This window comes from Beta vulgaris, chromosome 2 (genome assembly GCF_026745355.1).
Source record: "Beta vulgaris subsp. vulgaris cultivar EL10 chromosome 2, EL10.2, whole genome shotgun sequence".
NCBI lineage: Eukaryota > Viridiplantae > Streptophyta > Magnoliopsida > Caryophyllales > Amaranthaceae > Beta > Beta vulgaris.
Window position 1 is genome coordinate 30,908,836 of NC_079203.1, and position 72,089 is coordinate 30,980,924.

Sequence of the window (72,089 nt, forward strand, 5' to 3'; positions counted from 1 at the left end):
TCCACCACTTGTAACTCCTTGAGAAAATCTCTAAGCAACCATAGCACTACTTTCTGTAATCTCCATAGCACCAGATATATCTTTCTGTTTCTCAATCTGCTGAGTGATTGAGAATGCTCTATTGATTGTAGGCAAAGGTTCCATTGACAATATATTTGTATTGTACCATCAAAACCACTATTTAAACCTAATAGAAACTGCATCAGTTTATCCTCAGCTTCAAGATCAGAGATCTTCTTCAGAAATTGACAACTACATCTTGCCAAAGCTCCACAACTACATACTGGAAATGATCTTAATGCCTTAAGGTCATCCCACAACTTTTTGATTTTTCCATAATAAGCAATAATAGTCAAGTTCTCTTGCCTTAGTCCATCAATTTCTTTCTTCAATTGATAAACTAAAGGTCCATTAGATTGTCCAAATCTTTCACATAATTCTTGCCAGAATTCAGTAGAATTAGACACATACGAAAAATCATCAGCTATACTAGGATTCATAGAACTAAGAATCCAACTCATTACCATGTAATCGGCTCTAGTCCAGCTAGAGTAATCTTTAAGATTTTCTTCAGGCATAGGTAATGATCCACTAATGAAACATTCTTTATTCTTAGCTATAAGAGCACTTTTCACATTTCTGCTCCATCGCATAAAATTCGTGCCAGAAAATGTAGCAGAAACTAAAGAAGAGGTAGGATTATCCGAACTTGCAATGTAAAATGGATCAAGATTACCTTCATTGTGAGTATTTTGTACTTCAGTATTGTTAATTCTTGCATCATTAGATTCCGCCATTAATGATTAACCTCCAGAAATTTTCCAAAAATCAAGAAATTGTAGATTACAATTTCGATTCTCAGATATCAACAATTGCAATCGATTTTAATAAAGATCGATTTCAATTAAGCTAGAAACCTCAATCTCAAACGCGAGATTATTGCTCTAATACCATAAAGGAACGAATAAGACCAGAAATGAAGAAGTGTATTGAGAGAAAACCAGAGAATGAAACTTAGAGTTTCTTACAATGTAAAAGTATGTAATAGACTTAACAGTTTGTCTATTTATAGAGTAGTATTCTAACTAACTCTAACTAACTAACATTTCTGTAATAAATACATTTACAATATATCTTTTAGTTTGGTATCTTGTACCTGATCTTCTGGAGCAAACAAAACAAGGGGAATGAGAAAAATCCTAGTTACATACTACTAATATTATTCGTCCTAAGCCATATGCAACTTGGTTGAAGCCGCGGTTGCAATGGCTAATCTACACAACTAGGTGATCCTTGAGATGTTCCGTGCAACTTCTTATCCTAACATAATATTTATCAAAAGTAATAGGAGCATAGTTAATAATCTCTATAATTGGCTTAAAGTGTTAAATTAGATAATATGTAACACTTTATTGGGTGTTACATCTACCCGTATTACCTATGTTATTAGGTAACACTTCTGATCGCCTATAGTAACACTTAAGCAAATGTTACTTTAGATTCATTTATGTAACACTTTTAATGTCTATTATTACACTTTTAAAGTGTTACACGAAATTTCTTATATAACACTTTTCATATTATTAGTAACATACTGTAGTGTTACCATAACCTATATTAACACTTTATTAAACATTACATATCACTTTTTACCATTTTAAGTAGCATCCTGTGTGTTTTTAGGTAACACTTTTTTTTCATATTCTGTAGCACCTTATGGGTGATTAAGTAACAATTGTTTTTTAATAGGCATATATATATATATATATATATATATATATATATTATTATATATATATATATATGAATTGAAAATTATACTATAATAATTATAGAACTTTGTACACTTATTAGTGCTACTTCCATAGATAATAAACTAATGAGATATAATATACTTCCTCCGTTCTGTTTCAAGTGAAACATTGGGTCAAATGACATTGATCAATTTTGACTTCAATTTATCGTCATTATATAAAGAAAAACATAGTCAAGTGGGATCATGTTCGATTTGCCTCGATGCATACTATCAACTTATAACTTTTTTATATTTTTTACGTGTACACAACTAAAAATATTAATGATCAAATAAACGCGTTGGATTGTGTGAAAAAGTAAATGTTTCATTTAAAACAGAACGAAGGAAGTATGTTCAATCTAAAATTAAATTCATCAAACAAGAATGTATCCATATGGTAATCTAAAACGAGATCTAATAGTCATATATCTTTTCTCCATCTTTTATCATCTCGTCATATGCATTCATTTTTATAGATACCCCGATGTCATGAGTTGCTACTCCAATTCGTCATTTTGATTCTCTTGATCCTTTAATAAAAAATATTAAGATGAAATATTCAACAACAATATTATATATGCTTGTTAATTATATTTGAGAAGTAGATAAGTCTAAGAACTATACTACTAAAAAGCACTAAAAGCCAGCAACAAAAAACCAAAACAACATTCACTAGTACATGCACTTATGAGTAACAAACACTACAATAAAGCAAACCAGCAAACACCTACCAAAATAAGCTTATAAACAACTAAGTTTGACACCAAACATTTATCACTCTCAGACCACTTATCAACTAGTCTAGTTCTAGCTCTAATAGACACATCCATCTGAATACATTGTACAACTTTCCTAGGCAGAAGTTCAACATCATTCCAAATCGAATGAGACACTTATTTTAAGTCCTAAAGAAGTACACTATGCAAGTTTATGTTATGTTTGTATACACACCCAAAGTCTTGTTGTAGCCAGAATCATAAAACAATACCAAATAACTTGCCGCGATTGAATTTACTTAACTCTAGTAGATCGATCTTGGTGGTTTCAAACACAAGATGAAGAAAACATGTCCATTCCTTTCTTTACTCAAATCTTGTGGAAAAATAATTTGTATTGATTGACTTGCTGCTTTTAAGGGTGGTATGCAAGTTATAGGTCTCCTTTTGTCCATTTTTTTATTTAAAAATATGTATGACAAAATTAGCATTGCTGATTTATCATTGTAATCAGTATAGATGACATAAACCATCTTCATAAAAACAGTACTACAAATGCTTTCTGATTATCTATTGGTAGGAATTCCAACTTTTAAAAGTTGTAGATAATTAAGAAAACATGAGAGGAGGTAAAATAAAGATTAAGCGACGGATATATATATATGTACCATTATTGAACATCAGAACTTATGGAGCAAACTCGAATAAACAAACAATTAAGATTTGTCATTAAACCATTAGTTCGACATAATTGAGAGTAAAATCAAGAAATTGATAAAACAAAATTAGGGATTTCAAACTTACTAATGATGAAAATTGAATTTTCTTCCTAGATTACAAAAAGAGTGAATTCAAGGAACAAACATGCTAGTATAACATGAATCTTTGCTCTCAAATTCAAACAATAAAATACATATGAGATCAAAACCGTATGAAAAAAAAGTTTCCACTGGAAAATTACCCTTTAACGTCGCAATGAATCATATGTCAATTGTGAAGTTGTTGGTAATGGTTCTCTGCCATACTAAGGATGTTTTGGGAATTTGAGAAATCTGACTATTATCTTGTGATTTGGATTTTTTGGCGTTTAGGGATTAATGTGTGATATTCTTCCATGGCGACAAAAAATAGTGCCTAGTATAATTAACTTTATGAATTAGCACAATATGCTAATAACTACTCCAAACAAAACTTGTCTCTAGTTGAAACATCTTTATTTGAAAAAAAAATCTAATGGGTGACCTATTTAACATATATTAGTGTTACCCATTTTATAGTGTTACATATCTCAAATATAATAGTGTTACTTATTGTATTATTGTTACTTAGAGATGTTATCATATATAGAAAGTTACTTAAAAGTGTTACATATTATTGCACTACTACATAAATGACCTATTGCAATCCCCAAAAACCATTGCAATAAAGCGAAAAATAGTTGCAATAAAGCTATTGGGACGGTCCAACAACCGTTGTTGTTGCTGCCGTTGCATTAGAGCTATTGCAACTATTTTTTGGCCTATTGCAACAGATATGACACAGCCGTTGCAATAGGTGTAGATAATCATTGCAACAACTACGTACAAACTTATTGCAACGCCTCTATTATTAGTGCAGCCATACAATAGTTATTGCAACCTACTACTCATATTGTGTCCCATTTTGGCATCATTGCAAAGCCTCCAAATATGTTGTAACACCATTGTATAAATATTGCAACGTCTCTATAACTAATACCATACCTCATATTGAAAACATATTGCAACGTCTCTGTTGTATTCACGGTTTTAATGATGACAAATGATGTTATTGAGTATAGGAAATTAATTATGTAACTTTGAATTTATTTTACATAAATTCATATTATCTGGAGGTTAATTTATTTAACTATAACTTGTGGAGAAATGGTTATGAGTTTAACCTAGACAAGTTATTTAAATAAATTAATTCCTACTAGATAATTAATTTTGTAACTTCGAATTAATTTTAATAATATCTTGAGGTTAATTTATTTAATTATAACTTGTGGAGAAATGGTTATGAGTTTAACCTAGTCAAGTTATTTAAATAAATTAATTCCTACTAGATAATTAAGTTTGTAACTTTGAATTAATTTTACTATTATCTTTAGAATAAATTAAGTCAGGTGGATTTGAACGTGGAGTTAGTGAGAGAAGATCATGGATATAATGGCTACATCAACGGTTAGATCATGGGTCACTTCCAACACCCATGATTGCTTAGTGGAGCAAAAATAGGAGCTGATGTGATCTTCCATATATAGCTCAACGATGAACTAGAATAAACTTGAATAACTTCCCAAATTTTATTGTATATTTTGTAATAAGGAAGTTTATTTCGGTTTTAATACTCTTCAAAGCTATTATTCTTGTAATACATTCGAGTGTTGAGTGAGTGAGATTTAGAGAACAAAATCTTGTATTAAAGAGAAAGAGAAGACTTTGAGTAAAGTCAAGAGAAAGAGAAGAGAGAAGACTTCGAGTGAAGTCAAGATAGAAAAGTCACGTGTTCAGGGGTAACAGGGTGACAGGGGAACAAGTTCCTAAAGGAACAGAGAAGGTCCAATATTAGGTTGTACAAAAGAGAGTATTTTGGCCTAGTATATTAAAGAGAATTTGAGGTAAAATCCCTCGTGGTCAAGGTTTTTATTTCTTCTTATTGGGCTAGGAAGTTTTCCTTGTAAAAATCTCGTGTGCTTGTCTCTTTCTTATTTCGTGTGCTTGTCTCTTTCTAATTTCAAGTTTGTTTTACTTCCGCAAAAAGATTGAAAATCTCCCCAACTACAATTCACCCCCCTCTTGTAGTTGATCTAGTGTTTATAATAGACTAACAGTCTCCGTAGGAAACGCAACTCCAATTTCATATTATTAGTAGAAAATTAATATATATAAAATTATATATTCATAAATTTATTTTGAAAATTTATACTTCGAAGAAAAATATGCATAGAATTTTCATGCACCCATAGGAAAATTTACAAAAATATAATTACAAGTCTATCAACTAATAAACTAAACAAATTTCATGGTTTTTCAATTTTCTTCGAGAGAACTTTTGCATATAAAATGCTCATTTGTTTCTGCGAGTAAATATTACTCTCAATCTCTCATCAACTCATCCTTTATATATGTTGGCAAAAAGTGAGTCCAATGTTGCAGTAGTGGGGGCAGCAAAGAACACTGTCAAAGATAATAAAGTTGGGTTTGTGAAATTTTCAACAATTGTGTGACGAGGTAACCTACGAGCTTCTTCGAGTAGTAGACCGATTCTTGTTGTCTAGTATAATGGAATTCTTCGTGGCATATATTTCCTATTATCACCATTAAACATATTTTTTTCATGTAATTAACACAGTTAAACATCTTAAACAGGTTTTTAAGAAAAACTAGTAAAACAAGATCTGAATCAAGAATCTAATACAAGTTTGATTTACATCTCGTTAGCCAAGTACTCCCAAAAAAAAAAAAACATATAAAAAAGAACTAAATTTGGCACTAAATGAAACATTAATTTAAATTTTGCATTTTGTGAGTTTAGATGCTTCATCCATTGAAAACAAAGTTTCAAAGAAAAAAAAAGAAAACTAACCAAATTGAGCATGAAGAACAGGAAGTTGATCAATATATTCGATGGATTACAAGACCACAAACTTATTCTAATACTATCAGCATTCAAACGGATGGCTCATGGAAGCAAAATGCGAAGGACGACAAATGGAAATCATCTATATATCTTGGATACAAAATGAAGAGCATAATAGGTTCAAAGCTATCAAAATCTTTGCTATTTCGCCTATTCAAACAAAAGCATATGCAGTTCTTCAACCAATCAAAAACAATATTATAGGATCAACAAAGTTAGCTATTCACAAGAGAGTTAGTTATTCACACTGATAGTCAAGAGTTGATTAACAACCTTTTGAATCCAAGTTCAGTAGCAAGAGAAATAAATTCTGTTATCGAGGATACAAAATTAAGACCACAATAGTCCGTTTAAGTTGTATCAAAGTGAACCTTTTGAATCCAAGTTCAGTAGCAAGAGAAATAAATTATATTATCGAGGATACAAAATTAAGAACACAATAGTCCGTTTAAGTTGTATTAAAGTGTCAAGAGAAGAATATAATCTAGCTGTTATAGCAAGATTAGAATGAGCAGGAGTCATAGTGTATTTTTTAGTTGTTATCCTTTCACCATGATTTAACCTTTGTAAAGAAAAAAAGTACTTCATATACAAAACTAAATCAAAACAAAAAAATGCAAGCATACCATGAAGAAGGGAATGCAAGCTTCCATTATAATTGCACCAAAATGAATACAAAAAGCATAATAATACACTTTTAATTTATACCTAAAAATGCACTAAATTAATTTGTTCCAAAATAAGTTTTATAAATTAATCATGGAATTAACATAAAAGCACTCGTCCCCTAAAAAAACATATAAGCACTCAAAAATCAAAAAAGAAATAGTATGATCACATGAAGCGGATTTCATCAAGAAAACCAAAATCGAGAGAAATTCTGTCAAAAATTTCACAGATGAAAATAATAAACATTATGTAAAAAATTGTTTATAGAAACAAAATTGCGCTAATAACCTAATATCAAGTAACATTCATCATCAACCTGAAATCGATGAATTGCCAGGATTTACAAAAACTGGAAATCGTAAACTATGAATAAAATGAAACCCAGGAATCATAAATGGAAAATGCGCAAATACCCAAAAGTGTTATCCACCAAAAAAACCAGAATTAGGAAATAATCAAGCATCATAAACCATAAATAAAGAATGTGTAAAATAATACTAATAACAGAAAAAATAAATTGAACAGGCCAAGAAAATCAACATGAATTATTCTATCTGTGACATTATCAATTTAAATTAGATACGAGTATCGAAGAGAAGAGGGGAGGAATTTTAGGGTTTACCCTTCTTTTTTGATTTTTCTCCCAAAGTGAGAAGCAAACGAATTGGAGGAATAAGGAAGCAAACCTAGAAATCTCCTATAACCAACACAACAATGAGGGAGGCAGCAACGTCTATGGAAGCGGGGGCGGCGACGAGTAGCACATGCATAGTAGAGATGCAGAACAACAACATCGCACAACAGAAAACGAACAGGAGTGCGACATCAATGCATTAGAGGAAAGGGACAAGGAATGGGAACACCGAGATGGCTCTGGCGAGGTGGTAGCGCAGGAGGGGGAGAAAGAGAATGACGAGGCAAAGAGAGAGGGGTGAAACAAGGGTTTGGATTTCTTGGGTATAAATTATTCTAATCTCAACGGGAAGAGAAAAAGAGAAATAAGTAGGTTGTTTCATTTCATACCCTTATGTACTGTATACAAGTACAATACCCAATTGTCCTATTTCAACGTTTATTTTGAAACTGTTGTAATAGTTGAGAGGTCGTTGGACTTGACACTCTAGTGCAACAATTCAACTAGGACTGTTGTAAAAAATCGTTGCATTATGGTCAATCGTTATATTATGGTCAACCATTGCATTATACCGTTGCAATTGCTTCAAAATGTAGTAGTGTTGAAGTGTCACAATAGGTGTTATAAGAAAATAAAGTGCTAAATGTTTAGTCAAGAAAATTGGGACTTTACAAAGTGTTACCAAAATGTGTTACTTAAATTCAATTATGTAATAGTGTAGTTTAGCTAGGTCAAAGGGTGTCATTATGGTGTTAAAAGGGATGACTAGCTTCACTAGGTCAATGGTGGTCGTTATGGTCTTAAAGGTGAGTAGCGTTTCTAAACTCCAAGGGTGCCCTTCTGGTCTTATGGGATTAGGCTTAGAGTAGGGTTCACGTTAAGATGCAATTGGGCCTAGATTTTGACATGAGCTAGACTTATATGGGCCTAAGATGGACTCTAATGCTAGCTTTCCTCACTAGGGGAAAAAAGCAGAAGGGCTGCGCAAGAAGGGCTGCGCTTTTGATAAAAGCGCAGCCCTATTGTTGAAGGGCTGCGCTTTTGTAAAAAGGCGCAGCACTACAAAACAGAAGGGTTGCGCTTTTTTAAAAAAGCGCAGCCCTTCACTTTGAAAAGGGCTGCGCTTTTTAATAAAGCGCAGCCTTACTAAGTGAAGGGTTGCACTTTTTTTAAAAGCGCAACCCTTCTTGCTTGGTAGGGCTGCGCTTTTTATTTTTTTCGAGTGAATTTTTACTAAAAGCGCGCATGTACACTATCCTTCCCACTTTCCCTCTTTCTTTCACTTAGACTAATTACGAGCGAAAACCGAGTGCACCACCACCACCTTACGAGCCCTAATTCGACACACCACCACCACCCACATTGCTCCACCACTTTGCGCGACCACCACAACCACCACATTCCTCCACCACCCACATTGGCGAGTTTTTTCGAGTGCACCACTACCACCACCACCACATTGCCCGACGGAATTCGAGTGCACCACCACTGCAGCCCACTTCTCTTCTCTTCTCTTCTCAACCTAACTCGACTGGTCCACCCCCACTGCACCACTTCTCTTCTCTTCTCTTCTCTTCTCTTCTCCACCATCACCACTACCCTTCTCTTCTCCACCATTTGAGTGGTTAATTAGGTATGAATTAATTTTGTTTTTAAGTTACTTTTGTTTTTCTTAATTGAATTAAATGATTAATGTGCAATGTGGGTTTTGTCAATTGTAGGAAGAAGAGGCTAAGGAAGGCAAATAAAGTCCCAAGTAGCTCTTTTCTCTTCATTGCTCGTCGTTGGTGTTAAGAAGTAACTAATAAATAGTTTAACATGTAGACAAAGTTGATAATTTATTGATGTATATATGTATTTTTTATAATGTATATATATATTATTTGTTGATATGAGATTGTATGAAAACGCAATGTGATTTAGCTATATTATGAAAATTTAAAGTTGTTTGAATCATCATCATCATATATGCCTAGATACCCATTACTCATTAGGAGTAAGTCTTGAATAGTCCCCGGTTTGGGACTGTTCTTGGACGTTTGATCTCACTTAGGTGGTGAATGTGTGTCTTCTTTTCAATTCTGAGGAAAATCTTGGCTTATCGTTTCGCTACATTGTTCTCTGGGTACATATGTAGATAAGCAATTATCTACATTGTGTACTTGGAGAACTGTAGGGAAATGCTGCCGGATTTTCCTTAGAATTGAAAAGTTGGCATATATTCACTAGTGAGATTAGACGTCCAAGGATGGGTTAGGTTGGAGTGATAAGGACCTTTGACTGCATGCATACAATTGAACATGTGACTATCTTAGCTTTGTATACGTGTGTGATTTGAATATGTGAGTGTAGTGTACTTTAATAATGATTGATGCATTATAATGAATGTTGTGTTTAATTATTAGAGGTGGTCTTCTTGAATGAGATGGATCGTACTTGGATGTATGGTAGTCGTGAATCGATTGAGTTTGTGAATGGGGTCTCGGAATTCTGTAGAAGTGCATTAGAATATCAAACATCCTCTGGAGCAGTCGACTTTTATTGTCCTTGTTTGGATTGTAGAAATGTGAGCAAGGTTAGTAGTATACATGTGGTTAGGGAGCATGTCTTTCGCCGTGGGTTTAGGCCTCAATACCACATTTATGGGTTTGGCATGGTGAGCAGGGGAGGTATATGGGAAGCTCTGGAGTAAAGAATGATGTATGTGAAGAAAAAAAGAAGGATGATGATGAGTTAGGGGATGAGAATTTGGATGATGAATTTGGAGATGATGATAGGGATCGGGTAGACGAGATGATACACGAGGTTGAAGATCAGTCGTGTAGACGACCTCGTATTTTTGAGTCTATGTCCAGGCTGCTGAAAAGCCGTTGTATCCAGGTTGTACAAAGTACACCAAACTTTCCGCGGTGGTAACACTGTTCAACATTAAGTCGAACGCTGGTTGGACGGACTCTAGTTTCACATCGTTGTTGGAAGTTTTAGCTGAGATGCTCCCTGATGGAAATGAACTGCCAAAGTCGTACTATTATGCGAAGAAGTGATGTGTCCTTTGGGTTTAGAGTACGAGCGGATACATGCTTGTCCTAACGATTGTGTGCTTTATCGTAATGAGTATGAGCATTTACATGAGTGTCCACGTTGTGGATTGTCGAGGTACAAGCGTGAAGGAGCTGGAGGTAGTGAAGGACCACCAGCCAAGGTGTTGTGGTATCTACCCATAATACCTAGATTTAAGCGCATGTTCTCAATTAAAGGAGATGCGAAGAATTTGAGGTGGCATGCAGATCGTAGGAAGAAAGACGGTCTGCTCAAGCATCCGGCTGATTCGCCTGAGTGGAAAACTATCGACAGGGTGCATAAGTCATTTGGTAATGAGGATAGAATCTCAGGCTTGGATTATGTACGGATGGCATGAACCCTTTTGGCAATCTCAGCTCGCAGCATAGTACATGGCCAGTAGTTTTAGTGGTTTACAACTTGCCTCCTTGGTTGTGCATGAAACGCAAGTACATGATGTTGTCGCTTCTTATATCGGGGCCCAAACAACCTGGAAATGACATAGATGTATACCTTCAGCCGCTTGTTGAAGATTTACAGAAGATGTGGAACGAAGGAGTGTTAGTATTTGATGCGTATGCTAATGAGATGTTCACTCTGCGTGCCATGCTTTTTTGTACTATGAACGATTATCCAGCTTATGGGAACTTATCTGGGTATAAGACTAAAGGAAAACAACCTTGCCCGATTTGTTTAGATGACATGAAATCTACACACCTTAAGGGCTGCAAACATGTGTATATGCGCACACGAAGGCTCCTCAGCCGCGACCATCCCTATCGGTTTAAGAAGAAGGCATTCGATGGGACGGTTGAAGAAGAAGTTGCTCATAGACCATTAACTGGTACTGAAGTTTATAATCAGGTGAAGGGCATTGAAACAGTCTTTGGTAAACCTGCTAGTGAGGTTGATAGACCTACAGGATTATGGAAAAAACAGTCCATTTTTTGGAAACTCCCATATTGGAAAGATCTAAAGGTCAGACATTGTTTGGATGTCATGCACATAGAGAAGAATGTTTGTGAAGCTATTATCGCGACACTTATGAATATTCCGGGCAAGACAAAAGATGTTAAGGCGTCACGACTTTACTTGGAAAAAGAGGGGATTCGACCAGAGTTGTGGGCTCAGAAAAGGGACGGAAGGAAGAAGAAAAGAGGGGAGGAAAGGGTTGATGATGAAACTCAGAAAAGTAAAAAGGTGGAGGATTGGAGAAGAATTATTTGCCACCAGCTTGCTACACGATGTCGCGTGCAGAGAAACGGATTTTTTGCGAGTCATTGTATGGCATTAAGGTCCCTACTGGCTACTCATCGAATATGAAGCGCTTTGTTACCTTAAATGGTGAGTTGAAGTTATCGAGTATGAAATCGCACGATTGTCATGTCATGATGCAAGTATTCTTACCGATTGCAATTCGTGGGATACTTCCAAAGCATGTGAGGCACACCATTACAGAACTGTGTTCATTTTTTCATTCAATCTGCAGCAAAGTCCTAGACCCGTCGACCCTCGATTCCTTGCAGCTAGAGTAGTTGAAACTCTATGCAAATTTGAGATGTATTTCCCCCCCGCATTCTTTGACATTATGGTCCATCTCATTGTCCATCTAGTTCGAGAAATTAAGCTGTGTGGTCCAGTGTTTTTGAGGTGGTGCTATCCTTTTGAGAGATATATGGGAACTTTGAAGGATAAAGTTCGAATCCTGCACAACCAGAAGGTAGTATAATTCAAGGGATTGTGGGTGAAGAGATCAGTAATTTTGTGGCTGAGTATTTTGCTAGTGTTGATCCTGTTGGACTTCCGACATCCCGACACGAGGGCAGACTTGAGGGCAAGGGTACAATTGGTTCAAAATTGATCACACCTTCCGTAGAAAAGCGTAAACAAGCTCACTTATTTGTATTGCATCACGTACCAGATGTCCATCCTTATTTAAGTGAACATATGGAGGAATTACGTGTTAGCAATCCTGGAAAAGGAGTGAGGGCATTGACGCAAATGCATAACAAGACTTTCATTGATTGGTTTCATAAACGAGTACTCAATGATTTGGATGAAAGTGTTCCTGAAACAGTCAAGTGGTTAGCATTTGGTCCTCGTGAAGCTGTACGCTCTTATGAGGGTTATGATATTAATGGGTATAGTTTTGGACTGAACGTCAAGATCTAAGTCAAGATCGCAACAAAATAGTGGTGTTTCACTTGTGGCGTCGTCTACACAATATGCAAGCTCGAAAGATAAGTCGCCTGTACATGCTGAAAGCAACTATTATGGGCGAATACAAGAAATATGGGAGCTGGACTACTGTACTTTTAATATTTGCCTCTTGTGTTGCACGTGGGTTGACAATAATCGACGTTGTGTAAGAAACGATGATCCTTGCGGTTTCACTCTTGTTGACCTTAGTCGTCTACGTGAAACTGAGGAGCCATTTGTAATTGCATCACAAGTCAAGCAAGTATTTTTTGTAACTGATCCTGCTGATCATAAGTGGTCAATTGTTGTACCTGGTAAAAGGAGTATCCTCGGTATTGGTGATGTTGATAATGAGGAAGAATATGATGCATTTGAGGACCTCCCCCTTTACCTATCCTGAATTTGTGTGGAAGATGATGTAAATATGCCGGAGAACTATATGCGTGTAGATCACACGGAAGGGATAAATGTACTTGAGGATCCTGTGAAACGGCGGAAGGTCAGTAAACCATGTGAGCTATTAAATCAAGGATATGGTCATGGTAGTTTCATTATCGTTGCTTATGGATCTGCACAGCCCCCTAGGGACCGGGTACGATTGCACAACCGGCCAGTCGCTGATATTCACTATGTGGTCACCGTTTTAGACATTGTGCCCGGTTTCGAAGCATTTCCTCTTCCGCTGCCGGATGCAGAAGTTGGTGTATAGTAATTGACTGATGCCCTTGGCAGTTATGTTCTATGGCCGCGTGCATTGGTGCGGTTATCAGATCAGGTACAATGATTAACATAAGTTATATACATAGTTTTCTTTTATAGTTCCTTGTCAGTAATATCTTTTAATTTAACTAATTACTAGGGTTCGGGGAAGGCCGACAGGAAAGGAAAGAATGTAGCTTCACCTCAGGGAGGCCGACGTGCCCAAGTGGAGAAAGTAAATGTTTCTACGGCAAAGTCTCCACTCATTACGGATATGGAGGTGGTGCAAGGCCTTACTCAACCGTGCTTCCGGCTACATGAGTGCGTTAGGGATGCAGACGATGAAGCAATGATTGAGATTAAGTTGTCGGACCACCAATTTCAGTACATTGAGGAAACATCGACCTTCATTTCTAAGGGCTATATTAAAGAATTCTTACTTGAGGAAGAGTTGAATGTTTCCATAATACAAACATTCATGAGGTAATACTTTATTAGTATATTAAATTAATAAATATACATATATGCCTTAATTAAGTAGTATTCAATCCAACTAATAATAACTTCCATAATAAGTAAGTTTAATTTTTATCAATAATATGAATTCTTAGGCTATTATACAATGATTTGAGGCAATCTAGTCAGCCAATGTGTGGTTGGTTATGTCCAAGCTTTGTACGAGATAACAGTTGCGTACAAAACGAAAAGGAGGTGAAAGCATATCTCAAGGATTCTTTGAACGCATGTTCTCGTAGTGGATATAAGATCATTCTTCTTCCTTACATTGAATCGTATGCTTCTTAAACTCACTTTTTATTACTTTAATTGAATTGACCTATTAGTTGTTCTACGATAATAATAACATTTTTATTGTTGTAGGAACCATTGGACACTGATTGCAATATGTTTGTCAAGTAACGAAGTCTACCACTTTGATTCTTTGCGTAAAGGAACAATACGGTCCTTACTAGTCAAATCATTGTTAAATAGGTAGCCTAATCGAAACTATATGCACACTTGGCTTATTAAATATTAAAATGTGCATCTAATCTTATAATAATGTATTGATGTAGTGTGATGAAGAGATAATCTGCATCTGGACTTCGACAACCAAAACCTCCTGTTTGGTATTAAGTCGAGGTAACATGAGTATTTTTTTGCATCCTTTTATAGAAACACATAATACACATCTAACATGTCATTTATTGCATCTTTGGTGAATTTTAGTGTCTGGTACAAGAAGGTGGACGTGCGTGTGGGTATTACGTCATGAGGTTCATGCTCGATATCGTCAACTATTGCAAAGATGTTGGTGATCTTCGAAAGGTATGTAACTTTTAGGTTTTCAATTGTTGTTTGTTGCATTTCCGGCCTATTTTGGCCTTTTCGCTCCCAAAATGTAGTTATGAAGTGATTTAACCCCCAATTCTCTTTGAACATGATTATATGAGGCATAATATAACAAGTATGTAGATTCTTAGGCTTGCATATGTTGTTTGTTGCATTTCGGACACGAAAAGGCCATTTCCGGCCTATTTTAGCTTTTTCGCTCCCAAAATGTACTTATCAAGTGATTTAACCCCAAATTTCATTGAACATGATTATATGAGGCATAATATAACTAGTATGTAGATTATTAGGCTTTCATATGTTGTTGGTTGCATTTCGAGAACGAAAAGGCCATTTCCGACCTATTTTGGCCTATTTTGGCCTTTTCGCTCCCAAAATGTACTTATGAAGTGATTTAACCCCAAATTCTCTTTGAACATGAATATATATGGCATAATTTAACTAGTATGTAGATTCTTAGGCTTGCATTTGTTGTTGGTTGCATTTCGGGAACGAAAAGGCCATTTCCGGCCTATTTTGGCCTTTTCGCTCCCAAAATGTACTTATGAAGTGATTTAACCCCAAATTCTCTTTGAACATGATTATATGTGGCATAATATAACTAGTATGTAGATTCTTAGGCTTGCATTTGTTGTTGGTTGCATTTCGGGAACGAAAAGGCCATTTCCGGCCTATTTTGGCCTTTTCGCTCCCAAAATGTACTTATTAAGTCATTTAACCCCAAATTTTGTTTGAACATGATTATATGAGATATATTATAACTAGTGTGTAGACTTTTGGGCTTGCATTTGATTTTTATTGAATTTCGGTAAGGTATATGTCATTTTTAGAAGTACTAACTATGGTAAAATGATTCAATTCTTATATATGTGTTTATTCCTTGGTTGTTTTGCAAGGTTTATGCGAATCCCACACCACGTTTGAGGAACTTCCCCAAAGAAGAAATTGATGAAGTTCGGGATAAGTTGGCGTCCCACATTACCGATGATTGCATAGGATGATATTTAGCTCAAATGTACTAGTTTCTATTAATCCTATGTACACTTTTTACATTATTAAATATATTTGAAGTTAATTATTACCTTTCTCCACTTGTCATATATTATCGTATTGCAATTTGCAAATTTTTTTTCTGTCCAAGTGAGGTTTTGGGTGGGGGTGGGGTGGTGGGGGCTGCTGGGTGTGGGGTGGCTGCTGGGAAGGGGGCTGTGGGGTGGGGGCAGTGGGGTGTGAGGGTGGGCAGGGGTAGGTGTGGGGGTGGCTGCTGTGTGCACTGTGATGCAGGCTGTTGTGATGCAAAAAAAAAAAAAAAAAAAAAAAAGATCAGTGAAGGGCTGCGCTAGTTGGAACTAGCGCACCCCTTGTGTCACAGAAGGGGTGCGCTAGTTCCAACTAGCGCAGCCCTTCTAAGAAGAAGGGTTGCGCTAGTTAGAACAAGCGCAACCCTTCTTTCCTAGAAGGGCAGCCCTTCTTTCCAAGAAGGGTTGCGCTAGTTCCATCTAACGCAGCCCTTTAAGCTTAGAAGGGCTGCGCTTTTTAGTAAAAAGCGCAGCCCTTCCTTGTGAAGGGCTGCGCCTGACTAGCGCAGCCCTACTTGAAAAGTGAAGGGCTGCTATGGAAAGGGTTGCTGTCAAAAAGCGCAGCCCTACATGCCATTTTCAGTGCAGCCGTTCTGCTTTTTTCCACTAGTGCCTAATATGAATGCATGGACTCGAATTTAGATACACCTTATTTGAATGCATAATGGACTTTAATGCATATGGACCTAAAATGAATGCAACTGGATTGAAGCGTTGGAATTAGAATATTTGAAATTTGTTTCTCAAAGGGATCCCTTGTTTTTTTATCTTTTGTTAGGAAAACATGATGGATTGATTTTTAAAATATTATTGTAAATGTCGTGTATGATGATGATTAGTAAATGCTTTTCTGAAAAAGGAGAATAGACATGGGTGCAGCATTGATTTTAAAGGAAGATTGATAGGGAAGATTAATTGAGTAGCAGGGTGAAGATAGACATGCATGATGATTCTAACTCTACCATGACCAGTTTGCTAGATGCACTTTTTAGGACATACTCGACCTTGTATGAAAAGACTGATTTTTTCCTTGAATTTACCTCTAATTAAATCATGCGAATGCAGAAGGACCGAAAATACAATCGACCACCACGATGACTAAATCGACCACCACGATGACTAACTCGACGAAAAGCATGTGATGCACGGATTGCGTATCGCGCAACATTGCTACGCACGACGCACAACCATGCATCTGAGATGGGAGTGGTGCGCCAGGCGCAAATTAATGCGCTTAGCGTACTACTCGTCCAACACGTTTATCGGTTATTTAGGTGAAGTTTTGGCCAATTGTGATTTATTGTTTGTTTTTGGACGCGATTTTTGGTACGATGCATAACAATGATAATTTGTTAGATTAATAATAGGCAAAATTACAATCACAAGCAAATGTCATATAACATGGTTGCAAAAGTTCCAACCTAAAGTCAAGTTCTATGTTTGAAACTATAGTCACGTTTAGGGTTTAGTTTGAAAGGGTCCATGACTAAGAGATTGATCTCACGCTTGGTACCTCTACTTAAAGAGGTGGCCACGTGTAAGATGCACTCTAGTTCTCAAGTCAGGAACAAGAGAGCAATGCCTTGGTTGGGTAGGTTTGCTTATGACTAAGATCCAATACTATGTCTCGGAATGCTTTCTGGAAGGACAAAGCGAAAAACCCCCAGGGGTTACCTCACACATAGAACATGTGCTAATGAGGCAAGGTAAATTGTCCTTATGGCGGCTGAGCAGTAGCCATGCATATGAAAAATAGTATATTATTCAAATACATAAAAAGAGAATGAATCGTATTTTTCAAGTTTCACCCACTCATTTTAAAAAATTATTTTTTTAAAATCCTCCCAAGTGAAGCCGCCAAATTATAGACATGTTTTTTATTTGGCCTACGCGGGATGAGCGCGTATTGAAAACTATTTTGAAAAAGTCGCCAACAAGTCTTTAAAGGAAGACTCATAAAACTAATTGGATATTGAAAAATCATAGGGACAAATTAGATAGGGACTTATCCAATATAGATTTCCCCAACTTGACTCCATAGATGTTCAATGAACCAAAAATTGAGTTCGGGATGGAGGGTACGAACATGGTTAGGAACCACATTCACCCATTTATGGCCTCTACTAAATATCGATTCATATCAATTTTTAGGCAATAGAATAGCCAAATAGTATTTTCATTCACCCTAAAAAAATTTAGTCTAGGTTGGTTTAGGAAACATATAAAAAACTATGTTTAGTGATATGTTATTATGCAATCAAATTAAAAGTTACCTAGCAGGTTGTCCAAATTAATCTGATTAATGTTAGAAAATTTCTTTAGGTCTTGATGATTAGAAAAAGTAACTAATGGGTGATAAAAGCATTAAATCATGCATAGAGCAATCAGGCGAGCATATAATAATATATGAAAATAAATAAAAGGAAAGAACGATTAGAATCTATAGTAGAATGAATTTTATATTAAAGATCTACATTAGGAAAGAAACAATTAGTGATTTCAATAATAAAATAATGAATTAATTCAAGGACCCTCATGATTGTACCGTGGCTTGGGTCTGCGAAATTGACAACCTTCGGGACGAGCAATCGTGAATCCTGAAAGCATGAATGTTTGTATGGCTGAAAAATATGTGTTTATATGTTTGTAGATTTGAAAGGTATGAGTTTTTGTGGAGAGGTTTCGTAGGGAGTTTCGTAAAGTATTGAAAGTCATTTTATTAAAGTCGAGTATTGAAATTGTTATAAAATTGTACGAAAATAAAGATTATTTATAGGAAAAATGATTCAGCCATTCACGCACCAATTGTGCTAGGCGCAGGTTGACATGTGACGTGCAAATCTACGTGTCAGACGCACATTGGTGCGCCTGATGCGGCATGCCCGGTAGAAAGCTTTCATGTGGCAGGCGCTTTGAAAAAGATAATAAAGAAAACTGCGCATCGTGCAAATGAGTGTGTCAAACGCACGTCTCTGTGTGACACATCATACCCCGTGTCATATGTAGATAGGTGCACCTGACATAAGTGGAGAATGGTGCGCCTGACGCATCAACGTGCGTTAGGCACACCACCTTGGCTTTTGACGCGCCTTTTCCAGCTTTTCCATAAACGTGTTTTGAAGATTGTCATTTATCTTTTAACTTTGGTAATATGATTGTACGAGATAAAATTCAATTTTAACTATAAAAATTTCTTATAATATATATTTATTTATTAAAATAAAATAATTAATTATTATTATACAATTTAATGGGCTTTTCAGAGATTTCAGCTCAACATGCAATTAATAATCATGAACAATTAATTGAGTTTTAAAATAAAACTTTAACACTTTTCCGAAATAGTTTTTGGGATGACTTTTCAGACTACTCCACCCTGGGGTCGGACCAATTAAGACCTGGATATGTTTGATTATTGAATCCTTAAATGGGGAGACACAAAAATATGTCTAAAGATATTTAATTTCTAAATATACTTAGACAATAATACACCAAATGAGAATTACAATGACCTATTTATAGATTCGTATTACGAAAATAGTAATGCATCCATATCTCTAAATAATTAACCGTTATATTTTTCAGTTAGATCTAAGGAACAAAACTTTAATGGCTTTAATCATATTTAATCTAAACCAGTAGATAAAACCCATGTTCAACAAACTAAAGATAAGTTTGAGAAAACCAGTTCAAAATATGGAGATTATTTTTCATGACTAAACATAAGCGATTTTTTCACCATATAACTCCAATAATTTTTTTTACACCATATACCCCTGCAAGTTTCAGAATTCACCATATACTCCCACTATCCAAAAAAATCCACAAAAAACCCTTAATGACTAACGGACGTTAACTCTGTTAGTCATTAAACTCTTATTGACCTCATTAACCCCTTTTTCTCATATCTGTTACCTTCCAACCCCCTCCACCACCCCACACACTCTCCTCCCAACCCCTACCATTATTAATCATTATAACACCTCACATTCTATATCTCCTCTCTCTCCACATAACCTCCTCCACCTCTGAACACCATCTCCACCCAATTTGTGAGAGAAAGAGCACCATGATTATTTTCCCTCTTTTAATTTGTAAATTCTTGCAGATTTTTTCCTTGATTTCCTTGTTTCAATTTGTAAATTTTCCCTGTTTTAATCCTGGTTGTTTTAACTTGTGAGATATGAGTTGTGTTCTCTTGGGTCCTTGACCAACTGCCTAAGCTTAACATAGTAAATCGTGCAACTGACCTTAATATTCTAAAAGAGAACTTTAAATTGCATGGTCCACACGATCCAACCGGAAAATCTTATCTTCATAGATAAATATGTTTTTGTTTCCACTGCTGATTTTGAGAAAGAACCTTTACTTGTGACTGCAAACACGATTGTGTCTATTCTCGTAACTGACTACCTAGTGGAGAAACTTACTTGTTATGTTTCCAATGATAAGAGAGCCCTTCTAACCATTAAGGCATTGGCTGAAGCTGCGAGTTTTGTCGAAAACATAATATGAAGCCTAGGAATCCCCAGTCTTACTTCAATCTGAAGAGAGATCCGTTTTATTTTTGCTAAGTAAGAAATTTGATTAATTAAGCACCAATTTTACAGCCAAAACTAAAACTAAGGAGGAGAACCAACTAGATTGGAACCCCAACCAAAGGAAGGTAAACTGCTAGTGGCAACTAAAACATTACAGTACTACAATCTCATCAGTCATTCATGATCTATTCTAGAAATCTTACTAGGTAAGACAGCTAAGATTCTCCTTTTCACTATGTGTTTCAACTGCTTCATATCTGCTTCAATATTCTTTATACACTGCTTCCAGTAGACAGAATCCCTACTTTGCTAAATGAAGTAAATTACTGCAATCAACCCAGCAAAAACAACCTGTTTTCAGAATTTAGATCTGCAGCTACGCTGTATCCTAGTAATTAATTGTTGTAAATCATCAGTCTGATGTCTGACATTAAGCCACTCCTTCAAAATCTGCAAGCAGCTTGAACTATATTTGCATTTAAAAAATAAATGCTAATGTGATTCACATGCATCTCCACATATTAAACACAAGTCTGTCATACTCACTCCATATGAGGCCAGCTTTTTTGTTGTATGTAGCTTGTCCTATACAGCCATCCAGGCAATAAATCTATGTTTTGGCACACTGATTCTATTCCATACAACCTTATCCTAAGTCACATTATTCTGATCACCATTTAGTGCTTCATGCATCTGCTTTACAGAATAAGAGCTCATATTACATAAGTCCTCCTATGTGTAGATAATCTTTAATTGCTCTTTAACTGAGCAAATACTCTTCCAACACCAGCTTGCATTTGACTTGGGAACATAATTCCACATTGACTTGGGAAGAGAGATCCTTACAAGAACAAGATTAAGTCAATTTTTGTAAAGACTGTCGTCAAATTAAACTTTAGTATCATGACTTCAAGGCTCTGAAGATGTAAAGAGAGTAAGCCAGAGGTGGTGGGGGTTGGGTGGAGAGAGTGTGGGGTGGTGGTGGGTGGTGCAAGTATAGGGGGAGGAGAGGTATGGCTGATGGTGGTTGTTATAAGAGGAGGGGTTGGGTGGTGCGTGGCTTCTTTTGTGGTGTTAGTGGTGGAGGAGAAGGGGGGACAAAGTTGAATAGGTTAGGGAGAGAAGCATAGGAGTGGGATTTGGATAGGGTTAATAAAGGATTAGAAGGTTAATGAGTTTTAAAAAATTAATGACTAACAAAGTTAACCACCGTTAATTAATCATTATGGACATTATGTGAATCTTTTAAAAAGTGAGGTCATGTGTTGAATTATGCAACGTGCAAGGGTATATAGTGCAAAAAAAAAATTGTCGGGGTTTTATGGTGAAACCCCGAAAAATAAATGACTAAGATAAACTAACAAAAAGATAAATAAAATATTTTATTTATTTATCCCACATAGATGAAATCTTTTCAACATAAAAACACTAGATTCATAAACCAAAACCAAGTCTAAGGTTCTGATTATTTCCCCAATATGTTCCTAAGTTCACAGTGCTAAATAGCTTTTCTTATATGTCTGTTGCTTTCAAAGTCTAGAAACTGCTATGTTCCTAAACTTAGGAACAACCTTGTTCTAGTTTGTTGCTTATCTTTTATAGAACTGCCTAGGAACAAACTAATGTTCTTGGGAACTGTTTATGCCGATTTTGTACCAAGTACTAAAAAGGTTAAGGTGCCAACAACTAGATCAATATATGAACAGCAATCAACATTATTAAAGAAATAAACGACGTAAGTTGAATAAAGCAATAAAAGGAACAGAAAATTGTTGACGCGGAAAACCCGAAAAGGGAAAAACCGCGGGTGATGCTCTTGATCACCAATCCACTAATATGATGTCGGCGTTGTACAAATATCGAACAATGTAAAGAGCTTTGTTCTTTGTTACAAGGGGAATTATAGTAGTAAAGAAGATGGTGAATGTTCTGTTCTAGATGCTTAGAGAGAGAGATAAAAAACTAGCTACTTTTCTAGGTTTACATGATATATATACACTTAGGAGAATCTCCGCCAACTGAGCTTGTGAGTGGCTCCATTATCTTAGCGCCTTGTCAGCACAAATCCCCCTTAAATCTCAACAACTTAACTGCCACGTTTTGAACTAGTCTTCCCCATTTTGGCGGCCCATCTTCAACTCTCTCTTTTTTGAATCTTTTGCAATCTAGCGCCAAGTTGTGAAATCATGGGCCCAACAATTGCCCCTTATTGACGCGTGTCACCCCAGAAATCACCATTGGGAGAACCGTCAATTAACTTCCCTTGAAATACCCATTACCTTTCACCAACTTCCCACGCTACTCTCATTTCAAAACCAGACCCATCATTATTTCGACCTTTCAGTTCCTCCCTCCTCATTTCTCTCAAAAAACTCTCAACTCCCAAGAATCTCCAAGTCTCCGGTGTGTAGAAAGGTTTTCGTCCTCCGTCAAACAGGTAATTTCTCTTCACCATCTTCAACTTTTTCTTCCATGGCTCCGAAAGAAACCCCGAAAATTAGAAAATCCAAAAGAAATTCAAAGACCATAGAAAGCTTAGACGAAGTTGTTATAATAGAATCAGAAATAATTGGGGGAAAGAGAGTAAGTAGCGAATTTTCTGAGGAAGATGTAGAAACTTTTTTAGAAAAACCAGGCTTACCCATTTCAACGAAAATCAAGATTCCCCAAATAGACGAGGGTCCTGACGACTGCCCTGAGGGATGGGTTGTGTTCTACGAATACCCCTTCAAGATTGAGTACAAATTCCCTCTCAACCCCCTGATGACGCAACTCTTGTCAATTATGCGAATTAGTCCTGGCCAACTCATGCCATTAGTTTGGCGAGTGATTCATGTTATTGACAAGCTGACGGAACGTCTGAACATGCCCTTTACCATAGAAGATCTCCTTTACATGTACGAAGTTAAAACAGTAGAAAACACTAGATACACCTTCTTTCTGAAACCCTGACGCCGCTCGTTGGTAGAGAACTCGGGGGCCAATGACAGGGGTTGGAAGAAGAAATATTTTTTTGTGGAAAAGAAAACTATGGGGAAAAACCTCAGCTTCCTACGCGACGGCTGGAATTCCGAAGGTAATTCTTTTTTCCTGTGTTGTATTTTTATAGACCGCATCATTGACGCCGTCTAATTTGTGATGTTGTTGCAGAAGTGCTGCCTCTACCCGTCGAAGATTCCTTCCACTCAAAAACCAAGATCCACCAACTGCTGAAAAACTACTCAGACCAAGAACGGACGTTCAGAAACAACTTAAAGCTACCAGCGCCCGACGGCGACTCTCTGCCCTAGTCTACCGACGAACGCACCGTTACTACCACCGAACCTACCAACAATACATCACCCTCTATGGCGTCAGGTAAATCTACTTCTCATTACTTCTTTTCCTAGCAGCGAACGCTTAGCATGACGCCATTTGAATATCCCAGAAAACACCATGTCAAACCGATCAAAAACACCGACCGTCATCTTGTCCGAGGCAGAAATGTTGGAAAGGGCCAAGAAGAGAAAACAATCTGTTGTCAGCAAAACCATGACGCCTCCTCCATCGATCTCGTCAAAGGCCGCCAAGACGTCAAACTCTACTGACGCCGCCAAGACTGCTAAGACACCGCTTCAAGAGGGGGAAACATTCACCATGAGGCTCCCCAAGAACTTTGGAGAAATCACTTCGTCAGCCATTTTCCCAGCAGCGGAAAGATTGGCCTTCCCCGCTCCTCAGCGTCGCCTGGCCAGCCTCCCCTTGACTATTGTCGCCAACGAGGGGCTGTACTGCAAATACATGTAAGTAATCTGATATGTATTGTGTTTCATTAATGTTTCGAAGAACATACCTAACAATGACGTCCGTTTTTACAGGCCGTCCAGAACGCCCTAGCAGTGCGCTCTGCAGCTCTTTCTCTTGAGAAGGAGTGCAAGACGTTAAGGGAAAAGGTAGAGAAGTCTGTGTTAGCACTGACGGACGCAGAAAAGAAGGCCTCTGACCTTTCTGCTGAGTTGGACTGGGAGAAGAAACAGAATGCTGATCTAATGGCTTATATGACTGCGCTGATGGAGGAGACCAACGCCACAGTGGCAAGCCTCCGGGACGAATTGGTCGACGCGGCCAGTCGCTACACTTGGAGGACCAAGGCCAGATTGATGAAGCAATTCATGGACGGCAAGAAGGCATCTTGGACGCCGGAAGCGGACGTTAGGCAATTCTTGGAGGTTTTTGGGACTCCATAAGATCTGCTTCCTGAGGACGCCGCTGTTTCTGACACCATGGCGACGGCTGAATCTGACGCCAATGTTGAGCCAACCGACCTCGTCTGACCTTTCTCCGGATTTCTGCGAGGTGTTGCGTCACCTGTATCAAGGAGATACCCTATGTAATAGTGTAGTTAAGGGTGCTGTGACACCGTAACCTTGAAACTTATGATGTATTTTGCCGCAACATTTTAACTTCTTGCTTTGTGTGCTTTGTTTTTTTTAACAATGTCATATTTGCTTTTATAACAATGTCGTGTTTGTGGTCAAGAATTACGTTTCGCCATGGTGTGTTTGTTTGCAATGAATGTTACTTATGTTCAACTTATGAACTCAAGTATGTATGTATGTGCAATCTTGTAAGGTACCTTGTTAATGTAAGCCAAGTGATGTTATCGTTGCGACGAAGGGCTAATTGCCACTTCCAACGAAACACACTGGTCTTGCTGATGTCGCAGATGTAAAGGTTGTAAAGATTTGTCTGACGCGGAAGAGCGTCCATCTAGTCATGTGGGTGTTGCCCCTGTGTTGTTAACTAACGACAGCGACGCCAGACGTCCTGTCCTTTTTATTTGTATGACGGACGGACCTATAATGCTGTTAATACAACTTATATATGGATGTTAGTAAAGAAAACAAAATAACTTATCAACTAAATGAAATGGTAACGTTTAAGGTGGACGGCATTCCAACTTCTTGGTACGGGCATGCCATCCTTGGTGCATATACGATAGGCGCCATTGCCTACTACTTTCTGAATCTTGTATGAGCCTTCCCATGCCGGTGCCAATTTTCCCGCATTGAGCTCCTTAGTATTTTGAAAGACTTCCCTCAAAACCCAATCTTCGACGATTAACGTTTTAGCCTTGACATTTTTATTAAAGCTTCTAGCCACTATCTGCTGTTGTGACGCCATTCGAACAAGGGCTGCTTCTCGTAACTCTACACTCGTCACGATGTCATGGCTTAGCTCTTCGTCATTCCTATCTGGCGTCAACAACCCATAACGCGACGTCGGGACGCGCACCTCGGGAGGGAGGACAGCTTCACACCCATAAACTAAGGAGAAAGGGGTTTACCCCGTTGCCGTCCTTGGAGTAGTTCTGTTTGCCCAAAGAATTGACGGTAGCTCCTCCGCCCACTTACCTTTGGCTGCTTTGAGACGCCTCTTGATGACTTTGAGGATTGACTTGTTACTAGACTCAGCCTGACCATTGGTCTGCGGATATCTGGGCGTCGCGGTGCTGAGTTGTATGTTCCACTTAGTCAAGAAATTCCTTGTGGGTGTGCTTATGAATTGAGAACCGTTGTCACAAATGATTTCGGAGGGGACGCCGAACCTGCATATGATGTTACGCCATATAAAAGTAACGTTTTTGACCAAATACCCCTGACAAATAAAAAAATTCACAATATACCCTCAATGTTTCAACAATTCACCATATACCCCTGACTTTTAATTTTTTTGCACCAGTTACCCTTTCCGTCAACGGCCGTTAACTAGAGTTAAGTTTGAAACTTATTGCACCATATACCCTTACAGTAAACTTATTGCACCAAATACCCTTTTTTGCACAACGACTAATTTTTCAGATTTAAAAAACTAGCCGTTGGGTTTTATCTTATAAATGTAGTTGCTTTTTTGACTGTTTAGCATCCTCATTTGTTAGCAATGAGTTTACATACTAAAATCTCATCCTCTTCTCATGAATATCCCTATGTTAAGGTCCGTAATTGTTACTGTAGTTGTAGAAGAAGATTTAGCATTCGAAGTTCAGAGAGCTCAACAAATCCAAGCAGGCTATACTATAAGTGTGATGATTGCAACAACTTCAAATGGTGCAAAGGGACCTTTGAGCAGAATGAAGAATATATGAGCAGGGGAAGCAGACTTATGTCTAGACAAAATACAGAAAACGTGTATGAAAAGAAGAAGATAGTGCGCAAGTACACAGTTGGGAGAAGAAGTAACTTAGGAAGAAACTTAACAACAACAAAAATATATGCAAGCAACAATTAAAGTAGGTCTAATCATGTTTATGGTATTGATATTTGTAATCTTCAAGTGAACCACATAGTTGTAGTTCAAAAATGTAGCTTTACAAAAGTAGTTTGGGCTCTTGGCCTCTAGCACTGTAATCCAGTTTGCAAGTTAATGCACAAAAAAATTCTAATCCATATTGTTTGCATAAGTTATGAGTGCTAATCCCAATTGCTATACAAAAAGTTATAATGTCAATTTTCAACCCCAAAAAACTGTACAAAACAGTAAGTTATCACTTCTTGCCTCTCTTAGGTGCTGCTTCACTGGTGGAAGCTCCATCTGCCCTGGAAGTCTTCTTGGCTCTCTTAGGTGCTGCTTGACTGGTGGAAGCTCCATCTGCCTTTCTCTTGGACCCTTTCCCCTTCCCTTTATCAGTCCCACAGGTTCTGGAGTTGTGGCCCACTTCCTTGCATTTTTTGCACCTAACTGAGCTGTGCCTCTTCCCTTTTTAGCTTCATTAGGCCCTCTTTTCTTTGCTTGACAGGTCTGCCAGGTGGTCTCTTGATATCAGGTGGTGCAATTTGAGGGAGGTTGAAGTCAGGCCATTGAGTGGGGTCAGGCATAGGGTGGATATGATCCCCATATGTGAGCTTGTATGCTGCCCCCTTGAAAAATGGGATACAAAGTCAGCAGGCTCAAGCCTTTGATTGAATATAACCCTTAAGCATGTTTGCAAGGGATGCCTGAGCCTTGCCATTTCCCACACCCACACTTGTAGTTTGTAAGTGTAATAGGGAAGTTGACATTGCCATCCCTAACCTCATACTCACCACCTCCACATGATGTGGCATAGCAGAACCTTGACTCATCACTCCTTGTTTCTAATATCCTCTTTGCATAGTCTGTGAGATCAGTAGGACCTATGTCCATAGCTTTATCAAACCTTGCCCCAGTCCTCTTCATGCACCATATCTTATTTCTGAAATAAAACCAAAAGGAAAATACTATTGTTAATTCATGGTGGTGATTATAAGTAGTGCAAATGTGAGAACAATAAAGTATTACCTTCAAGCAAGTGAGTACAAGGTAAGTCCTTGTATGGCTTAGTCAAGCATTGAAAGATTCCACAAAATTTGTGGTGTTGTGATCACAACAAACACCACAGTCAAAGAATGCTCTGCTCCATTGCTCAGTACACTTCTCCAAGTACTCAACAGCTTTGGGATTGTACTTGGCTATCTTCTCCATAGCCTTAGTGTAACATATTGGTTGTAAGCATCAGGTGCTGTCCAAAATAGTTTGTGGAAGGCTGTCCCACTGAAGCCTTCATTCTTGCAGTTGCTGTAGAGATGTTGGCAATAAATTCTCCTTGTTGCCTGAGGAAACACATCAGAAAGTGCTGACTCAACACCCTGAAAATAAGAAAACAAATAAGTTAAAGCCAAAAGGAAATAAGTTAAAACAATTTAATGAAATAAACACAAAGAGTTAAGGAACTTACCCTCATCCTATCACTGATGAAGGTCCAGTCAGTCCTCTTGCACCCTTCTTGCTGGAATATCAGTTTGAGATTGCTGAAGAAGTAGCTCCAAGAGTCAATGCTCTCAGTTGGCACAATAGCATAGGCAATGACAAAAAGTTCATTGTTGCCATCTATGCTAACTGCTGTCAACATAACCCCCTTGTATCCTCCACTGAGATGTGCTCCATCTATCCCAATAATGGGCCTGCACCCCCTAATGAAGCCCTTAATCTGTGCACTGAAGGCAATGAAGCAACTCTTAAATTTGGGCTGACTTTGGGCTGTATCCCCTGTCCAGCTGATGAGGGCATAACTCCCTGGGTTTGTTTCCTTAATGACCTCAGCATACCTAGGAAGCATCCCATATGACTCATCAAAGCCCCCATACAGTTCCACCCTTGCCATGCTCCTCACCTTATACAACAACCTTTTTTTCACCCTCAACCTATACCTATTCATGCAGACTCTTTGTAGGGACTCTACTGGATTGTCTGGGTTCCCCCTAACCTCATCAGCCAACTTGTTGCAGAGCATTTTAGATGTAACCATGGGGTTCTCCTCAAGTCTGCCACAAGTAGTATGCTCACCCCTAAGTGTCTTAATTGCCCAAGATACATCATCACTCATAATTGATGCATGTATCCTCCATTCACAACACTCCATAATGCAAGTTGTTGTGAACCTCTTCCTATCAGCCTTCTCTATGTTCAATCCAAACCCCTCCTGTATACAGAAATCCCTCAAAACCTGTAGGAACTCCTCTTTGTTAGGGAAGATAAGCCAAGGCTCCAATTTTATTGATCCAAATGGTGCTTCCCTCCAAATTTTCCCATTTTCATACAACTTATCTGTTGCTGCACTCCCATCAAGGTGATCTTCAAACTCTTTGTCACCTATCTCATCCTCAGCATCAATTATGATTTCATCCTCTATGAAATCAGTTTCAAATATGTCATCCCCACTGCTGTCATCATCATCCAACAGCTCAAAATCTTCATCACTAGACTCCTCACTCACCTCAGGTTGGCTCTCAGTTACCTTCCCCCTAGACCTAGTATTCCTAACATTAGCTGTCATCTTAGGTCTTGGAATCCCAAACTTAACAGCAGTGCTTTTGGACACCCTAAACCCAGCAGGCCTTGTCCTAGAAGGACCTTTCTTGGATGATTGTCCTTCTTTGCTTGGAGGAGGTTCTATTGAGAGGGGCTGTGAAGGTGCAGGTTGTTCAGTTTCAGGTGGTGGTGTTGAGTGTTGTTCAGTTTCAGATGGTGGTGTTGAGTGTTGTTCAGTGGAGGGTAGTGGTGTTGAGTGTTGTTCAGTTGAGGGTGGTGGTGTTGACTGGTGTAGAGGTGAGTAAAGTGGTGGTGAAAGAGTAGGAGGGCTAGGTGGTGGAGGTGGAGGTGAGGGGGGTTGTGAAGGTGTGGCAATTGGAGGTGAAGGAGGTTGTTGGGTGGTTAGGTGGACTGACAGGTGGAGGTGAAGGATGTGGTGTTGTGGTGGTTAGGTGGACTGACAGGTGTAGGTGAGGGAGGTGGTGAATGGGTGGCAGTTGGTGGTGAGTTGTTAGGTGGAGATGTAGGTGGTGGTGATGGTTGGTTCTGTGACTGTGGGGGTTGTGAATCCCCAGGAAATACCTCAACATAATCTTGTGAGGAGTAAACCCTCATATACTCACACACAACCTCAGGTGCATCAGCATCTCTAACTGGGACCTCCACAGCCACTAGGAGCCTCCTTAACTCCTCTTCTTCCCTTTCTTCCTCCTCTTGTTTTTTCAATCTTTCCTCCTCTTCAGCCTGTTTTTTCAGTTCCTCCTCCCTCTCCTTCCTTAACCTCTCCTCATAAAGTCTCCTCTGTTCTATTACCTCCCTCTCAGCTTGTTCCTTCAAAGCTAAGTATGACCTAAACACTACACTAGGTTTGTCTGTTTCCTCTACCCAAAGTTCAATGGTGTCACTACCCCAATACATATCCCACAACTTTATCAACTCAAGGCTAGATGCAAGCTCTGTTTTCCTATTTGATCTAGGCCCTCTGAATAACAGCCTAAATGTTTTGGGTAAGAACACACTTTGCTTCTCAGATTCAGTTACTATATCCTCAAACAACCCAATCAAATGACACAAGTCAGTGTCACTAACCCTAACATCAAAGTCATTTGAACCATAATGCAACAACAACCACACAGCTACCATCCTAACACATGCACAAAAAACCTAACAATAAAAAAATTCAAATTTAAGCAAAATTCTTACTTTAGTGTATACCAAACAAACGCATAAACCCAGAAATCAACCCTAAACAAATTGCGAATAAATTTTAACTTACCTGAGTTCGAATTTTGTTCAAAATTTTGAATTTTGACCACCGCAAAACCTCCGAAAATGCTTCCTCTAAGTTGCTCTTCAAAACAAATGTGTCCTCGAGTTCAGTTGTCGAAGAAATTCACTCGCGAAAATCGTTTTCACTGGGTTAATTCTAGGGTTTTTCCTTGATTTGTGATGAACAATGTTGAGGGAAAGAAGAAGATGAAGGGCCCTAAATTTTTGGTTGCATAAACTGCTAGAGCATTACGTGTCCAGCACTTGACAAACTGCCACCAAAACACTTAATACTAAGTAAGGGTAATATTGTAAATAAAGGCTAACAGAGAAATAACGGACGTTAAAAAAAAGGGTATTTGGTGCACAATATTCAAATGTCAGGGGTATATGGTGAATTGTTGAAACATTGAGGGTATATTGTGAATTTTTTTATTTGTCAGGGGTGTTTGGTGAAAAAACCGTAAAAGTAATAACCTCTTTATCGCGTACCTGGGTGAAGGAGTCAGCCTCAATCCATTTGGACAAATATTCTCTTAAAGCTAACATGAACACTTTTTGCCCCGGTGCTTCGGGGAGTTTTCCGACAATGTCCATCCCCCACCTCATGAAGGGACAAGGGGTGATGGTAGGGTGTAGCCTTTCTGCAGGTTTGTATGACATGACGGCATGTCGCTGGCAGGCGTCACATCTCTTGGCATATTCGACGGCGTCCTGACGCAATGTCGGCCAGTAGTACCCCATGCGCAAGGTCCTGTTGGACAAGCTGCGTCCTCCTGAATGGTTGCCGCAACATCCATCGTGCATTTCTTGCAACATTTGTTGGCATTCGTCACCGTCGAGGCATCTCAAGTACGGCCCTGCGATGGACTTTCGAAAAAGTATACCGTCAAGTAAAACATACATTGAGGCCCTGAAACGTACCTTTCTGGCTTGTAGCCTATCTTCGGGGAGGGTACCGTCCTTAAGATACTGAATGAATGGGGTCTGCCAACTTGTTGACGCAGTCGCGGCATTACTGACGTCGATGTCATTGACGTCCGTCACAATGTGATTGACATCATCAGCTGTGGTCGTTTTATGGACCGCTGGTGACGATAGATGCACTATATGTATGCTTTTGAACCCTGACTTCCTCATGGTTGATCCAATGTTTGCCAATGCATCTGCTTGCGTGTTTTGGTTCCTGGGAATCTGAAAAATGTCAAACCTCGCAAAAGATTTTACCTTTGATTGAACAGCATCCAGATACGCCGTCATTTTGGAGTCTTTGGCGGCAAATTCCCCTTTTATCTGGCTGACGATGAGCAACGAATCACTGTATGCTTCTACTTCTGTAGCTTTTAAGTCTTTAGCCAACGTTAATCCTACTAACAGTGCCTCGTACTCTGCCTCATTGTTGGTGGCTTTGAAGTCGCAACTGATAGCTCGGGCTATGATGTCCCCTTGTGGCGACTTTAGCAATACGCCTAAACCGGCGCCCCGAAAGTTGGAAGACCCGTCTACATGCAAGATCCATTTATTGTTAGTTGTATTAACTTCAAGCATACTTACTTCTGTCTGGGCTATCGCCTCTAGTGTAGGGCTAAAGTCAGCCACAAAATCCGCTAATGCTTGCGACTTTATTGTTGTTCGAGGTTGATAAGTGATGTCGTAGCTGCTTAATGTTATTGCCCACTTGCTCATTCTTCCTGTCAGTTCTGGATGTCTTAAAATAGACTTGACGGGATAGTTAGTTTTGACACAGATAGAATGTGCTTCAAAATAATGTTTTAATTTTTTGGACGCCGTCACTATTGCTAGGACGAGCTTTTCTAGAGAAGAATACCTGGTTTCGGCGTCGACCAATGACTTACTTACATAGTACACTGGCAACTGCCCATCTTGCCCTTCTCTGGCCAGGACGGCACTTACCGATGATTCGCTGACGGCGACATATAGCTGCAATGGCTCGTCGGCTACTGGTTTTGATAGCAACGGTGGCGTCATGAGGTACTGCTTGAGATCTTGGAGGGCCTGCTCGTGCTCTGTCGTCCAGTTAAATCATTTATTTTTCTTTAAGACGTCATAGAACAATCGGCATTTGTCCGAAGACTTTGAGATGAAGCGATTCAACGCCGCGACACGTCCTGTTAACTTTTGCACTTCCTTCACATTTCACGGGGATTGGATGTTGAGGATAGCCTTGATTTGATCTGGGCTGGCCTCGATGCCCCGCTTCGTAACAATGTACCCCAAAAATTTACCTGCAGACACTCCCAAAGAACACTTTGTGGGTTTAAGTTTAATGCCATACCTTCGAATGACGTCGAATGATTGTTGTAGGTGTGACACATGGTCATGTGAATTTCTGGATTTGACCAGCATGTCATCTATGTAGACCTCCAGGGTGTCCCCTAGCTGGTCTTTGAACATAGCGTTGACCAGGCGTTGATAGGTTGCGCCAGCATTCTTTAGTCCGAACGGCATAACCTTGTAACAATAAATGCCACGATCGGTGATGAATGACGTCTTCTCTTGATCTTCGGGATGCATGAGTATTTGATTGTATCCTGAGAAAGCGTCCATGAATGACAGCAGCTCATGTCCAGCCCTGGCGTCCACAAGGGCGTCAATGTGCGGCAGGGGAAACGAGTCCTTAGGACATGCTTTGTTGAGATCGGTAAAGTCTATGCAGACTATCCACTTCCCATTTTTCTTACCTACAACGACGACGTTAGCTAACCAATCAGGATATTTTACCTCCCTTACCTTGCCGGTGTCAATCAGCTTTTGGACTTCGTCGTTAATGATTTGATTTCGCTCGGGAGCGAATTTACATCTCTTCTATTTGACTGGCTTATGGTTGGGGTCAACGTTGAGTCTGTGTGTGATCACGTCGGGATCTATCCCTGTGACGTCCTCATGGGACCATGCAAAACAGTCAGCGTTAGCTTTCAAAAAATCTATTACCTGTTGACTGATGTCGGGAGATAACACAGCTCCTATTTTGACGGTCTGATCTGGGTTACTGGGGTCTAAAACGACCTCATCCACTTGCTGCTCGTCAAAGTGTACAGAAAAGGCAATTTGCGTCAGATGTGAGGCGCCTATTTGCGTCGGACTCCGGTACGACGCCAAAGGCCTCGACGCAAATGACCCAGAAATGATCTGCGTCGTATGCGGAAACGACGCAAATGGTTGAGCTATTTGCGTCGCACATTTATATGGTGCGACGCAGATGGCTCTCCCCACCCCACTTCAAAGGGTAAAAAGGGTAATGTGTGTCGCACATCGCCTAGGGTGCGACGTAGATGATTGATTTGCGTCGCACCTTGGGCTACGTGCGACGCAAATTGCAATTTTATTTTATTAAAAAAACTAACGAATGCAGGAAAAGGAATGCAGGACATCCACTTAGAATGATAGTGGCGTGCAGTAATTGAAAAGGAAATGAATTTGGCAAATGGGAATCACAACCAGACCTATAACTAACTTCAAGAAGATAAAATATAATTTGGCAAATGGCAATCACAAATGGAGAAGATAAAATTACAAACTAACATCAACAGCCTCTAGATCTATAATTTCAAGAAGAAAAAAATATTACCATTACAATTAACATCAGATCTATAACTAAAACATACAAAAAAATAAGAAATTCTAACCCTAACCAGAAGATGAAGGGGAGATAAAATTACAAATAAAAATAAAAAAACGCAATCCAGATCTTTGAGAATTTCTTGTAATTTCATAGCAATCCATATCTTCACCTCAAACGCAACAACAAGATTTCGAGAAGAACCAGATCTGAAAACGAGAAAAGATTAAGAATCAAAATTCAAAATCAAAGTTCATCGGAAAATACCATCCTCTTACTGAAGATTTCAGATCTGAAAACGAGAAAAGATAAACAAAAAAATCAGAATACCATCGATTGCGTTTGAGTTTGCTGTGAAACGAAACCCCTTCACAACATCCGCCAGCCCAAAACTCAATTCGCAGCACCCCAGTTGCCGCCCCTGACTGCACCCGCGCCCAGCCACCGCACAAATCACCACCTGACCTCCGACCTTGCCTAACCCACCCTCCCCGCCTGAGCTTTATCGACGCCGTGCCACAAAATCGCCAGCACCACAAACCCCCTCCTTCTCCCCTGCTTCGCCTCCATTTTCAGATCTGTAACCGAATGAAACGAAAAGAATTTTGGGAAAATTTCGGCGAGTGAAACGAGAGAAGGAAAACGAATGAAATGAAACGAAAAGAATTGAGAGAGGTTATAGAGAGTTAAATTTCGACGAACGAGGAAGAGAGAGAGGGAGAGGGGGAGACCGGGAGAGAGAGGTGGAGAGGGGGAGAGAGAGACGCGGCCAAGATGTTTAGGTTGAGAGTATTTTAGGGTTTGGGAAAATTAAAAGGAGAGGGAGAGGTTATAAATTATTTTGGGCTGATGTGCGTCGGATGGGCCAAGGGGTCCGACGCACATTACCCTTTTGCAACGCACATTTATACTGTGCGACGCACATTGGGAACGAATCTCTCCAACTGGTGCGTGGAATATGCGTTGCACATTCGCAACAAACGACGCACATTGTTAATTTGCGTCGCATGTGAGGAGGGTACGACGCATATTTTTGTGATTTGCGTCGCACAGCTCCCCACATGCGACGCAAATCCTAACTGTGCGTCGTTTCCGTTTAAGTGCGACGCAATTGAGGGGACGCAAATCGTCCTTTTTCTACTAGTGCTTGTTCTCCCAACGCCTGCATCTGTAATTGCTATGCTTCTGCTTTCCTGGGTTTGAGAGACGTCTTGTAACATTCTCTGGCGATCCGTCTGTCCCCTTTGATCTCTTGCACTCCCCATTTTGTGGGGAACTTTAAAGATTGATGGAACGATGAGGGGACAGCCTTCATGCTATGGATCCACGGCATGCCTAAAATCACATTATGAGAGGAAGGGCAGTCAATGACATAAAATTTAGTTGGCATATTAACTCCCTTGGCGAAGGTGGGCAGAGTCACTTCTCCCATAGTATGCTTGGACTCTCCACTGAATCCGACAAGGACAGTAGACTTTCGAACGACATCACGCTCATCGATTCCCATGTCCTCTAGAGGGCCTCTCAGTAGGATGTTTGCTGAACTGCCATTGTCCACTAACATACGTTTAAGTAAGCAATTACTGACATTTAGATATATTACCAGAACGTCGTGATGTATGTCCCTGTCGTCGCCGAGATCGGCGTCATCAAAAGTGATTGGCATAGCCTCCAACTCAGCGTCACGGGGGTGACGGATCGGAGCTCCTTTGGGACGGCGTCTTGATTTGGGCCATCTCGCGCATGTCGTTTGGCTGCAGAGTATGTTAGTCCATAAATATCTGAACCACCGCTAATAACGTTAATTACCTTGACATGGGGTGGTGATGACGGCGGTTGACGTCAGTCGTCATTTTTTGACACCGTCTGCTTCCCTTTCTCCGTCAACAGGTCCTTAAGATATCCTTGCTTCAGCAGGTGGGACACCTCTCGCCTCAAGGCGACGCATTCGTCAGTATGATGCCCATGGTCTCCATGGAACTCGCACCATTTGGATTTGTCGCGATGGGTCGTCTGCTTTTCGTTCCTGAAAGGCCATTTAAGAGCAGAACCTAAAGAGTGCAAAGTATTAATGATACCTCCCATGGTGACGTTGAAACCATATTCGCTTAGCTTGGGGGGGAGGCCAGGATCATTTTTCCAATCGCTGGCCGACCCGACATGACGGACGCTATGGACCTGCTGCGGGCGCTCATAAGGTTTTTGACGCCATGACGCTTGTTTGTTGGACGCTGCCTTCCGGCTGTCAGCATTGGCATAAGCCTTTCTGGACTGCATGTCTTCCTCCAGCCTGATTTGGGCCAATGCCTTGGCTTGAGCATCTTCGAACGTCGGACAGGGATATTTGGTCAGCTCCTTGTAGAGGTCTGATTCTTCATCTAAGCCGCGTCTGAACGCTTCGATGACCGTCCGAGCATCGCAATTTGGGATGGACACCTTTTCCCTGTTAAACCTGTTCACAAATTCTTTAAGAGACTCGTCAGATTTTTGCACAATCCTATGTATGTCGCTAGCTTGTTTTTCCATTTTGCGACTACTAGCAAACTGCATATTAAAAATGTTAACTAATTGGGCAAAAGAAGAGATAGTCCCATTATTGAGATTAATGAACCACTGCAAAGCTGGCCCGGTCAGTGTTGAACCAAATCCTTTGCATATGCACGCTTCCCGCATATTCTTTGGGATTGAAATGGTGATCATCCTTTGCTTGTATTGAGCGACATGGTCGTTGGGATCTGCGGTGCCATCATATAGCTTCATGGTCGGGACAGAGAACCGCTTGGGCACCTCGATCAGCGCAATGGGATCTGCAAAAGGAGAATCAGCATAACTGTTAGGGGTAGCTTTTTTCATAGGCCTGGGGACACCAGGGATGCGAGCGATCATGTCTTCTAATTGCTGAAGACGCTGCTGGATAGGATTATCAAGACGGCCTTGGACGGGCTCCTTTGGAGGATCAGCGCCGTCATTTTCGCCGCCGTCGATGTCTTCCTTTTCCGAATCATCAGCATCTTCGGGATCAGCACGATTCACCGGAGTCTCGAACTCGTCGCCATCCAGATCTGGCATCTTGGAGACGCCACGGACATTGCAAGGCTTAGGCTTCTTTGAAGTCTTCTTGGCGGACTTCAGGCTCTGGATTTCCATGCACGATGCGACAGAGCTCTCCTTCAACGCTGTCATCTCCGCTTTGACGCGATTGACCTCGTCAATAACCTCCTGGGTGGTGACCCATTGTCCTGCCATTGAAAACACGAAAAAGTGGAAGAGCAGGAAGAAATATAACGAAATTATGTGATTGCCAATAGATGTATAAAGATCTTGCTGTGGCCCCACGGTGGGCGCCAAATTGTTTATGCCGATTTTGTACCAAGTACTAAAAAGGTTAAGGTGCCAACAACTAGATCAATATATGAACAGCAATCAACATTATTAAAAAAATAAACGACGTAAGTTGAATAAAGCAATAAAAGGAACAGAAAATTATTGACGCGGAAAACCCGAAAAGGGAAAAACCGCGGGTGATGCTCTTGATCACCAATCCACTAATATGATGTCGGCATCGTACAAATATCGAACAATGTAAAGAACTTTGTTCTTTGTTACAAGGGGAATTATAGTAGTAAAGAAGATGGTGAATGTTCTATTCTAGATGCTTAGAGAGAGAGATAAATAACTAGCTACTTTTCTAGGTTTACATGATATATATACACTTAGGAGAATCTCCGCCAACTGAGCTTGTGAGTGGCTCCATTATCTTAGCGCCATGTCAGCACAAATCCCCCTCAAATCTCAACAACTTAACTGCCACGTTTTGAACTAGTCTTCCCCATTTTGGCGGCCCATCTTCAACTCTCTCTTTTTTGAATCTTTTACAATCTAGCGCCAAGTTGTTGAATCTTGGGCCCAATAGGAACTCCATTTCAGCAGCTCCATCGAGTCTTCCAAAGTCCAATACTCCTTGAGTTCTTCAAAGTCTTTAAAAAACCTGATTCACTAACATCAACACTTGTAGAATATTAGTCGTAATAAATTTGTCTTTGTTATTTATAATATTTAAAACTTAGGGTCAACAATCACATTTTTCTTATTGGGCTTGGGTCTTAATTAGGGGACATTTTTCAATTTGAGGGGTTTGATTTGCCAACGCTAGTAGGACTTAGATTGCACTTTCATAATAAGAATCCGTCTTTTTAGCGTCTGAATTTACCGTCCGACAATCCAAGCAGACACTAAATTCAAATTTTACCGTCCGATTCAAGGCAGACGCAAATTAGCATCCGCTTATTTAGCTTTAGCGTCCGTTCTTTAAAACAGACGTAAATTAGCATCCGTTTTGGTATTTATCGTCCGTTTAGCAGATGCTAAAAGTGGATTTTTTTAAAAAAAAAAGTACAACAGTTACCGTCCGTCCTCGTTTATTTACCGTTTGGTTGGCGGATGGTAAAAGCTGTAACATTAGAAAACCACTTCAGAATTTTAGATCTCCTCGTCTCTCTCATTCAACCACACAAACAGGGGGAGCTTCTGTTGACTTATGTTTGTGTATGTATGAATTTATGTTAACTTATGTTAGTGTATGTATGAATTTCTAATTAATGCAAACAGGTCTTTAGTGCAGAATTCGGCGCATTAGCGGACATCTTGAGTATATTTTGTTGGAAAATGAAACAGGTTAAAAAATATTCAAATACTACAACTCAGATTTATTTTCCAAACAAAAAAACAAAACATATTAGCGTCTGCCGTAGTGTAATTAGCGTCCGCTCTAAGCAAAAAAGGAAGAAAATTAATTACAAAAATATGACCAATTAGCGTATGGTAAACTCAAATTAGCGTCCATTACCCCGGATGCTAATTAGTGTCTGCTACGAGCGGGCGCTATTTAGCGTCCGATTAACCGAACGTAAAATACCGTCCGTCTTATGCAGACGCTCATTAACATCCGACTAGAGGCAGATTAGAAATTATAAATAGCGGACGCTATTTACTGTCTACGTAGATTCAGACGCTAAATTTCAAATTTCAGACCCTAGATATTTAGCATCCGCTCCGCGGACGGTATATGGAGAATTAGCGACCAGGAGTTTTGCATCAGCCACGGTGGATGCTAATCTATTTCGCATCCGATCCCGCATTTTTAGCGTCTGATTTTGGCGTATAGAAAGGAGTGACATTCTTGTTGTGTTTGGAATTGTTCTAGAGTGAAACAAGTCTAGAACGGGCACAAGAGGTTGGGTTGGGAAGTTAAACTGCATGTATGGGATGGTGAAACCAGGTGGAGGTCCAATGAGATTGTTCTTCTCACCGATTTTTGACACCCTAAAAGGTTGCTTAGAAGCTGAAGTGTCATTTGAGGTATCCATGGAATGCAGATGGTAAGAAAGAGTGTGGATTGACTTTTTAGCTTACGATAATTCTCCCCTCCTTCTAGCACCAATTATTCCATTATGAAATACATATTTTTGGAATTAATTAACCGTAGGAACTTAAACCACTTCCATACAATTATTTATTTATTTTTGACTCAGAAGGTGACAAATAATGAAGGCCAAAATCTTCGTAAACAATGACAAATACATATCCTCTGAAAAGAAGTGGCCACGCTTCTAAGAGCTGGGGGAGTATTGCGTGAGATTCCGTACCATCTTAATACGAGCTTCTACTATCTCTTTTTGTGCTTATTGTGTGAGAATAAATCTACTAATCAATCCACTTAATTAATTATATTTGATAAGCGATCAGTTTGTTCTAGCTAGAAGTATATTAGTAATTTAATACCCTAAACATATAGCTATTTACCAAACTTACATAACTGCACTCCTCTTCTCTTTACTCAGTTTGAAATTTACGTGAGACATCTTCTTTTACGATCCGTTAGTCTCATTACTAAAACGAGCAACGCATTGAAATCAAAATTCTTTACGCAGGTGATTCATTGTACTCCTAAAAGATAAAGGAAGAGCATAGTTGCCTAACCTATCCTTTGATCTTCTGCGTGCATATGATTACCCGATTAATATGCATGATGCATAAAATATTGATAGGTAACAAAATAAGGAACAAGACATAAATGTAATTTGTAACAGAATCAAAGTAACTAATTACTATATTTTGATTATGTCGACATCAAATGTCACTAGACTTACATATTTCCATTACCTTTATGAGCAAATCGTTTAGCAAAACCACTCTAAGTAGTTTATGCTTATTAAATATTAAAATTCTGAGTGCATTCACATAAAAGTTTATATTTATATCTGTTCCTAAATGATTCAACTGTTTTATGTTATTTGCCAACGTTATAAAACTTTTTTATGTAAGTTATAATAATTCTGATATCAACAGAAAATTTTAACCAGATATACAATATTAACGTATAATGATATAATTGTTTTCGAAATATGAAATTTAAATATTGGAGGACAGTATGAATTATTTTACTCAGTCTTCTATAAATTACATCTCATCGAATGTGACCTATTTGTTTGATAGAGGAAGATGCAAAATTTTCTATTAGAACAAAATAAAAAGTAAAGCAAATCAAACTTCAAGCAGTTTATAAAAGCTGTAATCTTACTTGTGGGTAACCAGGATAATTTGCACTTTTGTGTACATAATAGGAAAAAGTATAGTGGGCTGACTCAAACCCCTATATATTTTGCTTTAAGTTCCTTAATTTTAAATTTTTCTTCCCTGCTTTTTCATTTCATAGCAAAAATTACTACTTACTAGCTCATAACTCCACTAAGTGAACCTAGTTTTTCATATTTCAGCTTAGCTACATAAAATAGATGGTGGGAATTGCTAAGTAATCACCTCATCATCACTTATATTAGTGGAATCCATGGAATTCAAAAACTCGAAGCCGTGTTTTAATTTGCCTAGAACTTCATACAATTTTTGTTATATAAATAGGTACCATATTTTGCATGGCAAATACTGTAATATATACATTCATAAGGTAGCCAAAGAAAGTCATATATCTTGATCTTAACAACAAAAATGAAGAGTTGGAATGGAGTTAAACCATACTTAGCCGTCATCTTTATGCAATTTGGGATTGCAGGGCTAGCCATAATCGCGAAGTTTGCCCTTAACAAAGGTATGAGTCACTACTCGTTTGTAGTTTACAGGCAAGCTGTGGCCGCCATTGTCATCTCTCCTTTCGCCCTCGTTCTCGAAAGGTACTACATGAGCTATATATATGTACATGCTACACCTTTGTTTAGCAATTAGCATTATGCCACTATATATATACTAGTACCGTGCTAGAATGAGGAACAGCATTTGATTGTATATGATATCTTTTTGCAGGAAGGTGAGACCGAATATGAGCGTCTCCATTTTCATCAAGATAGCACTACTCGGTTTGCTAGAGTAAGTATCTCATCCCCTCATGCTTTTAATGCTTTATGTTATTGAAACTCTTTGATAGGCATGTGCAATATTCTTTACAACTTATTTTATGTTTTATGTGGTTGGTTGTGAGAGCATTGTATTATTAACTCGTGGCATAATAAGTGTTAGATTGGAATTCTCATTGACTAGGGTTTTAATTTTGGTGTTCTAAAACTAAAAATATATTTCCCCATGTTTGATCTCGAGGGTAGATGATTAGGATTTGTTGGACCTCTGCATGAGTGACCCTGTGTGAGGGCTTCGTAGCTAAAGGAAATTTTTCTTACTACGGATTCCTGAAAGGGGACCTCAAAAAGAAAAGAAAAAAATATTAAGATAATGCTCTTATCTTTGGTATATCATATTATATATTACTGTGGTAATTAAAAATATTTACATATATGATGCTTATATCCAATGTAGGCAAATCTCTTAACTTTAACTTGATGTGGTGGGAACTATTAGTAGTGTATTCAAAAGAAGTACAACATGCTTACTGCAATTTGACTATTAAAATCAACTTTTGTAATGCAGGCCAGTAATCGATCAAAACCTCTATTATGCGGGCATGCAGTACACGACAGCTACATTTGTTTCTGCATTAAGCAACACTGTTCCAGCCTTAACTTTTATCATGGCTTGGATTTTCAGGTACACTATAGATATATTTCACTGATTTGATTGGGTTTAACGATATATACTCCAACCCATTGTGTGTTTGATTTGGGTGTTTAATTTGGAACAATAGGCTTGAAAAGGTGAATTTAAGGGAAGTTCGGAGTTTGGCGAAGGTAGGTGGAACAATGGTGACAATTGGAGGAGCAACAATAATGACTCTTGTTAAAGGTCCAGGAGTCAAATTGCCATGGATTAAAAGAGATTATAATCATGTTACTAATACTTCTTATCATCAAGACCCTATTAAGGGTGCTATTATGATCACTTCTGGTTGTATGGGTTGGGCAGCCTTTGTCATTTTACAAGTAAGCATTCAATTTATCTCATATATATTCAACACACCCACCAAAAAAGAAAAATAGTTTGTGTGTCTTTAAAAACAATTCCAACTCAAAATTATCCCTAAATTGGGCATGTATTATCAAAACATAAAGAAATAGTGGTGTTAAATGTGGCCTTAATCATTTAGGCTTTTTTTCATTTCACTTCAGTTTAAACTTTTTAATTATGCGAGTAATTTAAGCATCTATACTAATATATTAAAAGGCGTTCCTAAGAACGTATATGTGCCACGTGTCACCCTCCCTCATCCAATAACATTATATCCGCGTCTTTTTATATAGTAAAAAAAAAAAAAAAAAAAATGTTTACGTAAAGATTCGAACCCATAACCTCAAGTATGAAAGTAAGAAATCCAACCATTACTCCACCATACCATTATTGATTTTGTAATCAAAATTAATGATCACATATGAATGGAAAACGTTTGAAATACATATAATGAATAAGATGATTTTTTTTAAATGAGTATGAGAATACTTATTTAACTACGAATAAATTATAGCAAAGAGAAAATCCGGGGCATCGCCCGGGCCTAAATACTAGTTTTATTATTAAAAAACGTCAGGACCTAATTTTATTGCTCAATAAAGTGGAAATAACCAAGGTAATTAGTGACATTAATTCTTAATAATTTTAATTTAAACACTATTTATATGATATTTTTTTTAACAAATCCTAATCTAAATCATACAACTAACATTTACTTTTATTTATATAGTCATTTTCTCAGTGGAAATTTAACAGCAATTTTTTTTGTCATTTTAACAACATAAAGTATTTTCCAAAATGCACCCATTCCAAATTATTAATTCAGAATTGGAAATTACTTTCTGAAAAAATCCAACAAACAAAAGATTATTCGATGCATAATTAATTTTTGAATGATTACCATCAAAATTATCTCGTTTCCTAGTTTTACGTAAGATGTCTTAAAATATTGAGCTCTATTTTATTTTCTTGGCCAGGCTATTACATTGAGATCATACCCAGCTGAAATGTCCCTAACCGCGCTGATGTGCTTTGCGGGTGCCGTAGAAGGTGGTATAATTGCACTTATTATGGAACGTAACACTTCCATTTGGTCACTCCACTGGGATCCCAAGTTATTAGCTTATATCTACAGTGTAAGTCTTTGTTTAGCAATTAGCATTGAAACATAACAAAATTTAGAGTAATTAATCCTACAAGTGTGTTATTTTTAACATAGCTTGGAACATTACTGGCACAGGAAAATTATGAGATATATATAAATAAAACACTCATGTCACTTGACCCATATAAATGAGATAAAAGGCTCTAACATTATTTATTGGATGGTGGCTTTTCACCGATTATTGGGCATCTAATTTTTTTGGTTATATATAACCCGATATATGTAGTCATGCCACGTGATTGATATTAATGAGATAAAAGGCTCTGACATTATTCTTGTTATTATTATAGGGAGTAGTTTGTTCGGCGATTGGATTTTTTTTGCAAGGAAAGATAATGCAAGAAAAAGGCCCTGTTTTTGTGACCGCTTTTAATCCGTTAAGCATGGTTATTGTCGCTATCCTTGGGTCCTTCATCCTAGCTGAGCAACTTACTCTGGGCAGGTACTGATTGTTTGCTTAATCTAATAAACAAAACTTAATACAATTGGTACCATGAATGGATATAATTAAATTATATTTATAAGAATCCGCTTGCACTTGGAATGAAAATGTCAATAAAGCAACTTTTAGCATATAAATACACATATTATAAGGAAAATGTTGTAAGGAATCCTAGAGGCCAAGTGGAATGAGAAAAAAAAATATTATACTTGTCAAATTTCAAAGATTATGGCTATATTCAGTTCACCATATTTTTACTTATTTCAGATCTAATCAGATCATATCAGAAAAAATAAGTTCAGATCAGATTAGATCAGAAAAAATAAGTTCAGATCAGATCAGATAAGTTCAAATCAGAAAATTTCAGGTGAACTAAACATAGCCATATCAATGGTCCATGCGTAATCTTATCTTAAACTTTAAAATGAGTACTAGGTTAGGAAATGTACTTAATGATGCTTATACTTCCTGAGTAGCTTAACTCATAATACGAATACAAGTTTTAGTTTTCAATTTGTTTTGCTTATACTTAACTCTTAGGCTACGTATACCACAACCCATACTATGAACATACACAAGTTTTAGTTTTCGATTAGTGAGCGTCCTGAACGATGTCACGTATTTTTATTTTTCATAACTGTTTGTCTGATAATGTAAAATTGACATTATGACATATAAGTAATTGCATAATTTTTAAAAAATAAACTCTTAAAAGTTTGGGTATGAAAACAATAGCTTAACTTTTTACAAGGATTAGGGTAATAGTTTATGTCAATAATAGTCTCTTGTTATTATCATTAAAAGGTTAGCTATCTAACTACTTGTGCAAATCGTTTAATGAGATTTAATTATATGACCTTATGATATGCTATTTTGAAATACTAAACAATGATGTTACGGTGGATTAATGGTTAATCTTTCACTTTTCTTTAAAGGTTACGTGTTCGATAACATGTAACTACACACCATTTTTTTAATTGAGGATTTTACTTGAATAAAACATTTACGTGACAGTTTTAGAGGAGAGTGCCACGTATCACACAAATTTTCTTAGGAAAACCTTTTAATATATGAGTATAGATTTAGTTTGCTAGTAATTTCAATATTTATATGATCCACCTTCATTTATATTTTCCTTATAATATTCTTGCAGGATCACTGGAGCTGTGGTAATAGTTTCAGGACTATATATTGTGATATGGGGGAAGAGCAAGGATAAGGACCAGACGTCGCATAACACGACTGAACAAATTCTGCCAATTGACTCACCAAAGACTAATCAAGGCTCAACTAAAGATGATGCAAGTGTTGATAATGATGTCAACATGCACAAAGAGATCCCTTAGCAATGCAAAGTAAAATTAAAAATATATAATCATAAATCGCAGCTTATCGCCATAAAATTTTGCCTTTTAATTTCTTGCTTTTCCGTTTGTTGTACTTTTATTGTCCGCGGTGATATGAGATTTTTGATATATATATGAGAGCAATGTTATGTTAAATATTGGTATCTTAAATCCTTGGATATTGGGCACGATAATTGCATATGTGTGCGGTTCTTTTGATCTTAAAACCACAATCACAACTAACAAGGGTGGTGCTGCCGTGCTGGATATGTACAATGTGTGATCGAGCTACTAAGTTGCTCTTTTACATATTTTGGATTTTGTATAATCGATGAAAATATGATTAATTTTCATAACATATTGAAAAACTTAAATTTTATATTAAGGATCCAATTTTAGCTTTGTGGCACAAAACCTGCTTAAGAATTCAGCCACCCTTACCAAATAATTTTTTTTGATAAATTTTCAATTCTTATATCATATAGGTCAAAAGTTGCGGGGCTAATAAGTACAACAAAGGGCTTTCAATCTATTTAAATTAAATAGAAGAAGAGTCTCAAAGTCTCATAAAACCGAAAATAAAATTTGGATTACATCCATGAGATAAATTCAAAACTTCGATGCAGACTCTTTTTTGCCAACATTTTTGAAACAATGAGAGAGTTGTTGCTATTATGGGATATAACTACTTGTAACCCTCTCTTTGAAGTTGAACTTATAAAGTTCATAATGAAGTTCAAATTATAAGGACCACCAGTCCGCTAAGAGCATCATCTAACTGCACCCTATAGGATGGCCCCAATCGAGTTACAAGAATTGAATAAACAATTAGATGAGTTGCTTAAAAAATGATATATTCGACCGAGTGTGCCACCTTGGGGAGTCCCAGTTTTATTTGTAATGAAAAAGGATGGAAGTTTGAGGTTATGTATTGATTATCGGAAGTTAAAAAAGATCACAATTAAGAATAAGTACCCATTACCTCCCATAGATGATTTGTTTGATCAACTTCGAGGTGCAAAAGTCTTTTCGAAAATAGATTTGAGGTCTGCTTACCATCAACTTCGTATCAAGCCTGATGATATTCCAAAAACTGTCTTTAGAACCCGATATGGTCATTATGAGTTTGTTGTTATGCCTTTTGGGTTAACCAATGCACCAGCGTATTTATGGATTTAATGAACCGTGTCTTCCAGCCATACCTAGACATGCTTGTGGTTGTTTTCATTGATGATATTTTGGTATACTCTAAGAACATGGAGGAACATAAGGAGCATTTGAGGAAAGTAATGGATATGTTAGCAGAAAATCAGCTATATGCTAACCTATTAAAGTGTGAATTTTGGCTTAAGGAGATATCATTTTTGGGTCATATAATCACTAAAGAAGGTGGGTATGTGGATCATGAGAAAATAAAAGCAATAGTGGAGTGACCTAGACCAACTAATGGCCCTGAAGTTCGGAGTTATATGAGATTAGTTGGCTATTACAGAAGATTTGTGAAAGATTTCTCTAGAATTGTCTTACCTATAACCAAACTTGTGAGGAAGAATGTCAAATATAAGTGGATTGAGGAGTGTGAAAATGCCTTCCAAGAACTTAAAAGAAGACTCACCACTGCCCCTATTCTTACCTTTCCATCTGGAACCGAGGGATTTGTTATCTATAGTGATGCCTCTAAACATGAGTTAGGTTGTGTCTTAATGCAAAATGGGAAAGTGATAGCTTATGCCTCTCGCCAACTCAAAACACATGAACAAAATTATCTCACCCATGACCTTGAACTTGCTGTTGTTGTCTTTGCCCTCAAAATTTGGAGACATTACTTGTATGGAGCCTCGTGTCAAATTTTCACTGATCACAAAAGCCTAAAATACATTTTCACCCAAAAAGAGCTCAACATGAGACAACGTAGGTGGCTAGAACTTATGAGGGATTATGATCTTGATATCCAATATTGTCCTGGAAAAGCTAATGTAGTTACTGATGCCCTAAGTCGTAAATCCCCCCTGAAAACAATCATGTCTATTCCTCGAGCCATTCATGATGATTTGATGAGGATGGAGGTAGAACTCGTTCAGAAGAAAAAGGGTGTTCGTTTGAATGCAATGGATATAAGGCCATGCTTAATTGAAGAAATAAAGGGAGCTCAGGGAAACGATTCACAATTAGAACGAATAAAGTTTGATGTGAAGAATGGGAAATCACCTGGTTTTGTGATCCAAGAGGATGGAACTTTGAGGTTTCAAGGAAGACTATGTGTTTTGAATGATGAAAATTAGAAGAAAAGAATTTTAACTGAGTCTCACAACGCACCATATTCGATTTACCCTGGAGGAAATTATAAGTTGTACAAAGATCTGAGGCAGGTGTATTGGTGGAGCAATATGAAACAAGAAGTAGCAGACTTTGTGGCTTAATGCTTGACATGTCAGAGGATTAAAATAGAACACTAGAGGCCAGCTGGTTTTCTAGCAACCTTTGGACGTGCCAGAGTGGAAATGGGATTCCATATCGATGGATTTTATCTTGGGATTGCCTATGTCAAACAAGGGAATGAATGCCATTTGGGTTATTGTGGATCAATTGACAAAGTTGGCACATTTCTTAGCAGTGAAGAGTAATTGGAGTTTGGATCGATTGGCTAAGTTATATATGAACATGATAATATGCTTACATGGAGTGCCTAGCTTGATTATTGTTTCCGATCGTGATTCAAGATTTCAAGCAAAATTCTGGAAAGGGTTACATAAAGCTCTGGGAACAAGACTTAAGTTTAGTACTACTTTTCATCCGACAATAGACGGACAGACACAATGGACAAATTAGATTAAGGTGGATATGCTTAGAGCTTGTGTTTTGGATTTTCAAGGAACTTGGGAGAAATACTTACATATGGTGGAGTTTTCGTACAACAACAGTTATCAAGCCACCATTGGGATGGCTCCCTATGAAGCACTTAATGGAAGGAAATGTCGCACACCTTTGTGCTGGAGTGATATTGATGAAGCACGTGTCGTAGGCCTAGAATTGATTAAGGAAACAACAGATAATATCTGATTGATATAATCAAGAATGAAAGCAGCTCAGAGTAGACAAAAGAGTTATGCTGATCAACTGAGAAGACCATTGGAGTTTATGGTAGGAGATCACGTATTCTTGAAAATATCACCCACAAAAGGAATCATGAGATTTGGCCAATCAGGAAAGCTAAGTCAAAGGTATATTGGACCAGTTGTGATCTTAGAACGGGTAAATGAGGTAGCATATCGGTTAGCATTACCGACTAACTTGGACAAAGTCCATAATGTATTCCGTGTGTCGATGTTGAGAAAATATGTCCCAGATCCGAGTCACATAATTAGACATGAGCTCTTACATCTTCGAAACGACTTGACCTATGAGGAGAAACCAATTGAAATACTTGATCGTAGGGAAAAGCAACTGAGAAGGTGATCCAAATGGTGAAAGTTCTATGGGCTAACCACTTGACATCTGAGGCTACTTGGGAAGTAGAAGAACAAATGAGAGCAAAATACCCCCACCTTTTCTCTTAAGGTGATATGATCTTTATGTAATAAATGCTTTAATTGAAAGTAATATGATACTGCTTGACTTGAATGATTATTTGATTAAATGATTTATGACAGTGCTTATTACTCTTGTCTCATGTGGATTGAATTTTTATATGAATGTATATGTTATCAAAGATATAGATTCTAACTGAGCTCCAGTTTCGAGGATGAAACTTTTTCTAAGAGGGAAGGATGTAATATCTTAAATATAATTTTATTTAATTAATCACTAATCTTAATTATTAAACTAAAAGTAATCCAATTTAGTACATAAAAATCAATTAGTTAATTTCTAAGTTATTTTCTTTAATAATTTGGGGATAATGAAGTTTATAAATTAAATTACTAAAGTCTTTAGTCCAGCTTGTAAGTAATTTAGTTAATAACAAATTCTGATGGCCCAATACCCTATTCTATGAGGCCAAACAAATAAAAAAAAAAAAACTTGTTAGCCCAACACCATTGTTTCCCCCAAAATCAGAAAATAAAACACAAATTAAAAGAAAAGAAATTAACTTCATCTTCTTCCTCCTCCATACGTGTAAGAACAAGGATGGGGGATTGCTGAACAAAGTAAAAAACCACCTCAATGTACTTAATCTTCTAGAAACGCATTGAAATTTCACTCTCTCAATCACACTTAACCCACCGAATATTTCCTCAAAACCCCTGAATTTAGCCACTTGATTTCTTGAATTCCATGGACTCAAATGGTTTGAGGAAAAATTCTGAAAATCATCTATTGAGATGGAGATTTCTCTATAAATAGGGAAGAATGGATGAGTTTTTCAATCACAAAATTAACAATACAGATTCAGAAAATAATTGACATAATATGAAAATTTCAATTTCCAGTTTCCTCTTTTTTTCGGCCACCACTCGACCACCACAACACAACCACTCTCTCACCACCTACGAGCACCACTGCTCCACCATCCAACCATCACCGGAGAACCACCCAGCCGCGCCATCAGCACCCACCATCTCCCCTCCCTACTCGCGTCTTCCTCGAACCCCTTGCACACCTATCTTTCTCTCTCCTCTGCGCGACACCACCGCACCACCATGCATCATCACTTGCCCTCTCTGCCGCCCTTTGCTGGCGCGAATTGTCGCCCACCAGCAACCCTGCCGTCACTGCTGCAAAGACCAACATTTCTCCTTCCTCCCTTCGTCTTTCAAAAAACCAACACACTGGGTAAGTTTATTTTCCCTTCTTGACTTTTTGTAACATGTGTTAACTTATATGAGTCACTCTCACAAACTCCCAAATGAGATATACTCCTAAAAAGCTAAATAATAACAAAAAGACAAATACATGCTTATAACTAGTAAAGTAAAATTACTCATCAATTATAGTTCACCTAAGTTTAGCAAATGTTATTATAGTATGATAAAAGTTGTGTTATCAAGCTTTAGATTATTTAAGTTATAACATGTTTTAACATATATTCCTAAACTAGTTTAATCGATCACTTATAATTTTAATAAGTAATTCACTTATATGAATGCAGCTATATATTAAATTATAAGCTTATAATAGAGTAATATGACTAAATTAAAGGATAGATACTACCTCTAATTTGATTTAAAATTATGTTTATGAACGAGTATATAAAAGATTCCTATGAACTATTATGTCAAGTGTGTGTCTATATATATATATATATATATATATATATATATATATATATATATATATATATATATAACCAATTAGTCACGAGAACATTAAATAAGTCACGACTACATAACTTATAAGCTAAGAATCGTATTTGAAGAGTGATGATTCTAATGTTTTCTATTGATTTATAACTTATAAAATACTCGTATTGAAACTTAAAAGAACTCGTTCCTTGGAGCTCAGTAAGGACGATATCAAGGACATAAGAAGAGGATCATTATTATTCTGCAATAAAGGTAACAAATACTGCTAGTATTTTTATAATATGCTATTGAGATGATGATTTATGAGCATGTGTTTTTGAGTTGCCGGATTATTATTACATGTTTTGATTACGTATCCTGAGATTTATATGATTCTAAAAGACTGAAAGATATTGAGTTATAGAAGCATACGGATCACTGGAAATGATATTGTTTATGAAATATTAATGGAAGTTACTGAGTTACTGAAATACACTAATCACTGTTAAAGTAAAAGAAACATAACATGATAAAGTAAAGTGAAAGAACTAGTTGGTTGTACATACTTACTGACTGAAGGTCGTGCACGTACTGAATTGTTTAATGGGGCACTAGCCCGCTACTGTTTACTGGGGCACTGACCCACTACTGTTTACTGGTGTAGGGTAATGCCCGGGGCCAAGGCCCTTGCACAGTGTTGCATACCCATACTGGGAGACGTCCCACTGACTGATGTACATCAACTAGAGTAAAAACTGATAAAATGGAATCATGGAATATTGAAGTGAAATTGAATGAATATTGTTTTGCGAAAATGTTTGAATTATTCTATCCTTCTGTATGTTTGAATTATTCTATCCTTCTATTTGCAAATAAAATGAATTGAAACGAATTTACGTTGCTAGAGTAGTTTGTTACTGAGAGCCTCGGCTCATAACGTTTTGTATTTATGTTTTAAGTATTGCTGGGGACGATGGTACTGTATAATGACAAGGATTACCACCTTATTAAATCGTCTAGTAATAGTGATACTAACTTGTAAGGTTAGCTTAACTAGAATGTAAGACCATATACTTTAATATAAGTTATTGTTGTTATGTGAAGTAATGTTAACACTGTCTACTTTAATATAATATAAGATGTTTAAGTTATCGCTATTATATCTCTTGATATTACATATTATTGTAGCCTTGCACCTTCCTAACCGAAGGTGCGGTAGTAATGCCTCGACTAAATAGGTATTCCGCTGCTAATTAGGTTGTCTTAGATAGTGAATTAGTATTCGGGGCGTTACACTTTAACGTTGTAGGAAATCACAAACTAAGATCAATGAATCTCAAATCTAGCAACAATCTTCAAGTTTTTCTCCCTAATGTAAACCCTAACAATCCTCTCTATAACTAGAATAATAAAGCATAAGTTTTTCTAAAAACAAATCTATCGTCTTTAAATTGCCTCGAAATTTTTCTTTTGCGGATCCGAATGGTGCGGCGCACCAAAATCAGGTGGGGGCGCACCAATAGGAGGTGCGGGCACTAGTAGAATAAATGCTTATTGCTGCGGTCATTAAGTGGCCTATTGCGGCGGTTTTGGCCAAGCAGCAATAGGTAATTAAACTATTGCTGCAGTTTTAGAACGCAACAATAGGCCAAGATGTCTGAGGTTCCTAGTTAAAATCGCAGCAATATAGGTTTATTTTTATTAAAAAAGTACAACGTATTGCTGCGGTTTTGGCTAGGAACCGCAACAATATCTTGGTCTATTGTCACGGTTGTTGCCCAAAACCGCAGCAATAGGTCCTGGTACAAGCAAAAAAAAAAAATTTATTTTTTTTTGTATTTTGCAATTAAATTTGAAAGAATAAAGCCAGACAATAACCCATCTACTATCCACCAAATTTACAAACGAACTGAAAAATGAAATAACATATGAATCTCATTAATATATAAAGATAAAAAAGTAATTACATAAGTATTACAAAAGATCAAAAAATAAAAGCAAAAATTAAAAAAATGGTTACAACTAAATGATTAATTACATAAGTATGAACAAAAATAAGAAATTAAAAATAAAAAAAAATCCTAAACAAACAGATCTAAGAAAAGGAAAAAAAAACGAAAAAAAAGGAAAAGAAAAACTAGAAAACGAAAAAAAAACAATTAGAAATGACCATTGGATAGTCACAGATGTATTGGAGGAGCATCCACACGACGGTTTTCGACTTTTAAGTAGTGCATCCCGAACATCAACACAACGGTTTCCGACTTTCAAGTAGTGGATCCCGAGCATCAACACGACGGTTTAAAAAAATAGTTTGTGACATGGTGGTTTTGCCATCTGCGAATGGCGAACGATGAACAACGGCGAACCAAGGCGAACAAAATTTGTGGAAATGAAAGGCGTTGGCGACCAACGAACGACTTTGGTGAATTGAGACGAAAAAGGAGAGCAGATGAAAAGCGTGAGACAAAGAAAGACGTTGGTGAATTGAGAGAGGAGAGAGGCGTGAGTTGAGAGAGGAGAGGTGTGAGTTGAGAGAGGATAAAAACCCTAGCATCTTTAAATAAAAACCCTAGCATCTTTAAATATATTAAAATAATATAAAAAAATATTATATTAATATATTTTTGCGGTTCTTGCTAGAAACCGCAGCAATATTTTTTTAATAGCCAAAAAGAATTTCATTGAATCTATATTGCTGCGGTTTTCGGTCGAAACTCCAACAATATGTTTATTTATATTTTTCCTTTTCTTTTTACATAATATATTACCGTGTATGGGTAAAACCACAACAATATCACCGTAGCAATAAGCAATAATTTTACTAGTGGGGCGCACCAAGAGGAGGTTCGGGCCCACCAAACCCTCCTTCCTCAAAACCAAAATTCATTATCAAATGGTGAGGGCGCACCAAAATCAGGTGCGGGCGCACCAAAATCAGGTGCGGGCGCACCAAAATCAAGTGCGGGCGCAACATACTTTCCATTCTGGTCGGACAGTTCAACTTAAAACGAGCATAACTTCTTCGTTTTATATCCAAATCAAGCTTATGACCAGTCGTTGGAAAGATATCAAAACGTGCTTCACCTCCAACTAGTATTACCTTAATAAGATTTGTGGTTGGAAAGTTGTGTCCATTTGAAGTTCCTCATACAAGATTTTATGGCACTATGTGCTTCTTGTGCAAGCGGACATGGGGAATGGTGCAAGCGCATCATTTCTCAATGTGTGCTTTATTTTCATTTCTACAAATCATAGCCATCTTAGTAGTTTCAGCTATATCAAGAACATGGCAAAACAAGGTGAAAGCAAATGTACTAGAAATTCGATCAAAAATGACTAAAAATCTGGCAAATTGTCATTATGATCAAGCATGATCAAGTGAATGAAATAGAAGGGAAAATGGAGAAGAAAGAGGGAAGAAAGAGGACCAAAATGAGTTAAAAGGAGTCCATGAAGTACATTTGAAACGCACTTATCAGCCACCGATGTTCAATGGCAAGTTCTACACCTACTGGAAGAACGGAATGGAGAGTAATAGAGGTAGGTGACTTTGAAGTCACTACTACTAACGACAATAATAAGGTAATTCCTAAATCCATCTGATTTTGAGAAAGAAGATTTTGAAAAAATGGAAATTAATGCTCTTGCTATTAAAGTGCTCCATTATGGTCTTGGACCTCATGAACACAATCGTGTCATGGGATGTAAAACGGAAAAATAAATTTGGGATCTTCTTGAAGTCACTCATGAAGGTACGAGTGAAGTTAAGAGATCAAAGATTGATCTTTTAATTAATCAATATGAACTTTTCCAAATGAAATCTAAGGAATCCATTAAAGAGATGTTTACACGCCTTAATAATATAATTAATGAGCTAATTTCTCTTCGTAAAAAAATTACATATGAGGAACGGGTACGAAAGATCCTAAGGAGTCTTCCTAAGGATCGTTGGATGGCTAAGGTTACGACCTTACAAGAAACATAGGACTTTACGAAATTCAATCTGGAACAACTTGTTGGTTCCCTTATGACTCATGAGCTACACTTGGACACTAAGACTGGTGACATATCCAAACAGAAGTCGATTTCTCTGAATGCCAATGAAAGTGAAGACTCGGAAACTAACGAAGAAGAATTTGCTCTTAAGATCCGAAAATTCAAGACAATTTTTAGGAACATGAAGAATGGAGATTATAAAGGTAAAAATAAAAAATACACTAACAAACCTGTTTGTCATAAGTGTGGCAATTTCGATCACTTCATCAAGGATTTTCCTCAATGGGAACAAGACAAAGGCAAAGGAAGGGAATGAAGCAAAGATAGGAACAAGGAATACAAGAGTTCCTATACCAGACCTAATATGAAGAAAGCTATGGTTGCTCAATGGGGAGACACTGACTCCGAGGAAAAAGATAATTCTCAATCCTAAAGAAATAATAAACTTTTGTCTCATGGCTATTTCCCAATCTGACGAAGAGATTGAATCTCTTGAGGCAAGTGTAGACACTATTAAATCTCGTCTGAATTCTCTAAGTAAAGAGCAATTATTTAATTTCATTGTTGATGCTGTAAATGATTGCAAAGACGAGTCTACTAAATTGAAGCAAAATGAATATGCTTGTAGTTACAAAGGAACATATTTCTTGGCTTAGAAGTATTCGAATTGATATTGAGAGAAGATTTTTTGAATTGTTTGACGAAAATCTAATGTTGAATGAGAATTTCGAAAGAGTGAAAAATGAGAAATATTTGTTAAGCCTTTAGTTATCTCAAATAAAAGAATTTGTTCCTGAGGTGAGTTCCCTTGACATTAAGTCAGTTCCCTTACAATGTTTTAGATCTGAAATAAAAGAAATAAAAAATCAAATCTCGTTTCTAAAAATAGAAAACAAAGAACATGAAGGGGAATTGAACTTAAGCCAGAACAAGAAAAAATTTCTTCCCATCCCAATTTAGATTAAAAATCCACAAACAAAATATACTGAAGGTCTTGACTTTAATCACAAAAAGAAATATGAGAAACCGAAAAAGAGAGTTGATTTGCCAAGTGATAAAGTTTGTATGTTTTGTGGGAACACTGGTCATTATAGGAACTCATGTCCTATAAGACTTGGTCTCTTTAACAAGAATTTGGAAGCAAGTAAATTAACTTGGAAAAAGAAACCTACTGTTCCTGAAGGAAAGGAACCCACTAAGGATTGGGTTCCTAACTATAACAATTAATTTTCTTGCAGGCTAGAGTAAGGGAGAACAACACATGGTACCTAGACAGTGGTTGTTCTAAGCATATGACTGAAAATAAATCAAGATTTCTCTCACTCTCTGCCCATGATGGTGAAAGTGTGACTTTTAGTGACAACATCAAAGGTAACATAGTTGTCATGGGCGAAGCTAGTAAGTCAGTGTCGCATTCTATAGATAATGTTTTTCTAGTTGATGGATTAAAGCATAATTTGTTAAGCATTTCCCAGTTCTGTTATAAGGAAAATTATGTTAAATCTATAGTGATAAATGTTTGATCATCAACAAAAGCACAAAGGATCTTAACTTTTTTCCCAAAAATAATTTGACATGGCTTAGTGTTTTTGATGATGCTCCTCTCTTGTGGCATATGCGTCTTGGACATGCTAGTTTTTCTTTGCTTGATAAACTTCAATCAAAAGACCTAGTCTTGGGTCTACCTAGAATTAAATTTCAAATGGATCATGTTTGTGATGCTTGTGCTAAAGGGAAGCATGTCAAATCCTCTTTTAAATTAAAAAATGTGGTAAGTACCACAAGACCATTAGAATTGATTCATATGGACTTGTGTGGACCTATGAGGATTCAAAGTAGAAGTGGTAAGAGGTATGTGCTAGTCATTGTCGATGATTACTCTAGATTTACTTGGGTTATTTTTCTTTCTAGCAAGGACGAGAATTATGACGAGTTCCTTGTCTCCGCAAAGAGAGTTCAAAATTTGAGTGGTCAAAAACTTTTGCACCTTAGATCTGATCATGACAAGGATTTTGAAAACTATAAATTGATGACATAAGTAGGGAATATGGCTTGGGCCATACTTTTTCCGCCCCTAGAACACCTTAAAAAAATGGTGTTGTTGAAAGGAAAAATAGAACATTAGAAGAAATGACTAGAACAATGTTGATAGCTAGTGGTCTTCCTATGATATAAATAGCTATTTTATGGACTCGTGAAGACCTAGGGGTGCTAGGGACCAAATCCCTATTTATCTTAATGTCTTTTATGGTCGGGAATGTTAGAAGTCTTAATGACATAGTTAAAAAAAAAAGAAGTGAAGTTGTTGCTTCAGAAGGCTAAAGCAAGCTTTTGTGCTTTTTTTGAGACAAGAGTAAGGTATCTTAAAGTGTCAAAGGTGCAAGGTAAGTTTGGTAATATGTGGCAATTGGAGAATAATTATGACTTTTCCCTTAGAGGGAGAATCTGGTTTGGTTGGAAACCTGGTGAGATTCAGGTGGATATAGTAAGGAAAACTAAGCAGTTTATTGGTGTACAGATTCCTATGGTAAATACTCATTTCCTTCTATTAGCAGTGTATGGCCTTCATACAATAGCAGATAAAAAGAATTGTGGAGAGATCTGCAGGCATTGCTAGCTTCTAATAATGTCCCTCTGCTTATTGGCGATTTCATGCTATTTGCTATGGTCATGATAGGATTATGGAGTGGAGCTTCATGAAAATGAGAATCATGATTTTTCTATTTCATGTTGAAAACTTAGCTTTTGGAAGCACCTAGTAGCAGTGTTTTTTACTCTTTGAATAACAAGAGTACTGGGGCAATGATGATTTGCAACATAATAGAGAGAGCCTTGATTAACGATACAAATGTTGGATTTGTTCCCTATTATCATGGTGAACTATATAACTGATGTGGAGTGTTAGAATATACTCCCCTAGTAGTTTGGTTTCAAGAGTTTCAGCAAGGGAGAGGAAAACCATTTAAGTTTCATAATATATTGGCAGAAGATGAGAAGAATATGGATATTGTGTAAGAGGCTTAGGATTCAGTTGAAGAACAACACCTTCATAAGAAGTTATGGTGCAATTTAGGAGAGAAAAAAGCTCTGAAATCTCTTCATACTAGAAGCTACTCACAAGCTCATATTATAGCGGAGGAGTGCAAGACTCAATTAAGCATTATTGAACAATCAAATGGACTCGGTATAGATCATCATCAGCTTCAGAGAGCAGAAATAGAAAAGTATGATTATCTCAAGCATTGGTCTAGGCATGAAGATAACATACCCATACATAAAGCAAGGATAAATGGATGTCTAAGGGTGAAGCTACCACTAAATTTTTCTTTTGCTGCTATAAAAGTAAGAAAAGCTAGGAATAGGATATCAATCATTCACAATGAGTAGGGGAGTGTGCTGACTGAGATAAAGGATATCCAAAATGAATTAGTGAACTTTTACAAGAAGTTGTTAGGGACTTGTGCTCAATCTTTACTTTATTTTAATTTGACAGTTTTTAGAGCAGGGCCTACTCTAATTATGAGTACTATAGCTGAATTAATTCAGCCTGTTACCATTGCTGAAATTGACAGAGCTTTTTTTGATATAGTCGTCTCTAAGGCTCCTCGCAAGGATGGTTTTAATGCTGTATTATTTTTATAAGAGTTGGCCTATTACAAGCAGGATGTTTACAATGGGGTGTTGGAGTTTTTTCAGATGTCTTATTTGCATAAGCATATATATACAATAATGATTACTTTGGTTAATAAAATCTCCCAGGCTTTGCTAGCTAAGGATTTTAGGCCAATACCATGATGTACCATTATTTACAAGATCATTTTTAAGATCACCACTCATAGAATGCAAGCATTCATTCATGAAGTGGTCAATCCTTCTCAAGCAGGTTTTATTCCCGACACGTTTTATTGCTGAAAACATCTTGTTGGCTATATAGTTGATTAGAGGTCACAAAAGGACTCATATATCTCCTAGGTGTGTGATAAAGGTGTACATAAAGAAAGCATATTATTCTGTAGAATGGCCAGTATTGGAAAGAACATTGCTAGAGTTAGACTTTCCTACCTTGTTTTGGCTTGGATAATGGGTTGTGTCTGAAGTGTGTCTTATTCCATCTTGGTGAATGACATTCCTCCTGCTCCTTTTCAGGCAAAACAGGGACTAAGACAAGGTCATCCCTTGTCTGCTTTTCTGTTTGCTCTTAGTATAGAGTATTTAAGAAGATATCTAGTTGAATTACAAAATGATCCTAATTACAACTTTCATCCTAAGTGTGAGAGAATTCATCTCAATTATCTCATGTTTGTAGATGGTTTGTTAATATTTGCTAGAAATGACCATAGTTCACTTGGTAAAATTATGGCAGCTTTTTGCAAGTTCTTTATGGCATCATGTCTTGAAGCTAGTATTGAGAAGAAGGGTATCTACATTGTTGGGGTTCTAGAAGAGGAAGCTAGGAACATTGCAGCTGTAGTTTACCTTCCTATGTGTGAACTCCCTTTTAGATATTTAGGTGTTCCTTTATCTGCAAAGAAGTTAAATTATACTTAATGGGAATACTAGTTGAAAGATTACCGAGAGAGCTCAAAAGTTGGATGACTAAAACTTTGAGCTATGCTGGTAGGCTTCAACTGGTTAGGAGTATTTTGAGCAGCATCCAAAATTACTGGGCTCACATATTCCCCTTATCAAATAAGATTATAAAGGCAGTGAGAAGTGTGTGTAAGAAGTCTTTGTGGACATACAAGACAATTGATTCAAAGAAAGCTCCCATTTCTTGGAGTTACTTTTATAATCCTAAGGTTACTAGGGGTTGGAGTTTAATCAACATGGCCTTGCGGAACAAGGTTGCTATTTTCAACTTATTATGGGCTATTTCTTTTAAATCAAATAAGTAGTGGATGCAACGGATTAATGCCTATTATTTGAGAAGGCAAAGCAATTATTCAGTGACTATTAGCAGCAACATGTCTTGGAATTTGAACAAAACCATCAAGTCTAGAGAGTTGCTTGAGGTAGTTGGAAATTAGGAAGCTTTAATCCACAAGGGGAATTTCAATATAAGAAAACCCTACACTCTTCTTCAGGGAGATGTTTAGAAGCTGTAATCCACAAGGGGATGTTCCAAAAAGCCTATACTCTTTTTCAGGGAGATTTTGAAAGGTTGTGGAAGAAGTGTGACTTCTAAAGTTTATATCGTGCTGTTTTCATAAGCTATTTATGCAGTATGGATTCATAGAAATAGGATTTTTTTTTATAATGCTTCTGTTAGTCTTTAACAGTTAATTAAACTTATTGCTTTAAATGTTTCTTGTAATTACATTGAATATGAGAGGAAGATGTCAGTGCAGTAATGGCAGGTCTGTAGGATGAGCCTTGTTGGTTGGTTGGTTGTTTGTTCCAGCTGGTGGCTTGGTGTTAGTTTAGTACTAGGTTGTACTAAACATTCTTATTTTTTGGTTATCAATATATAACTACTTTGAATTGCCAAAAAAATAATTTAATTGGGCTTTTGAAACCGAGATTGGAATAAATAAATAGACTTTAAGTACTTTAAATGAATTTGGACTTAGCTCATTAGATTGTTAATCCTTTAGATCATACCAATTAGGAGGATAGTATGTTTCATCATCGGGTGCTAAATGGAGACATTATGTGTCTACAGAAGCCTCAACTTTTAATGAGGTTCATGAAAACCAAAAGTCAAAATAGTCTGCGACAGGATGAAAAACAATTGTAGATGCTATGCAATCTATATACCGCCAGTTTTTGCAAAACAAAATCATTCTGCAAGATGATAACTACAAGAAATTTGATTAGCCTGCAAAAGAAGATAGCATAAAGTTTCAAACAACTTAGATAATAATGCACATAATGATGCATGATACAACTTAAGCTCTCGAAGGGTTCATGAGACGCTATGGAAGGTCAGGGTTATGTTAAGAGATCTAGATTATTTGATAGAGTTAGATTGATTTTCGAAAATTATTTTTATAAAAATCGAAGTCTTGAAGTGAAATTGACATATTACAACTCTTCGGGAGTTTGATCTAGAGGAACCACCACAAATGTAGGAAGCCCCCACTTTGAAAAATCTTGTCTTAAATTTAGGCACTCGGAGCCTAGTAGAAGGTATTATACTTTAATTGATCAACCATTGTTTTTCACTAGGGAGTCAAAGTATGCATGGTTAGATATCACCAGAGATCACGAAAATGCCGAAGAGTCCTTCGGTGTCAAGGGGAGTTTAGATTGAAAAAATAAAAGTTTAATTTGTAACATATATAGATATGTAGGTGGGAAAGGCTTTGACCTGGCTAAGTTCTAATTTGAGTCTACGTGGGGATCTAGAAACATGAGTATGGTTTTGAATTCTACGAAGTCAAATCATGAGACCGTGATTAATTCTTATTAATCAAAGCGGTCGTGACCTCGGGATGATGATTCCCACATATCCTTGTCTATACACAAAATCGTGTCTCCCCATTGAGTACCGAATGATAAAACATAACGTCGTCCTAATCGGTCCAGTCGAAAGCAATGAAAATCAAATGAGCTAAGTCTAATAGCATTTCGGAAACATAAGGCCTGTTTATTAAATCTAAGCGCAATTTCATAAGTCCAATTAATTATTCCTGATAATTAATTGTATTTTTGAAGAATATTTTAAAAAATCAGATTTTTATTTCTGAATATAGATGATTTTAGATTTCACAGAATAAATTTATCAAATGATAAAAAAAGATTCTTAAAACAATGAAAAAACCAGCCAGATCAAAGTTGCATCCGATGCAACATATTGTGCGTGCACAAAGTCGATGGCGTGCACGATTTCCAAAAGCCAAAACTAAAACACGACCCGTGCGCTAAGCACACAACCCTTGAGTGCCGCGCATGGTCGTGTGTGGAGTGTATAGTCACATAAGTATTCTGGTATGTGAATAAAAATTCTGATACCCATGATATGCCCTGAAGGAGAAAACGGTTGCTATTGGACCTGGATTTCCTTTTAAGTTATGGAGTCCACATCTTCAGCCTATTCTGGAGTAGTGTTACCAATTCTTGGATCACATCATCTTAGAAGATGGAAAACCCAAGATACTTCCTTTCACTTCAAGGTCAGCTATCCGTTTACATTGGCCTTTATCCAATAAACCATTTAAAGGTTGGATTTCAGGAGTAGATGCAAGGGCGTAGTTTATGCGCATGCAACCCTTTCATGAAAAGTGGACCAAGAACAAGATTCTCCCTTTCTTGAGGCTAGCTTCTTATGAAACTATTCCTTTTCATGGAGCCCTTTCTACTGCTTAATTGGCTTGTTGGGATCATACCATCAGTTGCTTCTTGTTCAAATGGGGACCAATGACTATAACCTTGGTTGATATTGCTTTCATCACTATGACTTCTCCCACATGTAAGTATGGGATTGACCTCCCTATCTTCCATCATGTGAAAGAATATTATGAATTGTACATTCAATGTCTATCTATCTTTCGTTAAATTGCTAGTCCTTCTGCCAGTGCTAGCATGTTTGGCTTTCAAAGGTTTGTTGACTTCTTCACTAGTAAGAATTCAAGTGAAGTACTGACCCCTCAAGAAGAAGTATTATTCTCACCATTGCTTTCTCCATATTGATAATGTCTAGGGTAGGAGGTGTAGTAACATTATGGCTATCTTTAGTTGTTAACATCTCCAACACTTCAGAGGAAGTTGCTTTAGCTCCAATCATATTAGGACAACTTTATAGGTGCCTCTTTAGAAGTAGAGAGTCTTTCAAAGGTTTTGGTATTTCTACCTCTAAATCTCCCATTTTTCCTACTCATAAAGGGTTTTGACCCTTATGGCTCTTGACGTGTTGGTGCCATGCATATTTTCAAGCATGTTAGTACTCAAATCCCCTCCTACTTTTGAAGCAACTAAAGGGACAGGTGGAGAAGAGCCTTCTTTTGATCCTCTATCATTCCTATCCAAACTTGAAGACTGCAGAAGTTATGGTGAAGTTAGCTTCAATCTCATATCTGTAGATAAAGTATGGCATCCCAGCTTGCTTTTTTCACAATTCTTGGTATTTTATCGCCACCTTGGCAATTGGCATGTCTTCCCGGGCAAGAATCATGCTTATGTTAAAGAGGAGCCTTGGCACCTTTTTGCAGTGTCTGCATGGATGCAATCCTTGGACATTCACTCTGGCTCCATAAACAGTGGAGACTTCTGGAGTAGTGTTCTAAGATCCAGGGATTTAGTGGCAGCTGAACCCGAGTATTTTGGCTTTGAAGTTTATAATTAGAAAAAATAAGTTAAGATAAGTTAAGATCAGAAAATTTCAGGTGAACTAAACATAGCCCAAGTATTACTCAATTTTCAAATAAATGGTCAAAGAATTTTGAGCAAATCTAACCTCTTGGCTTATTTTACCTCACCCTCGAACTCATTATGTATTTTATGACCAAATATCTCTATTATATTAGGGAAGGGGGGATCAATGGTGTCCTCTTTTGAAATGCCTATTTTTTCCCCCTCCCTTTCTAAATTGAAAATTAATTTACAACACTCACTCACAAATCACTTAAAAGAAGAAACTTTACAAATCACTCATACAATTGAGAAAATCACATTATAAAAAATCACGCAAATCACTCAAATAATCAAGAAACTTTCTTAAAACTTAAAATTTTGGATTGCTTCAGATGGCAGCCTTACCCTACTTCCTAACTCGCAATGATCTTTGGATATTAAGGGGTCGTTTTGAAGAAAGTAAAGCCCTTCGAAGCAATATTCTCAATATAAACCTTATGTCGATCAGTCCATGGAACTGGGTTTCAAAAGCTGTTCAAGGTTTCCAAACTTGGTGGGATCATGCCTTCCCAAATGATCAACAATGTGCTGATGCTATAGCATACTTGAAAGATCAACTGTTCTTAGGTGGTGAGGAATCTACCTTCTTAGTTATTTTTATAAATTTAAAGAGAAGATGTTTTTATCTAACTTCTTTTTGTCCTTCACTTTGATGCTTTTTAGCAAAAGCTGGCAAAAAGATACTGAAGGTTCCCGAAGGAATGGAGATAGAGTCTAGGTATGGTACGCTATACTAGAATGTTGTAGAGAAGCAACTTCCTTACCCCATTCCTTCAGAAGATGAATATGATGTTACCATTGATCAAGGAACCTATTACGAAGATGTCCAAACTGTAGAGGACATTCAGGCCATGGAACCAATGGAACAAATTGATCCTCTCAAAAGAGCTGCTAGGAAGAGAGATTATAACTTTCTTTCTATTTCCAAAAGCACTTCATCTCCTGAGGAGCTAGTGGAGCAATATGATTCCACTCAAAAGGTCTCCAAGACAAAAGATACTAGTTCCCCATCAGCTCCAAGACCTTTTAGACATTCATATAGAAAACGTCCCAAATTGGAAACTTCTTCTGTCATCCAACATTTTAATGTTTCTTCTAATGAAGAGGATGCTAAGATAATATCTCAAATCTTTCCAAAAATCAAGCTACAAGGAACTAAAACAGGTGTGCATATATCTATTTACATTCCTTAATATAGAGCTTTATCTTTAGTAATAACCTGCTTTTCCATAATCTATTATGCATTACAGGTCCATCTGGTCCAACAAAGTCTAAGTCCAAAGGTTTGGATGATCCATCTTTGGATGTGCCGACAAATTTTAATCTTAGACAACCTTCAGACTCCATTTTTATAAGTTCAACTGATGCGTACGTTTCCACAACAGCTAATCCAGGACAAGATAAGGAGGATATCCATTTCAATAAGTCTAACCTTATACATGCTGATGAGCCCACTAACTCTTCATCAAGTAACATTATCAATTAGAAGTCTTCCCTCTAGAATTACATTGACAAAGAAAAGGGAAAGTTAGACCAGGGACGCGTAAAACTCGCCACTTTAAGGAAAGAAATATTCAAGGATATGGCAGTCCGACAGAGCTTAATTCTCCAGAAGGAGAAACTTTGTAATGCTTGGTCAGCTATAAAAAATCATAGTTTAGCTGTTAGACAATGCTGGAACGTTTAAGAATACTACTCTTGTAATAAAGTACTTTTAGTAATAACTTGATGTTTGAAACAATTCTGCATGCCTTTGTTGAAACACAGGATCATGCTGTTCCTAGATAGAGGGATGGTATTTTTTAAGAAATTTGTCATTTAAAGCTCTATCTTTCACATTGCCATCTAAATCTTTTAATAGGTATGCATTGCCAGATAGTTTCTTATGAATAATGAAAGGACCTTGCCATTTGGGTGACCACTTTCCTAATTGAGGGTCTTTATAAGCTGCTTCTGGTATAAACATCTTCCAAACCTTATCATTCTCCTGAAATTCTTTTAGGACTACCTTTTTATTATATGCTCTAGGAACATTTTCTCCTTTTGGATTCTCATTTTAGCTAAGGCTTCTTCCTTAGTTTCTAAAGCATCCAATACTTCAATATTCATTGCCTGAGAGTAATCATCTCCTGATAATCCCATTTGTTGGGCTATTTGGGAAGACCTTATATTTACTTCAGCAGGGATTACTGGAGTATGGCCATAAACTAAGTTGAAAGGAGTAACTCTCGTTGCTTCTCTTTTAGAGGTCTTATAGGCCCATAAAGCATATAGCAACAATTCATCCCACTTCCTAGGATTATTATTCACCATTTTTTAGATTCCCTTTACTATGATCTTGTTAGTAGCTTCAGCTTGACCATTAGCTTGAGCATATTATGGTGTTGAATGCAACTTAGTAATTCCAAATTGGGTGAGATAATCCAACAAATCAGGGTTTCTAAACATTGTAGCCTAATAAAAGGTTATGGTTTTCAGGATCCTAAATCTTGTAAAGATTTTCTCTTCTAGGAAATTTATCACAGCCTGTGTATTGATCTTAACAAATGCTTGTGCTTCCACCCATTTAGTGAAATAATCTGTAATTAGTAGGATGTAAGAATGCTTTTTGGAAGATGCAGGATTTATTTCCCCTATAACATCCACTGCCCATCCTCTAAATGGCTAAGGCTTAAGGATGTACTGTAGGTCTGAGGCTGGAGCCCTACTAATGGGTCCAAACTTTGAACATCTTTTACAGCTAGCCTTTTGTGTAGTATATACAATCTTTTCGGATAGTAGGCCAAAAGTAACCATGTTCATGCGACAGCCATGTCATTTTTAGACCGTTTTGATGAGCACCACATAGTACCTGATGAATTTCTGCCATGAGAGTTATAGCTTCCCCGACATCTACACATTTTAAAAGTAATCCTTCTAGATCCTTTCTATGTAACTCTCCGAGTTGCATGCAAAATTGGATTTTTACTCTATTGGGTACTTTTATCCAGTTGGATTTTGGAGATATTGAATAATTTCTTTTCTCCAATCCTCATCCTCTCTTAATATTGAAATTCTATAGACTTCCGATATACTTTCTGATGTTTCTATATCAGTTCCATTAACAGGATCCAGGACTTTTTCTTGAAGGACAATATCTTCGTTTGGTGAAGGTATCTCCTTTCTAGCAGAAGCTATTTGAGATAACTGGTCTGCTATTCTAATTTCTTCTCTAGGAATATGTATGAGTGAAATTACTTTAAATTGTTTAGACAATCTTTGTACTTTCTTAGGACACAGATGAAATACATTTAAATTATTCAGTCATTTGATAAATGACCAACTGAGAATCTCAGATATTTTAGCTTTCTTAGCTCCCGATTCTAATAACAACTCTAGTCCAATTAATAGAGCTTCATACTCAGCCCTATTATTTGTGCATGAACCTCTCAAGGTTACTGCTACCTTAGTTGGAACCCCATCAGGAGATAGAATATATACTCCAGCTCCTATTGTTTCTCTGGTATTAGAACCATCGAAGAATAATATCCATGGGAGAGCGTCTTCATCAATGATTCCAGATTTACAATAAGGATGAGTTGCTAGAATATCAGCTAGAGCTTGACCTTTTTCCGCTTTTTGAGGCACGTAAATTGAATCAAATTGCAGTAGGTTTAGACTCCATTTGTTTAACCTTCCTTTTATGAAAGGTTGACATATCATATATTTTATAATATCTGTTGGAGACACCACTTCTATTATGAAGGCCATGAAATAATGTATAAGCTTAACAGACGCGTCATATAAGCATAGACCCCATTTTTCTGCCATGGTATACCTTTGCTCCGTATCATGCAAGATTCTACTTAGGTAAAAGCTAGCTTGGTCATGTCCTTTCTCATTTTCTTGAGTAAAGAGACTACCAATGGAATCTTCACAAGCTGATAGATATAACCTTAATGGTTTTTCATTTTTCCTTAGAGGAATCAATACTAGAGGGTTTGCCAGTTCTTGTTTAATTTGAACAAAAGCCTCTTGATGATCCTTATTCCATTTAAACTCTGATTCATGTTTTAATCTCAATAGAGGAGAAAACTTTTTAGTTTTACCAGCTAGATTAGCCATAAATCTCCTAACATAATTTACTTGTCCAAGGAATCTTTGTAGTTCCTTCTTACTGGAAGGAGGTTTAGCTGCCATAACTGCTTTTGCCTTATTCTAATCAATTTTCATTCCACTTTTATGGATAAGAAATCCTAAGAAATTACTGGCTTTAATCCCAAAAGCACATTTCAATTGATTCATCTTTAGGTGATATTTCCTCATTCTTATAAATGACATAATCAAATGTTATTTATGTTTAACAAAGTCATTTGATTTTACGAGGATATCATCCACATAAACATACATAATCTTGCCAATCATATCTTTAAAAAGTGCATCCCTGGCTCTCTGATATGTAGCACTAGCATTTTTTAAACCAAATGGCATGGCTACATATTCAAATAAGCCTAGGGACTTTAGACATCGAAAAGTTGTTTTATTACAATCTTCCTGTGCAATTCTTAATTGATGATAACCTGCATATCCGTCCTTACAAGATATACATTCATATCTTAAGGTTGCGTCTATTAGAAGATCAACTATGGGCATAGGGTATTGATCTTTAGGTGTTGCTTTATTTAAATCCCTAAAGTCAATGTAAATTCTTATCTTGCCATTCTTCTTAACTACTGGGACTGTTAGAAATCCAATCATCATACTGGCAAGGCCTTATAAACTTTGCTTTGAGGAGTTTGTTTGTCTCCTCTTGTATAAGTTCTGTTAATTCTGGCGCTAGTCTTCTAGTACTTTGAGCCACAGGCTTATATCCTTCCTTGATAGGTAATTTATGTTCTATTAATTTCCTATCAATACCAGGCATTTCATGATGTTCCCAAGCATAACAATCCATAAATTCTTCTAGAATTTCAATTAATTCATGTTTTTCTTGAAGTGAGAGGCCTACTTATGTAAGTGAAACACGGATTTTCATCAGTCCCTAGATTTACTTCCTCTAAAGGACCACAAACTTCTTGTTTAATATCCTCACTTTTAGCCCATACTTTTTCATCTTTCTCTTCTAGAGATTCAGAATCATACAAGGTGGAGCAACATGTACTAGAATTTCCCAGAAAATCTTCCTGATATCTTTTAAAAACTAAATCTTTCATAACTTAATCAACGATAGGGGTAAACCCATTATTACACAATTATTTAAAGCTTACAGACATAATAAACTTTTTAGAAAAATATAATCTAACACCAACTAATTAGAGCTAGTGATTGATCATAATGAGACGCCTGTTGAATAACTTCATATTTTAATTGAATATCTTCAACTTCTGATGCATCTTCAATTTATTCGATGAGAATTTCACTTGAGTCCTTTATCTTTTGGTGAGCTTGTGACTCAAGTTGTAGAGCAACCTCAATCCTGATGTTGGGAACTGACTTTAGAGGGTCCCTGATGAAAACATAATCAGGAGATGTAATTATAACTTCTTCATCTGCTTGTACCATTTCAAAGGTCTCACCATTCCATAGTAATAAAACTTAATAAAGTGATGATGGAATAGCATAATTATGATGTAACCAGTCTTTTCCAGTATGGCATTAAAATCAGTACCATTTTCTACTATGAGGAAATCAGTGAAAGTAATTTTAATACCTACTTTAATCTTTAGGATGGCCATTCCTTAAACCTTTTCCGATAGACCGGAGAAACCAGTTATGTTGATTTGGATATTATGCAAATCTTTCCTAGTCTTCCCTAGCTTTTTAAATGCAGACAAAGGCATGATATTGATAGTGGCTCTAATATCTACCAATACCTTACCCAAGCGTATCCCCTCACAGTCCACACTTAAGAATAAAGCTTTAGTATGTTTAATATCAACACTCTCAGATCTAAAAATCTTATCTACGATTAATTTTTCCAAATCAGCTCTTAAAGATGTTTTACTAGGCATTTTCTTTTGTGGAGGATTTAAGCAAGAGGATTAACTTCGAGAAGAAGTAATTAATTTACTTGCTTTCTCTTCCTTATCAACTTCATTTGCCCAAGATGCAGTAGTTGGCAATGTTGTCAGTTCCTCTCGTATCTTGAACTCCGTTGGTGACATGACTATGTTGCATTGCATGTTTTGACCTTCTTGATCTCCTGTTTCAGACTCAGGCATAAATGGATCTCCATCTAACAATAAGTCACTATCTGATACCAACAAATCCATATCTTCAGATCCAAATTCTGAGTCATAATCTTCATTAATACCATTCCCTTCAGCTTCTTTGGTAAGATAATCCTTTCCATGATGTTGTTGGGTATTTATCTCTAGAGCTGACGAAGTGGGTTGATTCTCTTATGGAGGCAACAACTTTGTAATACCAGCTTGAAGAGCTTCTTCATCAATCCTCATGTTTGCTATAAGAGACTCTTGCACATTTTGAACGCTAGTCTAAGCTCTTGCTGCATTAGCCCTAAGGCTTAGTTGTTTCATCTTTGATGACTTGATTTGTTGCAAGTTTTAACCATCTTGAGATGAAGCTATCCTTACCATTCATTTCAACCTTGTTTCCCCTTGATTCTTCTTAGATTTTTCCTACCTCTTGAGAATCTTAGGAACTGGAACTTGACTTACATCTACCTCCTTTTCTTTTGAGAAAAAGTGCGGTCCATATCTAGTTTTTCTTCTTGGTCCTTGACTTCGGGACCTTTTCTGGGATAAGAAGGGACGTACGTTGGGTCATTAGGAATGACTTGTGTCTTAATCTTCTCAAAAGTCAATTAGTCTGAGTATGACGAACACATACTTCCCCATAAAGCTTTTAATCCTTCTATTACCCTGGTTTGTAACGGGAATTTTTGAGCAGTTTCCTTATAAGTTTATCTTTTTCCTCGGGCATCGCCACACTTGGATTTGCCTTCGCATTTACATGTGCCTTAGCATTGGCTAGACTAATCATGTATGCTTCCAATTCCATGGCTTGATGCTTTATTTCGGAAACAACCAATCTTTTGAGAGTTAGTTGTATGTTAAGGAATCCTCTGAAGACTTGGCAATGGTCTGTAGTATGTGACCCGTTCATGTGCCATCTACACATGTCTTCTAATCCTTCTTCATTAGCTATCTTTGGCATAATTAGGACTCCTTCGTCAAGCAGCCTATGAAATAGCTGGTTACCAATTTTAGTAGCTTGCTGTAAAACGACATAATACTCATTATCAATTGGCACCATATTATAAGATAGATGGATCGGTTCTCCCACATCAATTATGTTAGCATTTTCGTCATCAGGAAACATGATATTTTTCTTATGAATCTCGTCCTGAATTTTATTTCTAAACACAATGCATTCAGAATTATCGTGGGTAATTGCATCATGCCATTTACAGTATTTTTTCCCTTTAACTTCATCAGCGGTTTTCAACTTATGCCTCCCACCAACTTTATTTTCTTATTAGATAATAAGCAATCAAAGATGGCATTGGATTTATTAGCATCAAAAGTCTATGTTGTTTTCTGTCTAGACTTTAAGTCTTTTGGCACTGAGAATTCTCTTTTCTCTAAGGTAGAACATTTATAAGGTACTCCTTGGATCATTTCAGCCACATCAACCTCTGGTGTTGTCTCAAAATGGAAAGGTTGTTTATTTTGAGCAAAGAATCTCTGATGCATGGTTGTACTTTCAGCTTCTAGGTTCCTTTCATACCTTACGGCCAATTATGCTAATTCTACAAAATGGCCAAAGGCATGACCATCAAACCTTTTTCGGAACTGAATTAACATTCCTTCCTGGGCCATTTGTACAAATTCCCTCTCAGGGATACTAACATGGCACCGAATCTTAGCCATTTTAAACCTATCTAGATAGTCTTCTATAGACTCTCCTATCTTCTGCTGGATTCTCGCTAAGTCACTCATAGTCACTCCAAGTTCAGTGCGTGCAAAGTGATTAGTAAATTACACTTGCATATCCTGCCATAAGTGAATAGAGTTGGGTGGCAAATTTGTATACCACCAAAAAGTTGTTTCAGTTAGAGACATAGAAAACATTCTTAATTTCAAATAATCATTGTCAGCTACCTCCCTACAATGACAATTGAACATGACTAAATGTTCCTCGGCTAATACTCTGTCATTGCCCGAGAATAAGGTAAGTCATGTATTTTGAATGTCCAAAGGAAAGGATTGGTTTTTTTTGGTAATTAAAGTAAAATTAAGCCCAAACAACAGAATACACCTATAACGTTATGAGAACATCACTAACCATAACCAAAAACTAAACTGGACAAACCCAGCTAGATCACAAGTTTTTAAACCAAGTCTGATCACTATCTCTCACTTTGCTGCTCATAATCTAACTTTTTCGAAGTTTTACTATACTTTTCACATCTCTAACAGTGTTGTCAATAGTGCTAATGACCTCATCTCAGTCAGCACTATTTATTTTCTTCCAAATCATGTATACCACAGCAGCAACCGCAGCCATAATCACTTGTCTTCTGAACTTTGTCCCTACATAAGGACCTCTGAGCCATCTACATAACTGGAGAACCCCCTGCCATTCCATGTAACATTCAGCCAAGTCAAAACAGTTCTTATACAAGCAGCACTGAAGGGGCAATTGAAAAATAGATGAGCCATGTTTTCAGTGTGTTACTGGCACAACAGACATCTATCAGAGTTACCAACCCCAATTATGGACAATCTTTCTCCAGTTTTCAATCTATCCTGAACTGCAAGCCATAAGATGAATCTGTGTTTAGGGATGCTGTATCGATTCCAAACACCAGAGGACCACTGCTTTGTTGTAGCTTGTCCTATAGTGCTCACATAGTGCTTCTTTATGCTGAAGGTATTGGATGCTAGCCATTGATCATTCCCCAGCCAAGTACTTAGCTCACTTTTAGCCTTACATATACTCTTCCAGGTCGAGCTAACATTGGTAGGGACTACATATTCCCTCCAGTTTGACCCTTTAATGTAGACATTATTCACCCGTTTTACCCACAGATTGTCCTTCTTCTGAGCAATACTTCAGGCTAGTTTACTAACAGCAGTTGTGTTCCACTT

The 72,089-nt window shown here is 37.3% G+C and overlaps 2 protein-coding genes across 2 annotated transcripts; one reads left to right on the forward strand and one right to left on the reverse strand.

The window, feature by feature from the left end:
* Positions 1-35,901: 35,901 nt before the first annotated feature.
* LOC104886992 (uncharacterized) lies at positions 35,902-37,305 on the reverse strand. Its single transcript, XM_010671570.1, has one exon. The coding sequence runs from the start codon at positions 37,303-37,305 to the stop codon at positions 35,902-35,904; it is 1,404 nt and encodes a 467-aa protein (XP_010669872.1).
* A 2,019-nt stretch (positions 37,306-39,324) lies between these two features.
* On the forward strand, positions 39,325-45,556 carry LOC104886991 (WAT1-related protein At2g39510). The gene is made up of 8 exons (XM_019248145.3): positions 39,325-39,437; positions 41,028-41,246; positions 41,377-41,439; positions 41,995-42,111; positions 42,209-42,443; positions 43,446-43,604; positions 43,924-44,075; positions 45,229-45,556. The coding sequence occupies exons 1-8, from the start codon at positions 39,325-39,327 to the stop codon at positions 45,419-45,421; spliced, it is 1,251 nt and encodes a 416-aa protein (XP_019103690.2). The 3' UTR covers positions 45,422-45,556.
* The last annotated feature ends 26,533 nt before the right edge of the window (positions 45,557-72,089 follow it).

What these genes read in the sequence shown, in the direction of transcription:
- LOC104886992 (XM_010671570.1), bottom strand. Translation starts at nt 37,305, where the DNA reads ATGGCAGGACAATGGGTCACCACCCAGGAGGTTATTGACGAGGTCAAT.
- LOC104886991 (XM_019248145.3), top strand. Translation starts at nt 39,325, where the DNA reads ATGGTGAAACCAGGTGGAGGTCCAATGAGATTGTTCTTCTCACCGATT. An exon ending in ATCATGGCTTGGATTTTCAG is followed by an intron (nt 42,112 to 42,208) that starts GTACACTATAGA and finishes TTGGAACAATAG; the next exon opens with GCTTGAAAAGGTGAATTTAA. An exon ending in GAGCAACTTACTCTGGGCAG is followed by an intron (nt 44,076 to 45,228) that starts GTACTGATTGTT and finishes ATATTCTTGCAG; the next exon opens with GATCACTGGAGCTGTGGTAA.